The sequence below is a fragment of the Clytia hemisphaerica genome, unplaced genomic scaffold (assembly GCF_902728285.1).
Source record: "Clytia hemisphaerica strain Z4C2 unplaced genomic scaffold, Clytia hemisphaerica genome assembly, whole genome shotgun sequence".
NCBI classification, from domain to species: Eukaryota; Metazoa; Cnidaria; class Hydrozoa; order Leptothecata; family Clytiidae; genus Clytia; species Clytia hemisphaerica.
This window is the reverse complement of record NW_027103761.1, coordinates 782,111-854,199: the sequence shown is the minus strand read 5'-3', so window position 1 is coordinate 854,199 and position 72,089 is coordinate 782,111. Positions and strand designations below refer to the sequence as shown.

The 72,089-nt window shown below is 35.9% G+C and overlaps 1 protein-coding gene and 2 long non-coding RNA genes across 3 annotated transcripts; 1 reads left to right on the top strand and 2 right to left on the bottom strand.

The window, feature by feature from the left end:
* Positions 1-4,321: 4,321 nt before the first annotated feature.
* LOC136805655 (uncharacterized) lies at positions 4,322-9,098 on the bottom strand. The gene is made up of 6 exons (XM_067062227.1): positions 8,662-9,098; positions 6,752-6,900; positions 6,521-6,591; positions 5,385-5,476; positions 5,030-5,133; positions 4,322-4,764 (listed from the first exon to the last, which is right to left on the bottom strand). The coding sequence occupies exons 1-6, from the start codon at positions 9,038-9,040 to the stop codon at positions 4,435-4,437; spliced, it is 1,125 nt and encodes a 374-aa protein (XP_066918328.1). The 5' UTR covers positions 9,041-9,098; the 3' UTR covers positions 4,322-4,434.
* Positions 9,099-40,614: 31,516 nt separating this feature from the next.
* LOC136805654 (uncharacterized) lies at positions 40,615-41,754 on the top strand. Its single transcript, XR_010846433.1, has 3 exons — positions 40,615-40,662; positions 41,080-41,145; positions 41,720-41,754. It is a non-coding gene; the product is annotated as an uncharacterized lncRNA (long non-coding RNA).
* A 5,167-nt stretch (positions 41,755-46,921) lies between these two features.
* Positions 46,922-48,352, bottom strand: LOC136805653 (uncharacterized). Its single transcript, XR_010846432.1, has 4 exons — positions 48,138-48,352; positions 47,833-47,913; positions 47,403-47,465; positions 46,922-46,972 (listed from the first exon to the last, which is right to left on the bottom strand). It is a non-coding gene; the product is annotated as an uncharacterized lncRNA (long non-coding RNA).
* Positions 48,353-72,089: the final 23,737 nt, after the last annotated feature.

The following is a 72,089-nucleotide window of genomic DNA, read 5'->3' as shown; positions in this document are numbered from 1 at the left end:
TCCCGATCAGCCAATCACAGTGGCTTGTAGAGGGCATTGCGTTATTCTTTGTCTGGTCTGTAATTTTGATGTTTCCTCGAATCCAATGAATTAATTTTCTTTAGCATAGTAATGGGTCCCACTAAACCTGCAAATGCAGCGGTTGTATTGGCTATCAAAAAGCCATTAGATTTTCTTGAAAGTCAGATAAATTGCGGACCGAACCGTGGGACGGGGCAGTTGGGGACAGTCTGTGAGAGAGGTTACAGAGGGGTTTTAGAGCATTAATTCTTCATTATCATTTTATTGACAAAATACATTTCAATTAACAAAATAATAAGACAATCACAATAAATGGAGTGTGCCAACTTATTTCTTAGGATATAAAAAGAGACCATTCAGAAAGAAACATTCTTGCTACAGAGTGGTTTTAGAGCAAATACAAAATTATGCAGGCCTTTATTTTCCTCTCGCGGCGATCTAAAATCTGGTTTGCAATATTTTTAGAGTACTCCAATAGGTACTCCATTGGAGTACTCCATGGAGCTAATCCATGTTTTACAACGACCCTATTCATAGGTCGCTTTATCGGCAAATTTTATTTCAGTAAAAATGAGTCTGTAACGTGTAAGGTTTAAATTCACGCGCAAAAATGTCTGCTTTCATGGTCACACAAACACTTTGTTTCACGCAGTCACGCACACGCTCAATTCAACTCGGCCTAACTCACGCACAAAAAAAATCCAGTTTTTAAAACTTTCACGCTTAATCGGGCAAAATTCTTCAATTCACGATATTTATCGAACAAAAGTTCTCATCATTCACGCAATCCTCCAAATTACAGAGAGATGTGATAAAAAGATCCCTTGATTTAGATATAAATTGCCAACTTCAATCCCAGCGAGCGCTAGATATGCTACTTTTTAAGGTGGCACATGGGGAAAAGGCACTTTTTTTTAAATAATAGAGATAGCCCAATAAGCTTTGGTATAGTGAATTTTTTTAATGATGACATCATAATTTATGCGCATAATTAGTCCAGAAAAAGTTTTTTCGTATCAGCTCTTAGCATGAATATCTCTCCCAAAAATGCTTCTAATTGTTTGTAACTCTCCAGAATTGTTCATTATGACTATCCTCATGTGCCCTATGGAACAGCTTTTTAAATTTTTACTTTAATAGCTCTGGAGCGACTTTCAAACTTAGATGAATGAAAATTAAGCGAGGAAGGGGTCAGAAAAAATCAAATTTCTCAAAATTAAAAGGTTAAACTGGAAATCTGCTCCATAGGGCACATCCATTGTTTAATAAGCTTTCTCTGTTCAAAATTTTAGCTCAATAGCTCAAGTCTATCAAAAGTTATGTCGGTTAAGAGCAAGAAAAATGTTGAAAAAGTGTTTTTTTGAGAAAATCGGGTTTAAAAATTATAAAGTGATACTCTATTAAATATAGTCAATCAGAATTACACTAAAATGCTAAAAAACTACTTTAGAACATACCATAACCATAAACATGTCCTTCCTCAAGTTCCTCTTTCTCTCTGTAGCCTTTTTTAACCCCCTTAACCATTTACGACGGTTCTTAACTTTGTCTGTCGACTTGCGATTAGAATGCTTTATGCGTTGTTTATCAGATTTCACTTGAAGTTTTTGTAAAATGTCCAATTTCTATTCCACATTTTTTAAAAACTGGAAATAAGCCAACTGATCCATCATTATATGTTGGTGTCATGGAAACAGTATCGTTTAAAATGTGAAGTGTCGCATTTAATTAATGGAACAATTAAATTGAACTTTGATTCTCTAAAGGAGAACATTAACTATTGACAATGCCTCCAAGAAGGAGCGTTATAATTTGTTACGGTTTTTATGTTTTTCTATTGTCTTATTTTCCATTGCCATAGCTATGTCATTGTTTTCTTTGTATGTTTTAATCCTTAGGTGATTTGTAGCGTTTGTAATTTTTTTGCGTTTAAATTGAGAAATTGAGAGAAGCTTGTCAGAGAGTCTTGTGAGAAGTGTGAGTGAGATTTTTTGAGTTGCAATAAAAAATTCTACTTTTACTGTAGCAGGTAAATATGTTTGGAAATTGCAAATGATTGCTTGTTAATCACTTCAGTGTCGAAAAAGCAATCCTAGGACCTTAGCAACTATATCTTTTACATTATTTTGAAATTTGAAATTATAAATCATTGCTTGTTAATCACTTAAGTGTCGAAAAAGCAATTCGGAAGTTATTTTTCGAGATTTTCTTACCATCTTCCATCCTCAATATTTTCGATTTTTTTATAAGAACTTATTGCCTTTTTTGAAATGGCTACACGTAAAGGAAGTAGAACTAGAACTCTAACTGAGAAGGATGAAGCTTATCAATACGAGTCTCATGTGAAGCAATTTAGAAAAATTGACTCTGATATTTTCGAACGTTTGAGTCACATTAAAAATCTCATCAAAACTGCATGAAATATGCTTATATCGGACATCCGTTATACGGAATTTTAAACGATAAGGTTAGATTTTCGTTCAATTTTCGGTGTCCGTTAAACTAAAGTTTTCGCATCCAGATAAGGGCTTCTAACGGATTGGTCCGATTTGATACATATCTGAATGTCCGATTATACAAACTATCCGAAAACCGTTAGTTTGATATGTCAACTACCGGATCATTCGACAACGTACATTTTACACATTTACGGAATACGCCAATTGGAATAGCTACCCTATCGGATTACACATTATCTGGGTGTTCCGTCGATCGTATCACAAAAAAGGGATAGAAAATGGACACGTCATCTTGGCTTGAAACAGTAAGAATTACAGGATTTCGAGTTTATTTCCATTCTTTGCTTTTGCGTAATTTGCACGTTCAATTATAACGTAAACAAATTCTGAATTGGTTAAAAACTGCACACATCAACACAAAACCGAATCAAAGTCTGTTTAAATGTGCAAATCATACAGAATCATAATAATTAAATAGAGAAGTTCGAAATAATTGGGCTCGGTCACAAAATTAAGAAAAAACTGTTACACCATAATGTTAATAAATAAAGTTCAATATGAACTGAGATGTTATTATTCAAGTTAATTATCTAAGTATATTTACAACAGGGAATATACGCTTTTTTAAATAAGAATAGCTTCTATAAGAACATCAGGGTGAAAATTGGCCAAATCGTAAGAATACCCTAAGAATACCTCCCAGGGTGAGTTTTTCAGATTTTGCTAAGAATATAGTCATTTTCTATTTGGTGACAAAAATATAACTGGGTTTTTCAGGTTTTTGTTCGACTTAAATTGAAACTTTCAAGAACTTTAAGGTAGAAATAGAATTTTTGCTCCAGAAAATGTGCACTAAAAAATGTGTAAAAAGGCTTAAACTTAAACTCTCAAAAAGGTCATTTTTCATGTTTGTATTAAAGTCAAGTCTGAAAATGTAAGAATACGTTATTTCACCCTCAATTTTGGCAATTTCTTAAGAATACCTGACCCTCTACCAAAGTACACTATTCTTATTGAAAAAAGCGTGTAAGTTATTTCTGAATATTTACAATAGAAACTTTATAAATATATATGAATAGAAAAATTCAATACCAAAAAATCTGAAAGATCTCCTGATAACTTTCTTGAAAATAAATTTATTGTAAGTCTTTCATACAGTAAAAATAATCTTTAAAAATATTGTGCACTCTATTTTGCTTGAAATGACATTTTAAAAATTTAACAGTTACACAACATATTTTTATTATTATCCGTTGCAAACTTTCCGGAGTGGATACAAGCCTTTATCACGAAATGGTAAAATATTCCTCTCAAAATTAGGAACACAGAAATGACACACAACCTGACTCTTAGTGAGAGCCACTATGTTCCAAAAACATTCTTCGTGTGCAGACTTGCTAAAATATAGACAAAATTCGTGTTACAGCTCTTGAAATATTGATTTTCAGACCCATGTTGTAATACTTTTTGGAATCCTTAGGTGATAAGCTTTCATTTAAGCTCTATCTGAGCTTCTAATTCTCACTTTCATTTTCGAGCCCCAGCAAAAGTGATGACGTCACGTGGGGACCAGTCAAATGTGGTGAACCCATATCACCATCACTTTTTGCGACCTTTAGGACCCAATTGATCATTTAAAAAAGTTAGTTTGCTTCTAGCAAGTCTGTGCACACGAAGAACATAGTAGCTCTCACTATCTGTAACAGGGAAATTAAGTTGCAAATTTTTATCAAAGGAAATGGTTGATTACAGGAAAATTAATTTTCACAGAATTTGTTTTTGCACTGCAAAAAACACACTATTTTTTTTTGCTTTTGGCAGAACTAATTTTCTTTGTTTGCACTTACTAAAAAGCCAAGATTCCTTTATTTGGGATTTTTGGTATTTCCTAGAACAAAATTTGAATCAAACACCCAAAAACGTGAGAATTAGTTCCCTTAATTCAATGAATAATTTATTCATTGAAGTAGTCAATGGCCTTTTGAATTTTCTCTGACCATGCCGGCTCCTCACGATCAGAAACTGGACCCTCCTTACGAGCCAATGATCTATACTTGGAATGTCCTGATAAGTTGTTCTGATGTAAAGTGTCAAGTTTTTCGAAACATCTGCTGATACCAGCTGACCGCCAGGTTAACCTCCTGTGAACAAAACTTTTGCAACCACCATCTATTTCCTCATCTTCTGAAGACATCAGAGGTTCAATTAAAATGGCACGCATCGCTTCGCTGGTTGACTTATCGAAATTCACCTTGCCAAACATTCTCAAACGTCTTTCAAGTTTCTGGAACGAAAAGTATTAAGAATGTGAGAATATTATCTAAGCTTAGTTTACTGAGCTTCTTCTTTTGAACTACACGCCACAGCTTTATTGTAATTATTGGCCAACTCAATCCAGCACTGATTTACTCTTATCCTAGTTACGTGTTATACTTAACCCAAATTTAGGTAACCTGAGATCAGATCGTGATCAGTTCTGAATCAATCAACAATGTTTGTTCTTGCTAGTAAATTTTTATACATTATACATTTATACCAAATGTTCTCACCGTGGTCTTTCGTCCATTTTTTGCCATATCAGCATGGTAGTTTGGATTTTTCTCCACCTTCCGCTTAGTGTCTTTCTTTGACTGGAAATGGATCAAAACAGCATCTGAAATAACAAATAAGATTGTTTTGTTGAAATCACCCCAATATTTATGATGTCTGATAATGTTTATCTACTGGCCAAATTTATTTTCAATGCAGAGGAAATAAAATTCACTTAAAAAACACAAGTCTGTCTACTTTTGTCACAGCGCATAAATTTTGTGATTAAGACTATAATGCTTTAGAAACTTGGTTGATTACAGGATGTTACATAGATCAAAGCAGAACTGCAAAAAAATTGGAATCTAAACATACTTTCAATATCAGTTTTGTCCATTTCAGGATGAAGCCCTCTCACATCTTCCACAACACGTTTTGATAAATGTTCGTTCGGACCAACAAATGCTCTAAAAACAGAAAATACAAACATTAAACACATTCCTTTTTTCAACGGGTGATAGAGTTTGTTGATCTTTCATTGTCTGTTGAGCTATTATACATTCAGGAAGTCAATTTTTGAAAGGAAAACACTATTATGCCAACTTACAAATCCTTCTAATATAATAATCCTTCTAATATCCAGTCCATGGAATGGGCTTACACCACCTGTAGGCTTGTAAGAAGAATGTTCAAAAACATTTTTTCATCGACTTGAGTTTCCAAGGGAGAAGATAACTTAATACCAGTCCCTTTCTCAAAAAAGTTTTAACTTCTGCCATGTTTTTCCATCTTTACTTTGAGAATTTTGATTAAAACAAGCAATATGCTGAATGGACCTACCTGATGATTAAAGTCAGATGAAATAGGAAAAAATAACAACATAGAAAGAGAAAATTAAAATTTAGAAAAAATGGAAAAATGCCCACAGGCATTCAGGAGCAAGTGTGCAAAATTACAGTCAAATCGGATCATTTTTGAAGTGTTCCAAGCCTGCCCCAAAGTTTTCAGCCTTGTTTTGGCGCTAAAACTCGTCCACAATCCAAGGTATTCCCTCAATGAGCAAGTGTGCAAAATTTCAGTCTCCAGGCTGCCAGTCTCGTTTTGGTGAAAAACTCGTCCCCATGCCCCAAAAATCAACATTTTCAAAAAATTAAAAAAACACCCCCAGATATTAACCCAAGGAACAAGTGTGCCAAATTTCAGCCAAATCCGACCATTTTTAAAGTCTCCAGGCTTCCAGCCTCGTTTTTGCGAAAAACTCGTCCCCAGGCCCCAAAAATCAACATTTTCAAAAAATGAAAAAATGACCCCCAGATATTCACCCAAGGAACAAGTGTGCCAAATTTCAAAACAAAATAGGCCAGATTACTCAAATGTGATTGAATTTCAGTGAATTTTGAGATGGAAATGCCTCTTTTTAAACTTCGCTGAGAAGGAAATCCGTCTGAGACGGAAGAACTTTGAACACTGTTAAAGGACTACCTTAAGGTAGGTCCAAAAAATATACATACCTTTTACCATCACTAAGGTCCCAGTTCATTCCATCCTCCAGGGCAATTTTGACTGATTTGCGTACAAAGGTCTACAATAAGAAAAAGAAAATGTTATATTTTACAAAATAAAAACTGTTAGAGAGCTGACTATTGGAATTTTTCTTGGCTGCCATGCCTTAATCTCTTTAATCTTATCACCGTTGACAAAAAAATAACTCTAAATTACTAATAATAACATCAACAACAAACCTTTGCTTTATTTGAAGCTTTGAGTCTTTTCTTTTTGATTCTAGTAGACTGCAAATTCTCTATCTTGCTCTCTAAGGTTTCACATCTCTTTTCAAAGGTCTCACATTTTTTCTCGGTGCTCTTGCATTTTTGACTCAACTCTTCGATTTCTGAAATTAAGAAAATATATAAACTTACTAAATTTCGGATCTTTACCAAATAACTTAAATAGACAAAACATTGTGCTTCACAAGTTTGAGTTTTGTTATGGTTGAGTCCAAAAAACAACCTTTTTGCAAGCAAGAATGACTTTGTTGACAGGTTTTCACCCAGCCCTTTTCAGTCAACTGACATTATGATTAGAAAGGCTAAATAACTTTGCAAAATTTCCAAAAAAGTATCACATCTTTATGTACCATGACTAGGCCTTGTACCGGAAATGCACGAAAAAGTTGAAGGGGCATGTAAAAGTTGAATGAATGTAAACAAACTTTTCTGGTCTTTGAAATAGATTTACCTCAGGCGGCAACCACAAATATCTTCGTTTCGCGTCACCCGACCGACTCATGAAAATTGTAAAAATCTGAGTCGGAGAGTCGGCAAATTTGTCGGATTTTCGGGATTTTTGCGTCTGTGATGTAAAAATTCTTTGTCAGTTTCAGCTTTTTCCCGAGTGTTCGCAGTGTTTGTTTACATTTTATCCCGAGATTTTTGATGCGCTATTTTCATGTCAAAAGTCACAGTTCAAAAGTCATAATTTAAAACTACCCTAAACATATGTGCACTTGAATTTTATATGATGTCGTCGCCTCAGTTTTCCGCCCTTTTACGCCTCATTTGACAAATTTTCAAAAAACCCGAATAAATATTTGCCAACCGACCGACCGACTCACTTTTCAGGCATGAAATGACGTGAAATGAAGATATTTGTGATTGCCGCCTCACTGACAAACAGTGAAAACACTCTTAAGTGACGACAGGTTTTACCTCCGGACAAGGGAAATTTTAATGATTTTCGCTACCCCCAGACAACCATATCCCTCCACCCTTACTCTAGTCAGTCAGTCTTATAGTGACAGGGTGTACAAACATTTTCTGGAAAAGCCCAGTATTTGTAAGCTGAAAATGGCAAAATCCAATTTGATATTTAACTTTTTAACAGACCCTGCACAAGCTCAAATTATATAATAACATACAAAGACATTTTTTATGCCTGCCCTTCAAAAATTGTGAAAAATATTGTAAAATCAGGCTTTTTCATGAAAGTATAGGAGAAAAAGTGCCCTTTTTGACCTTCAGCGGACGCAGTTAGACATACTCGCCGTATACGCCGATATCGATCTCGACGTATCTGAAAGGGCCTTTTCAGAAAATTTCCATTAACCCTCGTCAGATGACATACATTTTAGAATTTGTTCTAGCCTTGGAAATAAATTTTTTATTCCAGTGGTCATTGAAAATTTCAAGGAAAACACATAAATTTATGCAAAAGGTCTTAAAATTCCCTCTTTTTTGCCATTTTTGATCCAATTGCCTTGAATTTTCCACCCCTCTTATACAGGCAAATTATGGGATGGGCCAAAGAGAATACAAGGATTCCAAAAAGAAATAGACTTAGGTTCCCAGCAGTTCCTCCAGAAGTATTTTCCCTGACAAAAGTGCTGAAAAAAGCTAGATTTTCCCTGACTCAAGATGAAAATAGACCTTTTTTCCCTGACTAAAAACAGTACTTTTTTATGATGTAGTAAAAAAATAATCGCGCATTTCAAAAACACCCTTATCAGTTTTACAATAGATGGATCTGACTTTTGAGAGATTTTTCAAAACTTCCCTGACTTTTCCAGGTTTTCCCTGACCGCTGGGAACCCTTAAGACTACAATGAATAGATACTCAATTTAAGTCCAGCTATAAAAATAAGTGCAAAACATACTTTTATTTGCTTTCTTTAATTCTGCGTCGTGATTGCAGGGTGATGGGAGAGGAGTAGACGTCTTTTTGGGTCTGGGTGGGGTTTCTTCGGGTATTGTTTCTTCTGCAGTTCCAGTTGATTCTTCATGTTCCTCATCTGATCCAAGAAAAGTCGTTGTATCAACTTTCCTCTTCTTTTTATGTTTCCTTGACAGTTTGGTTGGTGTATTATTTTCAGCAGATGTTGTGACTTGGATTTGTGATTGGTAGGTACTGAGAGGTACATTAAGTGTCTTCATAGTGATGGGATCGTAGGGACTCTTTGGGTGAGTTTTCGTCTTTGCAAAACTGTTGATAGAGAAGTCTTGGAAGTCTTCTAAGGAAATTGGTTTCTTTGCCATTCTTTCTTCTGATTGATTATCAACAACAAAAATGAGAAAGCTTCACTCCAATTTGTAACAAACCAGAGGAATGTAAAGAGATGGAAAAACAGCTTCTTGAAAACAATGGGAAAACGGCTCGTCATATACCAGGTCTTTGCCCTAAGGGAGTTTATGTCGAGTAAATAGGTTTCTTTTGTTGTCGCTATAAAAAATCTGCATAATTAGCGTGTTCTGACAAAATTCTTTTGTTTCAAGCCTGATTATGCGCAAACTTTTAGGGCTTATATTTTGGGTACACCTCTCCTATACGAAAAGGTACCTAAATCTTCTTGCTCAGAATTTCATAGCGATTCTACTGAGATAACCGCATCATGGACCGCACCATAATATGGAAGCTAGAGCTCGAGAAAATTATAACTTCATCTTGATTTTACTCGACTTCTGACAGTTTTACAAGAACCAATTTAATATCATTGCGTTAAGAATTTCTTTTGCTATAATTTTCCACCCTCTTATACAGGCAAATTATGGGATGGGCCAAAGAGAATACAAGGATTCCAAAAAGAAATAGACTTAGGTTCCCAGCAGTTCCTCCAGAAGTATTTTCCCTGACAAAAGTGCTGAAAAAAGCTAGATTTTCCCTGACTCAAGATGAAAATAGACCTTTTTTCCCTGACTAAAAACAGTACTTTTTTATGATGTAGTAAAAAAATAATCGCGCATTTCAAAAACACCCTTATCAGTTTTACAATAGATGGATCTGACTTTTGAGAGATTTTTCAAAACTTCCCTGACTTTTCCAGGTTTTCCCTGACCGCTGGGAACCCTTGAGACTACAATGAATAGATACTCAATTTAAGTCCAGCTATAAAAATAAGTGCAAAACATACTTTTATTTGCTTTCTTTAATTCTGCGTCGTGATTGCAGGGTGATGGGAGAGGAGTAGACGTCTTTTTGGGTCGGGTGGGGTTTTTCTTCGGGTATTGTTTCTTCTGCAGTTCCAGTTGATTCTTCATGTTCCTCATCTGATCCAAGAAAAGTCGTTGTATCAACTTTCCTCTTCTTTTTATGTTTCCTTGACAGTTTGGTTGGTGTATTATTTTCAGCAGATGTTGTGATTTGGATTTGTGATTGGTAGGTACTGAGAGGTACATTAAGTGTCTTCATAGTGATGGGATCGTAGGGACTCTTTGGGTGAGTTTTCGTCTTTGCAAAACTGTTGATAGAGAAGTCTTGGAAGTCTTCTAAGGAAATTGGTTTCTTTGCCATTCTTTCTTCTGATTGATTATCAACAACAAAAATGAGAAAGCTTCACTCCAATTTGTAACAAACCAGAGGAATGTAAAGAGATGGAAAAACAGCTTCTTGAAAACAATGGGAAAACGGCTCGTCATATACCAGGTCTTTTGCCCTTAAGGGAGTTTATGTCGAGTAAATAGGTTTCTTTTGTTGTCGCTATAAAAAATCTGCATAATTAGCGTGTTCTGACAAAATTCTTTTGTTTCAAGCCTGATTATGCGCAAACTTTTAGGGCTTATATTTTGGGTACACCTCTCCTATACGAAAAGGTACCTAAATCTTCTTGCTCAGAATTTCATAGCGATTCTACTGATATAACCGCATCATGACCGCACCATAATATGGAAAGCTAGAGCTCGAGAAAATTATAACTTCATCTTGATTTTACTCGACTTCTGACAGTTTTACAAGAACCAATTTAATATCATTGCGTTAAGAATTTCTTTTGCTATACATTGGTAAAAATATTGCTCCTTCTTCTTAAAAATTGAACCAGTAATTGGTAAAAAAGGAAAAACAAATTTTCATTTTTATCGTCAAATCGTGTAGAAACCGTCCGATTTGTATGACGAGCCGTCTTTTCTGGACTTTCATTTAATGACCTAATCAACGTTTTTACAATAGAATTTTCAATAGAAGTGATCGTTGAACTTTGAGTAATCAGAAAAGCTGTTTTTCCATCTCTTTACATTTCTCTGAACAAACCTAAATTCAACTGGTTAAAATTTTTTTTTCACAAACTCGCGCCTCAAAAACTAAATTTTCATTCTGTCCAATCAAAATCGGAGCAATTTCATATTGTCCAATCAAGCCAAAGAAGACATGAAATATACTGCGAAAAAGTGATCAGGGGGCTGATGTAAAAAAATTCAACGTACAAAAACAGCTTTTAATTTAATTATACGAAAACTGTATGGGCAAAAAACCATTTTTACTATCATTATTTAATTAGTTAAAGGAATGTTTTAATTTTTTTGCAACAAAAGAATTTTTATGTGTACTTGGTAAAAATACAAACCCCCGTCTTTGCTCAATTATTCAAAAATATAAGGGGCATCAAGACAAATAGATTGGTTGGCGGGAAAAGAAAACTCCATGGAAAATATGTAAATAAATGGTGGTAGCAATAAAAGATGGAAAGCAGCAGTCCAGAAAAATGTAGGAAATGTATTTTAGCCTAACAGTGCCGGACATTTTGGATCTACAATATATCTAACAAGTTTTCACTCCAACATCCAAGTAAGTCCCTTATTCATTATTTGTTCTTCCGCTCCGGGTCACAAATTTTATAAGAGCTAGAACTGACCTGGGGTAGCCTGTACCAAACTCTTCTTCGCTTCTTCTGTCGTATATCTGAAAAATTTTGGCGACAGCCTGGAGACTTCAAAAATTGTCAGATTTTGGCTGAGATTTAGCATACTTCTTTCATTAGGCGCCGGGGGGAGGGGTTATCCTTATCGGCCAACGGGGATGTTCCGGCGCTGACCCCTGAGGTTCAAAAAATTGACCCTACGTGGGACTTTTTTAAGTGACCCTGAATGGGACTGAAATTCCAAAATTTTCTCAATTTTTCCTACCTATTTTTTTATATAGACACTCCCTTCTCACAGCCCCGGTGGAACCCTCTCTCACTGGAAAACTTGGCCAAAAAATCGTCCCCGGTGGGAAAAATTAGCTCAAACTTCACCCCCACTGAGAATTTCTTTGCAATCTTAACCCCATTGGAAATTGAAGTCCAAAAAATTGAACTCTAAAACCATCCCCACTGGCTTTTCTGATCTAAAAACAATAGATTTTTTATCCCCATTAGAATTTAGGTTGAGATTTCTATCCCCACTGAGTGAAAAAATCCCACCGGGTCTGTGAGAAGGGGGTGTATATAGGGTCGTTTTTTGCTTTTTAAAAAGTTTTGATTTTTGAAGCTTTGGGAAATACCTTACGGGAAGAAGTTTTCGCGGGAAGAAATGTTCGCGGAAGAAGTTTTCGCGGCATTTAATTTCGCGGTTTTGGGTGTCAAACGCGAAATTAAATTCCGCAAAACACAAGAAATCTTCCGTTTTGAAATTTTAACCCTAAAATTCGTACTTTGAGGACATAATAGCCTATGTTTTGGACCAATGCCCTCAACCGCGAAATTAAATGCCGCGAAAATTTCTTCCCTTAAGGTAATTTTTGCCGCGGAACCCGGCGCGGAACTAAATTTTGCGGCTCAACTTCAGTGTGCGTGTTAAAGTGGAAGGCCCAATTGTAAACGATTTTTGAAAGGGTGATGGGCTCTCATAATAAAGAAAAGGCCGATTGAAAACCCAGAGTGATAGTGGCTCCGGATTAAGGAATGCCAAATTTTTAAACCCAAGGTTACTCAAAATAAGGCAAAGCTCATTATAAACCCAGGGTGGTAGGCGTTCGGAATAAAAGAAGGGCCAATTGTAAACACAGGGCTAAGGTTACTCGGAATTAGGAAAAAATAAGTCGTTTTGAATGTTTTGTTCAGGTTATGAATTTCGACGATCAGCCAAGTGACAGTGAGTTCAAAGAACTAGAACAGCTTTCTATTGATTTGATCAATCGAAACACTAACCGTGGGACTCTCAGTGACCAGTTATCACAAGATTACATTTCACACATGATGCAAAGATCCCGTAACTTTGATTTTACGGACAAAAAATGCTGGATGGATCTTGATTATTTTCGAGGAAACTGCAACCCTTCACTCTAGAGAAAGGGGAATTTCAAATGTTAAAGTCTACGTATTCGACCCTTTACCCTACAGATTACAACAATCTTGTAATTCCACAAACGGCATGGAAAACAACAGAATTGGTTTATGGCGAAAATTTGCTTGGATCAATTAAATCAAGAAGCCATAAATCCAGTTACATCTCTGCTTTCTGGCCGTCTGACGATGGATCAATTCAATCAACCGGTGAAATGTATTTCAAACCAGTGCCTGGTCAGATTTTATATTTTATCAAGCACAATATTTTCTTTCAAGAAGTAGATTATGCACACGTAGTTGCAAAAATTTGTTGGTTTCTTGATAGTGATCAACAAGATTTATTTGGTAAGCCAGTTGAAGTATGGGACAATGTTCTCACGAAACCTAACGGGGCTTCCTCATTTATGCCCGTTCAGCGCACATTTGCCAAATTCGTACATTTCAAATTTGAAAGAAATTGCCAAAAATTGATTGCAGTTGTTCCCCGAGCTTGTTGCTTGCGTTTATGAACAACTTTGGTTTTAAAAGAACTTATATAATATTTGTTTATCCGCATCTTTCTTTCAAAATTTTCCTTCAGAGTTCCGATTTCCCTATTTAACAAGCTGTAAAAGCGATTTGTAAACAAAATAATATGTCTCAAGGTCGGTCGGTTTCCACTGTGAGATGGTGTGTGAGATAAACTTGAGCTGTTATTTTCTGTTATTTTGTACAGGTCGTTTTCACCCAAAGGGTACTATCCTTGTCGACCCACCAGGTTGCCCCGCTCCGAAAAATTGAGCCTACCCGGAACATTTTGAAAAAGTAACTCTAAATGGTACTGCCAAAGTTTTCTCAAAACTCCCTACTTTTTTACAAAATTTTCCAAAAAGGTACCCTACGTTAGACTAATTTTTCTATTTTGGTGATTTTGCGACCCTACCCGGGTGACCAGCGGAGCATCCCCGCACCCCTTTTTTCCCAACTACCCTGACCCTTTGAGCTCCTTCCACCCGGAAGAATATACTTAACTTTATGTCCCCGCTGAAAATGAATAAACCAATCCTATGGGAGGTCGTCAGTAGTCCGACACTTTCTAGTCCGACAGTAAAAATATCCGACGTTGAATTTGACGAATGCGTCAGTATTCCGACAACAATTTTGTCCGACAACAAGTCAAAAAAAAACATATAAAAAACGAAATATGAATCGCGGAAGAGGAGGCACATCTTTTATTTAAAAATCCAAAGTCCCGATTTTGAGGTTAGGACCCTAAACCCGACTTTTCTTAAATTTTGGGAAGCTTGTTAGGATTAGGCTTTTAAGAGTCAAGAAATTGGATTTGGCTGTTTTAACGACCCTTCTTTAGTGATTTACAACCCTGATTGGCCCTTTATTTCTAATTATGTCAAAATGACGCCAAAATGAAATTTTATTAAAATATTTTCTCAGTGAAAAACCCTTATTCAACATTCGACACTCTAAAATCTTTCGTTTTCGGACAAAAGTGACGTCGGAAAAAAAGACTTCCAAATTGTAAATTTATTTTATAGATTCGAACTATTTTACTGTCGGACTAGAAAGTGTCGGAGATGCACCCCAATCCAATATCAAATCCTGCACATACTATTTTTCCATCCCTACAGCACTTTATGGAATGAAAACAATAAAATTCAAATGCCTAGCGTGAAAACAAATGGAGATATCAATCCCCATCAAGTTTCAGTGCTTTATTTCTAAAACTTTAAGAAAATTCTCTCTAATGGCTTGGTTGCAGGGATGGTGAGGGAAACTGTCCCCATTAGGTTTTTTAGGGGGCGCCGAAGTGGAAGGGGCATCAAAAGGTGCCTCGGAAAAGTAAATTTTGTGCCCCTTTCCCCTTTTTCACCCCATAAAAAGGCAGTTATTAGCCTAATTTTACTAAAACATTTTCTATTTAAGGGGGAGGCAAAATTAGAGATTTTTTCAATTTTGCCTCTCTAGTATTGGCCAAGAATCACGCTACTGAATAGCTCCAAAATATCCTCAGAGTCAGTTTTAAAATCGATTTTTGTCCCGGGCATCATCATAACTCGTACCTCTCAAACCTCTAGCAACCCTCTGATGAGCCGTCTTCTGTTTCCAGGAAACAAGACTTTTTCGGATTAGAGATACTTCATATATCATTTCACCGTATACCTTTTTTTTAACTTTTCGCATATTTTCGTTTTCAGAAAAGTATTTCTTTTCGCATATTCTCGATAGTACATATTTACGGAAATCGGAAATAAGTTTTCTTTAACTTTTCGCATATTTTCGTTTTCAGAAAAGTATTTCTTTTCGCATATTCTCGATAGTACATATTTACGGAAATCGGAAATACGTTTTTTTTACTTTTCGCATATTTACGCTTTCAGAAAAGTATTTCTTTTCGCAAATTCTCGATAGTACATATTTTCCGAAATCGGAAACACGTTTTTATGACATTTTCGCACATTTTCCTTTTTGCGAAAATTTCAAAGTTTCGTGTTTCACGAAAACATCATAAAAACGGATGGGTCGTTTTGCGTAAATTTAAAATAACCAAAATCAGAAAACGATGTCTTATATTTTCTATATTCGGTCCCCGAAAAAATTAAATTTTCGGAATTCAGATTTCCGCCAGAAACACATTTCATGCAGTGTGATTGTGTGTTGTGATTGTAGCAGTAGTCTGACTGTATGTTGTGACTCTATCAGCAGTCTGATTGTGTGTTGTGATTGTAGCAGTAGTCTGATCGTGCGTTGTGACTGTAGCAGCCTGATTGTGTGTTGTGACTGTAACATCAGTCTGATTGTGTGTTGTGGCTGTAGCAGCAGTTTGATTGTGTGTTGTAGCTGTAGCATCAGTCTGAGTGTTGTGTGTGATAGTTTCGTCTATTTCAATTTCATCAAGTCTAAATTCGATAAGCCATGGTTTGTTGGTAGACGTGCCTGAATAAGTATCTTGAACATTCATGATGTCAAAGAATTTATCAATCATTCTGATGAATTTTTCAAGCTCCTTAGTGGTGCTAAATCCTTCCTTGTTTCTTTAAAGCATTTGCCATGCTGGTGCTGAGTACCTGAAAAGAGAACATAAAAAGAAGCTTCAATAATAAATTACAAAGCTCACAATTATAATTATTGAAAGAACATTAACTAAAAACTAAAATAAGACCAGAATAAAGGGTCCAACAAGGAGGGGAGGTCAGTGCAAAACTTCTCAGCAAATTTATTTTTGCAATTTTTTGGACATCATAATTTTCAAAATATAAAATTCAAAATCTTTCTCTGAAAATGGCGAAATGTGCAAACTTAAAAATAAATGTAGTAAAGGGCACCTGAGCAGCAAAATTAACTCTCATGCGTGTTCGAGGACCAAGTCGAATGTGATCATTAGTTAATCGTGGTAGGTTCCGCAAACCAAGTGACAGGGAATTCTTATTAAGATCAAGCTCATAGACAAAACGAATCTGATTCCATGATAAATGCTGGCCATTGAACTGAAATGCAAAATACAATAACTCTTGAGATCTTCTTGATCTTCTATAAAGAAACATATTATATCAAAACTGAAGTATGTCTCAAAATAATTGATATTGGAAGAAAAGGAGTAACTTTTAATATAATTTGAATTGATTCAATACTTGCTGGAAAGATAATCGTGAGTGGATTATTATATGCAAAAGAAATTACTAAAAATTTTCAAAAATGAAGAGGGTTTATATTTCTGAATTTCTGATTGTGATTTAATATTTATTGGAAAGATAATCATGAGTAGATCTAATGAAAAAATTATCAAAAAATTTCAATGAAGAGGTTTTCTGTGAATAAAAAGTTTCATGTTGATACATAATGGAAATGTCTCTGGGATAGGTGTTATGGCTTGATCTTGTCTCTGTGAATGAAGGTTTATGTGATTATTAAACCAAAGTGAAGATTTTAAACCTAACAAATTTGTCAAATAGTTTCCAGAAAATTATTTGCCAAACCACAAGGTATTCAGAATGGATTTTCTAATGAATATACAGCATTGACCACTCAATCATTTGCTGAGTCTGACCACCATTCACAAAAATGATACTTTAACATAACATAGTGGGCACAGGGGTTCTGAGCCTCCCCTCAAAATCATCACCCCCTATTTTTGCTCAAAACCCCTCTTAAAAAGGGAAATCTCCCAACCCCGATCTTTTATCAACCCCCTTATTTTGGTAAAACATTGACATAACCTCCTATTATTATGGCTCTGTGTATGCACCTCTTTATCGGTTTACCCTGAATTTTGTGCTGGCCTAAGACTGTACCAATCAAACAAACATTTAGAATGACAAGGAGAAGATCTTTGTTGATGAAGATTTCTTTCTTTTGAGAACTGATTACTCAAATTTGTTGATAAAAACGTGTTTGAGAAGCAATATTAGATAGAATTTTCCCAAGCCCCCTTAAAATTTAACCCCCTATTTTCTTTCTACCAACCTTTTTCAAAAATTTTGATCCAAAAGTCAACCTCCCTTTTTAAAGGGTGCCTACTATGTGCATAATACTGGCCGCTGTGGCAAATTTATTAACCTGAATTTTCTTTGGTTTTGTAGTTTTCTTGGGGGTAAGTGATTTCTTCGGACCAAGGGCTCTCTTTGGTGTCAGTGGCTTTAGCTTGTGATAATTCTAAAAATTTGAATAAAAAATCGATTTAACTTAGGCTTAGGGAAGGGTATGCAGTTTAATTAATATCATTCAAAACAATTAACAAATTTTTACCAAAGTATAAATATTTATTCTAGAGGCATTTAATGCCAAAAAGACTGGCAAAATAATTTATTACTTTAATCGGATTATCTTTTGCGAGAATAAATTTCACAATTTTGCAAATTTTTGCCATTTTTCGCAACATTAATACTCTTTTCAGCTGCTTTAGTCTCAAAATTAAATCTATGAAAAAAATTTCAAATCTGTGACTCGCGAAATTAAAAACAGAAAATTTTGCATAAAATTTGTATAAATTTTTTTGTTATATTTTTATTTTAGACATTAAAGTTTTAAAACCTTGAATCAATAGTGTAGGAGTTATCCCACGGTTAGTGTAAAACGCAGGTCACAGGTCACAGATTACAGGTCACAGGTCAACAAAGTGCAGACCGGAAATAAGATCATAACAAATACATAACATAACATCAATCCATAACGCATTAAATTACAAAAAAGTAATACATGTTATTTAGATATTATAAAATGACAATTGAATAGAATAACGACCTAGTGACACTTATACTTACAAAAATAATGACAAAATCATAAAATATGATGCCTAACAAGACAAAAGCACGAAAAATATTTATTATACAAAATGTGATGTGGATGGTGCGAATGGATAAAAAAATTTTCCCTAATAGAGTGGTTTTAGAAGAATGGAACTAATTAATTAATCAGTTATTATTTTAACGTCTTAATGACAATCTTTGACAAAAAATATTGACAGAATCACAAAACATCATGTCTTACAAGAGAAAAACACCAAAAATATTTAGCATACCGAATGTGATGATAACAAAATGGCTGGATATAAAATTACACCAATCAGAAGCTCGCGAGTTCTCTGAGAAGGTAGTTTTAGAGCGATGTGTTTTATTATATGTATGTAACCATCATATAACATTACAAACATTACGATATGTAATATACCTGTTATACGTATAATATGGTTTCAAATATTTTCTGGTCTGCATTATACACGACGCAAACTGCGAAAGATCGATAAAAGCACATGGTTAAATTTTGATGTTTGAAATGGTTTTATATGGATGAAATTGCTTGATAATTATGTTTTTGATAATTCTTTGTGTTTTCCAACCATTTTCCTCTGTAATGACATTGATTAGAGTCAACCTGTCATCACTGACCTGTGACCTGCGACCTGCGACCTGCGTTTTACACTAACCGGTTATCCCACAACATCACTTATCTCTTTTATTCATTACGAAAAAGAAAAGTAATTTTCGTATTCAATATACCTTCCTCGTCTGATACTATTAAACCGTTATTTTTGGTTTCAAAGGTATGCGTTTTTTTGTGGAAACCACCTCCAAATGCTTTGGAGAGATTACTGTTGCCACGAACGATTAAGATAAAACTTTCGGATAGTTTGTATAAACAACAAAAACAATCGACATGGGACAAGACATCACCGCTGACAGATTTTTTTACTAGAGAGACATACCCCGCGTAAAAATATCGTGCTAGAAAACACATTTCTGTTCAATTTCTCGTTCTAGAGCAAATCCGATATTTTAGTGCGGGATATGTTTGCCTAGCTTTCGAAAAGTGCCGTAGTGCGAATGAAGGTTTCAAAAATTCGTACGTCGTCGTATAATTGGCCTGGAAGTATTGGGTTCCCATTCTAATTTATATTCTGCCCAGTCGGTTAAGTATTTCGGAATATCCCCATAGGAAAATGAAAGTTACTTCTTCCGGATCAAGTGACGTTAGCGTGGTCGGTGTCGTTTAAGTGAACTAGTATATTTTACCAGTTCACTTAAGCGACACCACCCAAAATGATAGTACCAAACTGACGATGGCACATTTCTGAAAGTGGGCCACCGTCTAAGATATAATTTACTGACCAGCCAGAATTCACTATTTCTCTTAAGCGACACCAACTAGATCACTTAAGTGGTACCCACTAGTTCACTTAAGCGACACCCACTAGTTCACTTAAGCGACACCCACTAGTTCACTTAAGCGACACCTACTAGTTCACTTAAGCGACACCTACTAGTTCACTTAAGCGACACTCACTAGTTCACTTAAGCGACAGTCACTAGTTCACTTAAGCGACACTCACTAGTTCACTTAAGCGACACCAAACCTTACAAGTACACTTAAGCGACACCCACTAGTTCACTTAAACGACACCCACTAGTTCACTTAAGCGACACCTACTAGTTCACTTAAGCGACACCTACTAGTTCACTTAAGCGACACTCACAAATTCACTTAAGCGACACTCACTAGTTCACTTAAGCGACACTCACTAGTTCACTTAAGCGACACCAAACCTTACAAGTACACTTAAGCGTCACCCGCTAGTTCACTTAAGCCACACCCACTATTTCACCTAAGCGACACCAAACCTTACAAATTCACTTTGCTGGCTTGGATGATCTGCTGGCTTACCCAAGCCTCGCAGCAAGTTTAGCTAGTACAATGTACAAATATTGTTTTAATCATTTGAGAAAAAAATCGTATAGTGAAAAGGTATGAAACAATTTAGTAGCCAAAAATTTGAAGAAAAATCGTTTTTCCAGATAAATCAATCAATACGATTCCCATAGTACATTTTGTATTTTTGAAAGAGCTCCGTTTTACTACATTGGTGCATTTTAGGGTGTTTTGTTTAATATTTCAGATATCTGTTTAATAGGTTAGATATTCGTTTACTAGTTTAGATATTCGTTTAATAGTTTAGATATTCGTTTTAGAGGTAAGAAATTCGTTTTGATAGTTTCAAATTCGTTTAATTGATTAGGTGATCGTTTGAACTTGAAGACTTTCTTTTCAAATCGTTTTACCACTTTTTGTTCAAAGAAAAACGTTTAAAATCGTTTCATAACGTTTCAGCCTGACATCGCTTTAAATTGGTACGATTCTTGAACGGTTAAAATCATTTGGGAAACGAAAGAAATCGTGTAAATTCGTTGAAAAGTGGAACAATATTTGTACACGGTCGCTAAGAAGAGCCATTTTCTACACTAATCCTATACTAACTATTTATGAGGGCAATACCGTAAAATATTGACCGAGCTTGCGTGGGCAGGGCGTGGAGGTAAATATTAGTAATAACATGATTTGGAAGGTTATTTGGTATTAATAGCCCCGAGGCTCATTGAAAACATTGCAAAATATTACTGTATATAAATACTAATTTGAAATGTTCAGGAAATGAAGATTACCAGAGAATACCATGTTATTCCAGAAGCAGCCAACGAGCCCATTTCACCGAAATATCTGTTTCCCTCTTCCAGGAGAGAGCTTTTTTTCGAAAAATGGGGAAACAGATCCGGTTTTGGATAAAAGTTGTCATTATTTTCATTTTTTTCTTCCTTTTCGCCAATCTAGTCTTGTTTCAGAAATTTTAAACTCTGTTAAACACAAAAGGCTAATAGGCAAGGATAGGTAGAAAGCATACAGATATGTCTCCATAGTATTTTCAGTTCTTGACAGAATAAACACTATGAAAACGGCACAGACAAAATATGTACAGGAATATAAACTAAGAAAATAAAACAAATGATTACAGGAGCACAGTATAGTAAATAATGACACAATACAAACATATAGGTATATAAAATCAACGAGCCAGAAAATGGCAAATACATAGTATAGAGTGTAAAAGAAACGGTTCACATAAAGAAAATCTAAGAAAAATATCAAAATATTCGGTGTCCTAAGCATTAGGAATAAAATAAAATTGGACCTAGGAAAGCTTCCACCAAGATGCTTGAGAGGGAGGCGGAGCAAGAAACAGCAGTCTGCACTGAAAAAACTGAAAAAGACCCATGTGGAAAATCTGAGGCCTTAAAAGGGGATGAAAGTGAGGCTAAATCAAGAGTCCGGATTAGGACCAAAACAAACCAATTGCATCCAAACCCTGATATACTAAAACATATATCAGACACTTAAACACAAAAGGCTAATAGGCAAGGATAGATAGAAAGCACACAGATATGTCTACATGGTATTTTTAGTTATTGACGGAATAAACACTGTGAAAACGGTACAGACAATTATTTTTCACTCGCTTTGGCTGTTGTTCTCTGATTAATTACTTTAGGGAGATATTTTTCTGCCCGCAATCCATCGGCCTTAGCCTGACCCGGGGGGGGGGTACTAGGACTGATGGGTGTCGGGTATGTGCGTGCCAGACCTCTGGATACTTACCCTTAGAGAGACTCTACGCAAAAAGTTTAGGACCCTATCTTCTTTTTGAATTACATACAAAAAAGAAACAGGGAGACCTGCCTTACATTAAAAGTAAAATTTCTCTTATTTTGGTAGAAATGCACCCACGCCTCCATTCAGCACGCCCGTGTCCCGCCTTGACAAGGCAAGCAAAATCATACTGATTTGCAGGAAAGAGGTAACCCTTAGAGAGACTAGGGTGTTTGTTTAAGACCCTACCTTATTGGTACTATGTCCTTTCCCGATTCATCTTTCCCTCCAAGACTTTGAAGAAAAGTCGAACCCACAACTGGCCTTATGTAAATGTGATTTATGCTGTCAGCTTTTAAGAAAACCTGTGCTGATTTCAAAGTGTCAACATTGTTTTTGTTTTGCAATGAAAAAATTACAAAAGATCATCTTATCCCATCCAAAATTTTATCAAAATTATTAATGACATTGCATTCGACCTATTTGAAGGGTTGTGGTGAGAAATTTTCAATAAACAATTTATATGCTGAGAAGAAACATGAACTCTCTTGTGAAGGTTATTCACTAAAGGATTTGTTGAGCATTGCACCGGTTGATAAGCTTCCAAAAGTTGCCGAAAAACTTACTGGGGTATTAATCAAGAACAAAATTGAAAATTCAGGAAACAATTGTATAAATATCTATTCAGGTGGAGCAAAGGTAAGATTGTTATTTAAAATACTAGAAATAAATACTAGAATAAAAAATTATAAAAATTAAAAATATAGATTAACTATGAACTGATACTGATACGAAAACATCAGGAAGGCACTTTAAGACAGTTGACATTGGAAATATTTTACAAACAGATTCTGCAGAATCAACATAAAAGGGGTTGCGGAACGAGCGTTCTGTTTTCGCAAAGCGAAGAATCATAAAAAAATTATCAGTGATGACCCCACAAGAAAATCACCTATCATCGACTTTTGAGGGGACTGGAAATAGTGTCAAAATTCTTGGTTTTGGATCGGGGCACTCATATCAAAACAAAGCGAAAGGTCTATTGTGTGACCCAAAATTAGGCCATTAAAATCAGACCCTTACAATGAAAAGAATAATTGGGCTAAAAATCAGTGCATTACGGTTAAATTTTTGACCACTTTAAGGCAAAATACCGACTTTAAAGTGCACTTTTTCCCCCTTTTCCTCGTTTCCACTCTACGCTTTGGGAAGTTTGGAAAAAGGACCCTCAAAAGGGCCGCACGTCAGTAGGTCATTAGCCTTGAGTGCCCCTGGGGGTTTCAGAGGATGCCAATGCAAAGAATTCAGGCATCTTGATGACCTTTTAGGGGGCTAACTCCTCAATGGAAAATAGTAACCAACAATGATCCCATTACATCAATATTGTGTACATCTCTACACTGTCTATGTCTTCTATAGATCGGGTCAAAAAGCTCAGTCACTTAAAGGACTCGGAAATAACAACTCGTAGGTGGGACGAAGCGAAATCTTAGCCTCTCATCATACATTCAGCCTAAATTTAACCGTCGTACGAAAATTATCAAAGTGTTTTAAATGTCAACAGAAAACGATTCCCTAGTCATCTAGACCAGGCTTGTATTTATTTAGTTGTAAATTTTAAAAATGTAACGATTTTGTCCCTTCAAAAATATAGAAATTTTCATGAGCACAATTTAAAGTGATTATTTTAATGATTGTTATGTTTCTTTAATTTGTATACAATAATACATTTATATTACAAACAAAAAGTAGGTAACAAAACTACATTTCATTATTGATGCATGGAAATTCCGTATCGTTTTCGAACAATTGCACGACCTACACTCTACATGAGAAGAGAGAGAACAAAATATTAATTTTAAGAGTCTAATTAAAATATCACAGAATTGGGAAAAAATTGTTTCTCCTAGACAGTCTGAAGAGCACATTTTGGCAGTCTTTTGTTGTATTATTTAGAATCAGTCTGTAATAACCTATTGTTATTTGACAAATAACATCTATTTGAAAAATGTTAACTTACCACCATTAAATTAGTTTGTGTTGCACGAAAAGGAAGAAAGATACTTGTCGGAGCATTCAATAAGGCTCAAACTGCCGTTCTCTGTAATGGAAAACAAATACCTTTTAAGTGGATTAATTTTCGCATGTATTAATCTAAAATCTAAAATCCAAATTTTGGCTAACACCTCTTTCATTTAAGTCAGCAATGATGACGTTTAAAATAATCATTTTTTATATGCAAGTTTGTCGGTGATAGAGAATTGTATTACAAAGCTAAATATGAATTGAAATGGACTTACTTTTAAATAGGTTCTAAAGTGACTTTGTTGGAACACGTTGACTTGATGCATGTTATAATGGTCAATTGTGTTTGTCATTCTATTATACCTGAAGTGTTCTAAAAGACAAAAGACAAATTGGACGACCGAATCTAATTCAAAATGGGTTGCGTAAGAGCGAAGTTCACCAAAATGAGGAAGGAAAAGATGCTAACATTTTGGAAATAATTAATACAATTTTTGTACAAAAGTTTACAAATCCTCAATTCAACAATAGGCAAATTACATTCGCATATAATAACAATAAACTTTAATAACGATAAACTATACATTTTCAGGTTTAAATTAATAAATTCTATGCTGATTCAAATTAACTAAAGTGTCTTAGTTAGAAACTTTATTAAAGATATCTTCAAAGTTATGCTAAGCTAACAAGAAAACTTGAGATGATTAAACCATCACAGGACCTGAACTATAATTATATTAAAATCTCATAAACCTCCTCTTATGAACACGACAATTTCAAAAAAACTTTTGCTTACTCAAACAATTCGAACTTTAATTACATTACCGCAGCTCAAATGGAGAATTCTGTCAAAAAATGTTTTCATAACATCAAAATACTAAGTTCAAAATACTGAGTTCAAATTAAATTAATTAATTAAATTTATTGATTGAATAATTTAAATTTAAGGTGAATTTATGGGAAAAACTGTGACAGAGTGCCAATCTAAAACAACGATGTATGTTAATTTAATGTTTGTCATCACAAATGAACACCTACAGAGTTTTCACCATAAAGATGAACATTAAAAACTTTCTGCAAAGTCACTTGTTTGGTTCTTTCTATCCTTTTAGTCTTTCTTTCCAGTTCTCTTCTCTCTGACTTCCTCTTATCCTTATTCTTATCCTTCCATGAATCCAGGAACCCCTCCATATCTTCACCGCCGTTATTACTCCAAAACTTGAATGAAGAGTACGATCTTGGGCCGCCATTAATTCTTCTCATTTTCTTGTACTGTTTAAAATTAATAATTTTATCACTATTTTTCTGTTGATTTTTCTCTCTTTCAGACTTTTTACCACTCTCTCTTTCTTCTTCGGCTGCCAGTTCAGCCGAAAACGAATCATTTAAATCATTTTCCACCATGTCCACAATGTCGTTATTCATTGTTTTTTTTTTAACTTTGTACACTAAAAAGAAAAAAGATTTATTGACAATACCGTACAAACCCGATTCATCATATCCAAAAGGAGATAAAATAATCATCGGCACGAAAGATAGTTTAAATTTGAAAGCTAAAGGTTTTCTAAGAAAGTCTTTATCTCCCTTTGGATAACCTTGGCTTTTAGTTGACATTTACAATGCATAAATTTGAATGCTTTGAAAATGTGGAACAGGATGCACCACGTGAAGGTGAAGCCATAGGATTTGCATCCCACCCTAAAATTAAAATATAACTACAACGAAACGATTTTTAGGGTACAAGACTGTTTAGCTGTTTTTGACTTGGATACCCTGTCTCTATGATCCAGTAAGAAACCTCCTGCTGTGACGATCTTTGTGATGAAATTCACCCCACAAAACATATTAATGTACCCGGGTAGACAATTCGCATTAAAGAGGGACAAAATTGGTTCGCTTTTAGATGCTACCAAAGAAAATGCCAGGATATTTTATTGAAGCTACGTGTGTTTCAAATTTATCTCTCAAACCTTGGTGGGATCAACTTAGATGAAAATATTCTATTGAACACTTGTTCACTTCTAGAAAGATTATTGCGTCTAAATCAAACTTAGATATTTCGAGCCCCACCCCACTGAGTTTTCCACACTTACTGGATCAAAGGGACAAGAGTGGATAAGCTGATGTACCCCTGAAACAAACAACTATCAACATGTTTCAGGGTGGTATAGACTAGCGATACCACTATGAAAACAACTATCAACATTCATAGGTATTATCTCTGTGTGTGACAAACAACTTTCAACATGTCACCAGAGGGTGGAAACAACTATCAACATCCACCTTTGATGGAAACAACTATCAACATCCATCAATCATCAACTTAAAGTCATTTGCAGCTTGACAGACAGAACAGCCTTGATTTAAACTAATGATAGTGAGACAAATTCAATTCCATGTTTTAACAGTTCCTTTCCAAAAGAAGAAAAATTGAGCTTAGATGATTCTTATCCTTCAAAATACTGCCGAATTACCGTTTGTTTGAGTTGATTTAGAGCCTTCATTTTCCCATGTTTAATTGTTTTAATAGTTCCTTGATTGAGATACTCAGAATTCTATCTTTGAGCTGCTGTTCCATTCATGACAGTAACATTTGAAAATGTCATGCATTGTCAAAAGGTCTGTTTCAATGCAGAGTAAATTAAGTTATAATATTGTTGTCTTAATTTTTTAAGGTTTTATCAGTCTTATTTATAAAACATGTAATTGAAAACGCCTTTCTATGCTAAGCAGAAAATTTAACAATCGCATAAAAAAAGCATTACGATGCCCTGAAACGATGTTGAGGCAATGTGATCAAGGGTCTTGAAAACATGTTAGACCATCATTGACAAAGCGATCAAATTCACATAATAGTTCTCTGTAGGTATTCAAATCGCTGTAATGGCCAAATGTTTGAAGAGTCTCGCCACTCAAAATTTTCAATCTTTCTTCTTCTTCCCTTCTTCGTGGCATCCATGGATGATTATTGATATAATTTAGCCTATCATATGGCACTTTTTCGACCAAAGCAACATTTTCTAGTTTGGATGCCCTACTGAGGGCTGTATAAGTTATGCCAAGGTTAAGCTTCTCCATAAAAATCTCTTTATTTAACTTTATCCGAATATGAGTACATGGCTCATTAGGACCTATTGTCATACCTTGGCTTTTTGATATAGGTATACAATAACCAGGCATCAAGGGCAACCCCCTTCTAGAGCAACAGTTAGTATCACAACGTGCTTCATTGACAGGTATAGGAACCCATGTTGGGTGTTCTGGAAGCCAGCTTGGGCCTTTGTATCTTGGGAAATCTACAACAACTGCTTCTGGAAATGATGGAGGTGCTTCTCCCTCAGCATATAATATTGCAATCACTTTCCCAATTGCTCCATTATTCAATCCAAGAGGTGTTAAGCTGAGCTGATTTTTAGTCAAAAGCACACGACTTCCAACAGCAATGTGAGAGGTTGCAGGAATTTGACCCATCTGATTAACAGATTGAGTGTGATGACGTCCTTTTCCTTTGCTTGGTATAGTAGCAACAGGGATCCCCAAATCAGCTAGTTTGTTGTGGTTCTCAACATTTACCTCTTGCCACGTTTCCATAACGGTCAAACATGTGTCTGATCTAAATCCCTCTTTGGCACTTTCAGGAAGCTCACCTTCATATCTTGAATTTATTGTCTTCCAGTCATTCAAATTGAGTTTACCCTCTCTGATTCTCAGCAACATTTCCAAAAAAGACAACTGATCTGGGCCTTGTCGCATAGTTTCATTTAACAGAATACAATGTGAAAATGTACGATAGATTCCATAACCGGCAAGCTTATCTGGGGCGTCTGAGGATAATGGCTCAACATGCAAATCATGAGAATCAACTGGACCTAGCTGCCCTAAATCTCCAAAAAAATTGACAGTTGGTATTGCACCAAAGTTGTTGAAAAAATCACATGTTGCCTCCTTAAAACGTTGACTACACCATGCTAACATACGATGACTATACATACCTCTTTCATCTAAATTCAAGGTCATCAATTTCATAGAATTACCTTCCAGAGTGCTACCAGTTAGTTCACGTAAGGCAGTGAGAGATATGCTATTCAATGGCTTATCAGTTAACTGCAATGTTTTGGATTCTTTTTTCTTCACTCTTGGGATGCTTGTTGTTGAGTGAACAGTTCGTCCTAAGGGTAGGAGAATAGATGCTGCTCCAGTAGGTGCTAAATTCATTACAGCATTGTTTCGATTGCAAATTCTTCGCGACAAATAGGTCAAGGCAACAATTGTAAATGTTTTACCACTTCCAGCCGTCCCCTGCACTAAGAGACGCACTTTATTTTGGTGTTCATTATTCACAACAGACATAATATTAAGAATGTTAATAGCTATTATTACTCTTTGAAGAGCATTAGCCTTCAATAAATCAATATTTGGTGGCAAATCACAATTCTGATTTTGAGCCTGTTGCTGTGCAGCTGCCACCTTTGAGATGTTTTCTAGCCAATCTGAAGCATTATCAGGCCAACCACCTCCAAAAGATTCAATTGCATACTGATGCCAATCAAAACCTTCTCCACCATCAGGCAGATCTCTAAAAGCATTCAAATCTTCAAAATCTTGGGGTCTATTTTCAGCCAAGTATCTTAAAAATTCATGTTCATTTCTGATTTCATTCTCAAACTCATCTTCAGATCCAGATTCGTGGTCAATAGAGCTATCATCAACATCAAGGTTTTTCCTCTTTTTTGCTCTTTGACGATCCCTTTCTAGCTTTTTGTCATGCTCTGATTTTGCTTTTTTGACAAGTTCTTTCACAATCATAGGACATAGGTCACTTTCTAAAAACTCCATGAATGATTCTAAAAATGAGTCTTTCCCGTTCTTAAGGTCATTTACATTTTCCCATGTTCCCAACGAGTGAATCATTAATTGACCCTTACAATAATCCTCTTCTAGTGGCCATATGGGAAGAGTCGGAATCCCAGTAAAAACAGGAACATGGTTTTTGGCACACTTAGGGGTGCAAACGCAAATTTGAGCCCAATTATACAAAGTCATATTAGGATAACGTGTTCGACGTTTTTCACTCAAAAACTTTTCTAGAGGTGTTTCTTTTGTTGCATCCCCATCGGAAAACTTAGAATTTATTGCACGAAAACCACTAAGACCAATTCTCCTGAACTGTCGAGTGCAATGAAACAAACGACCCCCACAATTCAGAAAATCAACAGCAGCTGCTGGCATATCAATCAATCCAATAATTTTTAAAATTAACTGTTGGGCAATACTTCTTACAGATGCAACATCACTATTAACATCTAATAAATGTTTATATAGACGAATGAAATCGTCTGTAGATTTGGCACCCTTGCAAGCATACTGAGTGATGTATCTCAACAGAGCCATTAAGTCTTGATCAATGATGGCTTGCGTGTCTGAGTTGGCTAACCATGTTAACAGTCGTGTTTTGACATGAGATATCAGAAAAGAATGATCTCTGTTGCCTTCAAAACGTGGATGTTCTCCTGGTGTTATTAGTGAATGGAAAGGATGAGTTTCTTTTCCTTCTGAAGTTCTATTTTCGATATCAAACTTACCAAAATGGAAACGACAATATTTTGTTTTAGCACCATCAGACTTCACATTTAAGCAAGTATTATTACACTTATGCAAGCCCACCTTATTTGTCAAAGCAATATGAAAATCTCTCATGGATTCTTGGCTTGAGTGGTCAGAGAGTTTTTCTGACAAAGGATTATAATCTGGAGGTTCATAATCTCCATCAGGTTTGGGCCATTCAGATTTGTTGGGGATCCATACCCTTTTGCCATTCTCGTCAATTTCTTCATGGCCACCTGCAGGGTGCATAGATACAAAATTAGGAGAGTGAAAATCTTCTGTATTTTGTAAATCAGTCTGAAGTAAACTATGAAGTTCAAATGCTGCATCAGATGTATTTACATTACCTTTTCCATCATCGGTAATCAGAGCCATTGCATTTTCTATTTTCTTTGCGTGCGATTCACTAAAAACAATAGCGTGACTATGAATCTCACCACGACCTTTTGCAAACTCATATCTAATCCACATGTCAGATGTTTGAAATAGTTCTTTCCCGACAGTTTTGTAATAATTAAGGGTCCTCCTCTCAAAGTATTTGGTGACAATATGGAGATTCGACAAAATTAATTTACGATGGTATGAAAAATCATTATTAATGCACTCAAGGACAGTTTCGACGGGTACCCCTTTAACAACAGATTCATACTTGGCAAGCAATTGCTTAAGGGGATCCCAGTGGTATTCAGCCATAGAGTTTGTGTCAAAGTAGGCTGGAAGGTCCCCATATCCAATCTTTCTAAACAAAGCAAGGTTGTCAAGTTCAATTTTCCTGTCTCGCCAATATGGATCACTATTAGCAAACTTAGCACCAACACTTATCAATTTTCTTGGTACAGAAGTATCATTATTCTCTAAATTTTCACGTAATTCTTCAACAGAAAGATGTGCGTCATGAAGTTGTTGTGCAACAATAAATGAACCTTGGTTTAAAGCCCTTTCCCTTAGGCCAAGATTTAAAAGAAAAAATCGAAGTGTTGGATGGGAGCTCACACGGTTGTCACCGCAGTGGTAAATATGATCCACCCACTCTTGATAATCAGGGGTTGTTAGTTGAGGAATGGTGATGTCTGCTGAACCATTGATAAATATTGTTGGAAAAGCCATTGCAAAAAAACCACATGTTTTCCTTTCAGGCACAAGTTCACGTTTTTCACTTGTTATTTCTGCCACCCCAACTCTTTGAAGGCGTACAAGATCTTGTACAGTCTCTTCATCATCAACAATTTTCTGTAAAAGTTTCTCAAGATTCTTATCAACATCATTAGGTTCAAGTGGTGAGACAACACCTGAATGTGTATTTTCCAAATCTGAGGATCCTGGTTGACCTTCAGATAAATTCTTATTCAAGTTGGGAACCTTTGTTTTGTATTCAAGATTTGGAACACCTGGACAAATTTGTCGGCCATCATTAGGCAAATTCTCTAATCTTACATGGTCAATTATAACATCAAAATAAAAAGGGTTGGGAAGCCATAGAAAAAACCTGCCTTTTAAAGGTGTGTTAATATGATCTGGTCCATCATAAACTTTAGAACTAGGAAAGGCAGTACCCATTCCACCATGTGGAAAACCAAAGACGAGCCCTTTCAAAGCCTGTTCAACATTATCTCGTTTGACAATAAAGTCTTTCAAAACTTCCCCATTCTCGCCTTTCTTTCGAACCAATATAATTCCTACTTCTTGGGGGAGGCTTGGCAAAGTCTTTGCAATTTTCATGTCATGTGGAACTGCAATAGAATGGCCGCGTCCTTTCAGCATGCCGTATTTAAGGATGGTAATATTAGTTATTATGTTGATTTTTGAAATCATGGCCGTTTCCAGAATACTCAGATTTTTCAGGTATGGGGGAATTTCTTCAAAATGCATATTATTATGTAATGTCCCATCTCCATGACTACTACTATCATCATTCCCGTGCATGGAAAAAATACCAGAAAATTTGGGGGCGGCAGGTGGATTTTTTCTTTTACGATTATTTTTTTCTTCTTGGCGACATCTAATGCACTTACCATCCTCCCCTACTGACCATGAAGCTGGGGAAAACAAATCATTGTTGTTCAATTCAGGCTCAACATGAACAGTTTCATGAAAAACAGGTCTAACTTCATTACAAATTTTACATCGATCGATGTTGTGTTTTAACTCCCCTTCCTCAAAAATGCTCGCTGCTTCAACTACCCTAGGATTAGAATGTAAACAACTGTTATTACTGAGAGGTCTTTCTTCAGCATTATGAACAGATTCTGCTGCTTCAACAACCCTAGGATTTGAATGTAGACAACTGTTGTTACTGTCAGGCCTTTCTTCAGCATTATGAATAGATTTTTCTCTCATAACACGATTCATTCTATTTCTACGATTTCTTCGCTCGCGAACAGTTTCATTATCAGAAGGTGCAATGTATGCGATACCATCACGAGCACATAATAATTTAAGTTCTTCTTCTACATTGCTTTTTTTCTTTGCACTTGTTATCTTACATCTAAGAGATTTTCTTCTTTTACGCTTGTCTGAAACAGACTCTTCAGCAGAAGGCTCAATATATTTTAAACCATAAAGGGTACACTTTGCCTGTATTTCTATTTCAGGGTCAACAGACACCTTTTTTAGAGGAGGTTTTTGAATTTTGTTTTTCTTCCTGGGAGGAGCTGTTTGATCTTTCATACCTTCAGACTCTCGTTTTTTTATTATTACATTTTCAATCGAGAAGTCAACAGTTTCTTGCTGGTTAAAATTGGCTAAAATCCCCCCATCACCAGGTAATAATGATTGGAAATGATTATTGTTAATTCCGGCCAAAAGAAAGTAAGAGCTGACCGGCATATCTACATGAAATTCTAGATGAGGAGAATCACGGAAACAACTCATAACTTTTAGGGGATTATTTACGCTGCAGCTTTCAGAATTGATGCATATATTTCTACCAAGCAAGATAGCTGCAGCATTGATAAAGACCTCTGTGGTGTACACAGTATCACACAACTGCTGGGTTAAAAGCTGCTCCCAAGAAAACCCTTCAGCCCTGCGAATATCAATTGCCCCCTGTTCAAAGAAAGTTCTATATCCAACAATGTATGGAGACTCCTCTACAGTTAGACGACTTTGATCCCGCACAAAATTGACGACTGCCTGGCGTAAGATAAGATGGTTTGGATACTGTAACCTTAAGGCTGAAACATCACCAAAATCTGTACGATCGTTAAGTTGTTCTACAATGGCGTGATAAAAGCAATTACCATCCCCGGGGGTTTCACTCACACAAAAAACATTTAAGCCATGGTTACGAGCAGTTCTTAAAATCTGGGGAACACAACTATACCTGGGCCAGACTGTTCTTGGAAGTTTTCTAAAATTCCCAACAACAGTTCTTCTGGCACTCTCAATTAAGTTTCTAATATTATCAACATTAAGGCTGGGGATAAACATTTCAAAATTATATGTATATATCTTTGAGCCAAAAATAATAATACTTATCTAAATCTTGTGATGTTCAAATGGTTACACTTCTGCATACACTTTTCTTCTTGAAATACTTTTCAACATTCATACACTTTTCTTCTTGAAATACTTTTCAACATTCAAAAAATTGTGATTTGTCTGTGACGGTATACAAATAACAAACCGGAGGGTTGGATCTAACAATTTGGACCGGCGGGAAAAAATGAAACAATTTACAGCACAAAAACTCGCACTTGATTGGATAGTCAAACTCGATATAATTTTAAAAACACTTTTATTTTATAAAAAAAAAGAAAAGTCTACTTTGCTCGGGGTTTTTTCGTGAGCCAAATCGGTAGCATTTCTCGAACATATACAAATTTACGTCCCGCGTACGCAGATCTTGCCAAAGGATGCGGAACGCGCGTTTGAGCGCGCTGCGCGCGCTCAAACGCACGTTCCGCAAAAATATGTTAATAATTCCAAACTGAAGAAGATCAAAATGCGAAAACTTATATGAGGGTGGAAAGTGTGGGAAGTGGTTAAGAGATACCAAATAAAATATTTTCAAAAATTCAATTCAATACTTTTCAAGCCATTGATGTTGACGATCAGACCTGCGGCAGAGAAGGACAGTACCGAGTCGTCAAAAGGCGCAATCCAAAAAAGAACAAAATTATTAAGGGAGACGATTGCTTTGGCTTCTGGACGGTTATTTCTTCATCAAACAAGAGACATTTTAAAATCGGTTGGGGCAGATGATAGGATGAAAATCTTGGATAATGGTGGTATTTGGGCAGTTCATATTGATGCTGAACTATTAGTTGCAATGAAAGCTGACCTTGACCTTGTCCTGGCAACGCATGAAAGCACTTTCAAGGTAAAATCAATTCGTACAGTATGCCATATGCTTTTCTTAACAACACAACACGGAAACTTTATCAAATTAAAGGTGAAGTGGATACAATATTTTCCAGACCAGTTAAGTCAATCTAACATGAAATTATAATTTCTATTAGATGGATGTTAACATTCAACATTTCGATGGCTTCCAACCATAAGCAAAGAATGATCTCTAAAGAATGGTGTGGTGAAAACTTCTGCGTTAAAAAAGCTCCTTTCTTATTTGATGTAAAGGACAAGAAGGGCGTCCACGTAGTTGGTTCTGCTGCATGGGGCTTCATTCTTGATCTTCGAAGTGCTGTAGTCACCTTTGAGAACAATCTTGATACATAAGTCTTCCTACAAAAAAAGACATTTTTATGAAAGAAAAGTATATAAATTGTAAATATCTTGAAATTCTCTCATGTCTAAAATTCAAGAAGAGCTTTTGAAAATCAGGTGCAAAAAATTCTGTTTAGGGAAGGCAGATTGGTACGTCATCCACAAATGGATGATGAGATTCATATCAAGCTCAAAGCCTGTTATCAGGTCTGCAACACTGTGAATCCTAACAGCAAGGACAATACAGCTGTATTTTCCTTGTTTGAATCAAAGGATAAACGCCCAAACCTTCAAACAGGTCTTAGTATGTCTACCAGTCAGGTTAACCAATTGCAAGAAATGAAATGGAAGTGAGTCTTTAACAATATTTTTTATTGTTTAAGCAAATTTGATATTTCAGGATGTCAAAAATCACAGCTTTAAAATTGGATTCCCCAGGAGACCTTATGAATCAAATTCTTATCTTAATCATTACAGAAAGCCGGTCCAAAACAATAATCAAAATTTTGAGACTATAAATTTCTTTTACAGTGATCACCCCTTCAGAGTTTTTCCTTACTAGTGACTATGAGTTTTTGTGTGCAGATTATGGGTTCACAGGAGCAAGTGGGAAGTATTAACTGTAAAAGCCCAGTTTCAATTGTCCACCATGAAAATCTTTTTTGTTTCATCAGCAAAGTATAAGTATACATCTAACGTTTTTCTTTTTTCAGGAAAGTACCCATGCTTGTTGTGTGACATCAAACAATCGGATTTAAAAATTCCCAAAGATGAACGCTTTAACAAGAGAAGAATACTTGCCTCTTTGGATAAAAATTTGAAGAAATTTGTAGAGACCTTTAAGGGAGATCTTAAAAATGCAAAACTATATAAAAACGTGATAGGAAAGCGATGATATAACATCCCACTTGATCAGGTAACTAGCTAACCTTTTTGCTAGCCCATTGTATACTAGACCTTCCCTTGTCGATGTTTTCGAAGAAGTCAAACAGTCAAACCAGGCTCTCCCACTCGATACAATACAATTGATACATTTTTTAATCGAAAACAATGACCAATCGATGGATTAGATAATCAAGCCTATTCCAAAATCTTGAGTATCCATTGATCATCGATTGAATTAACAATCGATTGAACATGAAATCGTTTCACATCGATCATCTTTATAATTAGCCAATTATTTAATCGATTATCGAAACCAATCGCTATCCAATCCATCGATTTGTTACAATTGGTCTTCTATTGAATAGAGGTATATCGATTGTATATATCGTATCGATTGGGAGAGTCTGGGTCAAATTCATTGAAATTGAAATTCAATCAAAGTCAATTGAAGTCAGGTAGTCTATCAAATTGATTGTCAAAGGAATCAAAGTCGTCAATTAATAAGCTTCAAAAATGTATATAAATCTTTCGAATAGACCTTTTGCAGAACGCAATGTTATGCTGAATAATTAAAAACTCCAGCATCAAAACAAAAATTTATTACACTGTTTTACTAATTATGCATTAATTTGTTATTGTTTTAATGCTGGAGTTTTTAACTATTCAACATGACATCGTGAGCTGCAAAATGTATGTATGTATAGTATGTATAAATTTACAAATTACTAATTCCTAGTAATATTTGTACATGCGATTATTCCCTAGTACAGTACAACAAGTACACTGAGTACGAGTTGTTCCAAAGAGCGTGTAAATTTCATCTAAATAAAAAGGTCTATTGACTATGGTCGTCTTCAATTAATTTGATTGGCTTCGATTGATTATAATGATTAGGTAACGTAGGTTGGTCCATGACAACCCCCTTCTAATCACAATGTCATGTTCAAATAATTAAAAACTCCAGCATCACAACAAAACAAGAAAAAATTTAGTTCAATACCCAATTTTTGTCAGTGTGTTATTGATTTATTAACACTGGAGTTTTTATTTATTTAAAATGACATCATTAGGACGAGCTTTTAAGAAGGTAGGAATTACTGATTGAGACTTTATTTTTAAATGTGGGTAGGAGACTTAACATTTAACAAAAGAAATATTTAGCAAGAGTCTTCAAAAAATAAATATATCATTGGAAAAATTAGGGCAAAAAGAGCAGCTAAAAACTTAGCCTGGGAATCCAAGCTCAAAATCTTAGAAAAAACAAAAAATACCTCACCTCACCTAAGATTATAGAGCTTGCTTGGTGCAGGTAGATTTGTCTGACACAGAATGTTATAAACAGTCTGTGTGTGAACCCTTGTTGACAGACTTGAACTTTGGAAACCCAGGCAAACATACATAATCAACTTACTTATCTTTCACAAGCTCTAAAGACTTTCAAAACTACTAAAAACCACATCAAAACATCATGACATGTATTTAGACTTCCAGTGAACAGCCATTTTCTTTTTAAATGAATCCATCTTTTCCTTTTTTCTGCATAGTCAGCTTTTTCCATAAATTATGCCAACGCATTGAAATTATTAAAATGTGCGCGAAAGTACTGCTAAGTAATACGCCGAAATCTGGCCAATCAAGCCGAACCTGCATTGCAGGGAAAAATCTCCCTGCTGGCGAGTTACCTGCGCCAAGCGTTAAACAAGCAGCAAAAATATCATAAAACTAGACTGTGAACAGAGTTTAAGGCTTGGATTCCCAGGCTACTAAAAACTGTAATATTTTACTTTCAAAAATACTTCAGGACCTATTTCTAGACAAGAATTATTCATGTTTTTTATGGAAATTATCTCAACTAGTATCATCACTAAAATATTTGATAAGCCCGACAAAATGTTTGAATGATTTTTTATAGTTAAGCACTTCTTTAAATCACTGTTTTTGTCTAAAGATGTACATTCGTTCTTCATTTGTGTGATGGAAAGAACATGCCAAATAGCAGAAATGCTTCTGGCTGGAAGGCTTGCTTTTTCATCGTCCATCGTAATGATTTGATATAGATTCCATCGTCATCAGTGTACAGAAAACTTTTCACTTTGAAAGTAAAAAATACAGAAAGTTACAGGAAAGAATGGAATCCCCCTACTGTAAAGGAAGTGAGTGAAGTGAGTTAGTGAAAACAAACAATCTAAGGAATTCATTTTTTTCTCATTGTCATGAAAACTTCCAGGTTCATGGTCATTTTTGACAAAAAATGTCAATTTGACATTTATTAAAAACAACTCCAAATTCCTTGTATATCTGTTTTGCCTTGTACCATATTGGTAAAATTTGTAAGTGATTGTTTACCAATAACTTTTTACCAAAAATACCTCAATACTACTATACCAAAAATTACCTTTAATACTACTATCAATATTAGCAGATTTTATTCATGGAATATTTTTTAAAGAATAACGATTTCCTTTGGTATAGCCAAAATTAAGTAATACTTACTGTATTACACTAAGTACAGAAGTATATAAACAATCCTGCGTGAAGTAACAAAGAAAACTATTGTATTAAATCTCCGGATGGCCATTAATTTCTCGAACTTTTTGGAATGCAGACCCTCCATAGGCCAGACAAGTAGACGTGGGAAAAGACATTTACTGAGCCAAATTTTTTATTGTTGTTGTTTTAATGAGATCGATCGATTTAAAATCTTTTTCTGGTAAAGAATTCAAACAGTGGCATGAGATGAAAAGTTTTTTGGGTTCTTTTTAAAGGAAGCTACATAGGTATGAGTTTGTTAGGTGAGACCAATTTGATTTGTTGTTCTACGGGTAGATCGTTAGCAAAATATGAGTCGGTCGGTCGATAAAATAAAAATAAGATTTTCATTAATCAGGGAAGGTAATTAAGGCTTTAAGTAAATATTTTCAAATAATGGTCGAAAATTCAAATTTGTGGCATAGGAAATTCAATATTACATTTTTTCGTTTGCAGCAAATGCTGGGTCAGTCGCGCCCGTAGAACAACAAATTAAATTGGTCTCGCCTTAAGGATGTTAATAGAATTAGAGGGCTAACTTCCGGTTTTATTACTATATTTTCTATCGTTTTTAAATTCACTGAGTTTCTTTCATTTTTTTTTCCTTTCAGCCATGTGGAAACAAATAAAAGGCACTCTTCGCACTGAACTTGATGGAAATAGTAGCCGTAAGAGAAGAGTACTAGAAAAATTGAAGAAAGATCAGAAGGTGCTAATTACAAATTAGTTATTTTGTTCCTTTGCTATCATCTTTACTGTATACTCTGTAGCATACCAATTTCTGGTGACTATAAATTATTAATTTTAAATTTATAATTACACCAAATAACATTGCTTATAATGAAAATTATTTACTTGATAAATACTGCAGAATAGGCAAAGTATATCTTATTAAGTTTTTTCCTGAACGCTTAAAGCGGGCCACAATAACCCCAGTCTTCAAAGAAGGCGATCCAACGAGTGTTAAAAACTACAGACCTATTAGCATACTTCCTACAGTATCCAAAGTATTTGAAAAAATCATTGCCCAACAGTTAAATCCTTTTCTAGAAAACTGCTTCTCAGAGTTACTGTGTGGCTTCAGAAAAGGGCACAGTACACAGCATGCTATATTGCGATTATTACATCTCACTTGACGATTCAAATATTGTGGGTACTGTACTCATGGATTTATCTAAAGCTTATGATTGTCTACCCCTGATTTACTTATCGCAAAGCTAGCAGCATATGATGTAAACCATAATAGTCTATTATTTTTATATGATTATTTGACAAATCGCCAACATAGAGTTAAAATTGGAAATAGTTTAAGTAGTTTTTTATCTATTAGTATGGGTGTTCCTCAGGGATCCATTTTAGGCCCAATTCTTTTTAACATATTTTTAAACGATCTTTTACTCTCTACCCGCGAGGTTGAGCTTTGTAACTTTGCCGATGACAACACCCTCTTTGCAATCGCACAAACCCTTGCTGAAGTTATTTTGAAACTTAATATCGAGATTAAAGATATTTTACACTGGTTTAAGATCAATGGGCTTGTTGCTAACCCTGGCAAGTTTCAAGTTATGTTTCTCGGTAGATTCGAACCTATACATATTTTTACTATAGGTAACATCAAAGTCAAAGTCAAAAATCAGGTTAAACTATTAGGTATATTTATCGATGACAAACTACGATTTAGCTCTCATGTTGAATTGAAATGCCAAAATGCGGGAAACAAAATCAGCGCACTTAGACGCATCCGCCCCTTTCTTTCTCTGAAAACGGCGAAGGCTTTATGCCACGCCTATATTTTCTCAAACTTTAACTATTGTCCACTAATCTGGATGAATTTTGTAAAACACAACAATAAGCAAATTCAGAAAATTCAACGTAGAGCATTGGCTGTAGTTCATCAAGATCATGACTCTAGTTTATCTCAATTATTAACTATATCTAAAACAGCATCTTTTCACATCAAATTCATTCTTAAAATCCTTGAAGAAATCTATAAGACTTTGAAAATACAAAATCCCTTATTTCTAGCAAAACTTTTTACCATTAAAACTTCTGGCTTCAATCTAAGAAGAGGAGAACAGCTTATGCTACCTCTAGCAAAAACTGTCAAGTTCGGTTTGCAATCTTTGAGTTTTGTCGGCTCTTTAATCTGGGATCGTCTCCCGAAGGATGTGAAAAGCTCTGCAACATTTAATATTTTTAGGGGAAAGCTAAAAATGCTTCCAGATAATTTTTGTACTTGTCCATTATGTAAATTGTGGTAAATAGCTATTTTTATGAAAGTTGGAATTTATTAGTAAACGGTCACGGCTGTAACTATTTAGGACACTAGGTCCTATCGTTGTTACCAACTGAAAATAAATTGATAATAATGATAATTTAAGTTGTTTTTTTTGCCTAATAATTCAGAAGAAAATAGAATCTATGGTGGACGAATTGAGCGTTGAGGAAATTTTCAAACAAATTGGTGAACAGTTATCTTCTCGGTTTAAGGTAATTGAATTACTCTTATGAAAATCGACTCTTCAGCAATTTTGATACAAAAGACTTCTTTCAGACTTGAGAAACTTCATGATATGAAAAAAACACATCAAAATTCGATATAAAGTCTCCTCACTTTGTTTAAAACTCTCAAAAAAATTTGCTGAAAGAATAAGGAAGGTCTAGATGAAAAAGTAATCTTTTATTTTTAAGCCTTAATTGTCAATTGATTTTTGGGGAAGGTTCGGTTTACATTGAATCTGCAATTATATGATGGTCATTGGATTGTTTCTTTTCATTATTAAATCCATTTTTAATTCTTAGTCTAATTCTTAGTCTTAAAAATTGAAACATACACTCTCGATGGAGAGAATCTAGCCTTTCATTTCAAGCATACAAAGATAATAAACCTATATACATTATAATAATTGAGTAAAGTTTGCGTTTGGTATGAGTTTAATGGTGCACAAACCTTTTTAGGTAACTTTGCAACTCAAAATACCTGACATTCAAAATGGTACACAAGAGGTGACATTTTTTATTTATATTTTCAAGCCTTATTATTGGACTTAAAATAATCCAAGTAGGCGGGGAAAATTCCAAGCACCTTGCTTTACCACCCTTTCTTTTAGGTTGGGTTTCTAACGTGTAAGAGAAGAGATTTAGGCGTCTTAAAGTTTACACTGTATTTTCATTAGTTTGTGCAGTTTTTTCTGCTTTGAGACATGGTCACTTAATTTAGTTTAACAAATCGAATTTGAAATTGAGTTTCTACCACCGTATAACTCTGGTAAAAAATTTCGTGGCAATTTCTCTGTAATTTATTCAAACGGTCTTTAAAGACGATTAAAATGAAACGACTAAAGTGACCTAAGTTAAAATTCTGTTGATGTATTGAAATAAGATGTAAATTGCTCATTTATTCTGAATGAATTTTTTTTTCAGCCTTTGTCTGATGTAGAAGAAAATGGAAATGATTTATCAGACAATGTCGAAAATGAACAACGAGAGGTAAATCAGAGATATTGATATTTGTTGGAAGGCTGACGTGCGATTCTCTTTTTTTGTTGATTCTGCATTCCTTTTTTTCTCATTGTAACAGTTTTAATATAGCTTTCGTGTCGTTTAGGCTTTCTTTTCTTTATCAATTTAAACCGTATTCACAAGCTACTGTTCCGTCCTGTTCTAAAACTTAATAAAGCTTATTGGCAAATTACAGCTAGCATTAGAAAGACTTCATCTCGGTTCGGAACAGAACGGAAACGTTGTGGGTTAACATAGTCTTAAGAGAAGACATAACAATGTCTATTTTCCATTTCGAATAGACTTCACAAAAGCGATTACATCTTTGCTACACAGGCTAATGAATGATGGGGAATTAGGACTGATTGTCCTCTAATGAGAAAATTTCATTATGAAATGGCCTTTTGTCAGAAATAGGCTGATACACACCTTTTGAGAATAATAATTTGATCTTTAGTGCTGTGTGGTATGTAAGGAGATCATAGGATGATGTAGCTGGTTTTCGGGTTAAGAGCACAAAGTTTTGTTTGATTTTCCAATTTGAAAATGTTTTTTCTTTTAGAATGACCATCCTAAGAGTAAGCGCTTCAAGTGGAGCACTAAAGAAGTAACTGTTGAAGAACAGCAGAGAAAGAAAATTGATAGGTTGAAACAGGTGAAAAGTGAACAGGCACACACTATCTCAGTTCTACGCGCGAAAAATGCTTCCCTTTCAATGACAAGCGCGAGTTACACCCACCAAAACATGGTAGAGCAACTTGGGCAAACTCGTTCGGCATCGTTAGTGGATGCATCCCTTTTTTGTAGCGCCTTCCATTCCGGGGATTGCGTTTTGCAAAAAGAAGAGCCCATATTCCTCGATGAGAGTGAATTTAAGGGATTAAAAGTCACGTATTTACCTGCCGGCTTTTTTTACGATGTTAATGATTCTGTTGCTGTTAAATGCACTAAAACTGATATTTTAGATTTAGAAGGTCAGTGTAAATTTTTTCTTTATGATCATCCACGGTGAAATATATAATTATCTTTATTATCTTATCTGCTGAGCAAGGAGGTCAAGTTTTTTTAGATCTCCATAGTGAAGCAATAGGCAGATTTCCGGTCTAGAAAAGATGAAGACTAAAGTCTGAGATTAGGTCCGGTACCTAGAGTAAGCATCCCCTGCCACCCGTGAGTCACCCGTCATCTTCCTGAAAGAAAAGGGGTAGTGTTGGCCTGACACTACCCAGAAGTGATTAGAGAAATAAATGAAAGCAAGCAAAAAGAGAAAACGAAGTAAGTACAAAAAGTCGGCCTAGAACCCGGTGCGGAATCCCGCTCCCGCGGGAAAAAGAAGAATGATTTTAAAATAAAAGACACCAACCAAAGTATGCACATAACTAAAACAGATGACAGACGATCCCCAAAATCACGAAAATAAAGAAATAATTCTAAAACCAAATATACTTTGCGAGTTGCTAATTCACACTACCTACATTCAAGTGGAGCGCCACCAACCACTTAACTTTCTAAGTTCATTCAATTCATTGATTGCCAAGCACTTCACCAAAGAAAATAACCTTTACAAAGTTTTTAACAAAAACAACGTAAAAGTTAGCTATTCTTGCAGTTAAAATGTTTGCTCGATTATTACAGCACATAACAAATAATTGTCGCGGCAAGAAATCATGTTCGTTAGACAACAAGTGCAAAACAACCTCCGTGATCTACAAATGTGAAATCACAGTCCCAAACCACGAGAAAAAAAGTCTACATTGGTCTCACAAGACAAGAATTTAAGCAACGATATTACGGCCATAACCTATCAATTAATAACGCAAAATACAAAAATAAAACAACTTTTTCTACCTATGTCTGGGATTTAAAAGAGAATAATGTCACTCCAACTTTTAAATGTTAATTTATAAAGCGGGTAAAATCCTACTCAAAATGTCAAAACCTTGCTGCTTGTGTTTACAAGAAAATTGGAAATTCTAAGGTACGAAAACAAGTCTGAATTACTGAATAAACGCTCAGAAAATGCCGACACATGAATAAGTTCATGTTAAAAATTACAAGTCAAAAAGACTAACAGACCCTCTTGTTTCTTTCGTTTAAATTTTTTATTATAATTTTACGACATTTTACGACCCTACGTAAAAGTTTTTCCAACAAGTTAGATCATTTTGTATGTAGCTGACCCAGCCGGCACTAAGATGTTTTAGCAACGTATTAAATACGCGTTATCGAATGCGCGGATACGTTTAAAAGATGTCTCCGTTGGGTCTTAAATGTCCGCTTTCAAGACATCTTTGCGAAGATCTGCAGCAAATCCTCTTTAAGATGTCTTCAAGACGTATTCAATACTTTCTCACGATCCTTACGAAGATCTGTAGCAAATCCTCTTTAAGATGTCTTCAAGACGTATTCAATACTTTCTCACGATCCTTACGAAGATCTGTAGCAAATCCTCTTTAAGATGTTTTCAAGACGTATTCAATGCTTTTTAATGTCCATTTCAAATGCATCTCAGATAAGATACGTACAAGATTTTAGTTTTGGCTTTTCACGGAGATTTCGGAAAGAGATCATTAAATTCAATGTTCGGACTATCAGCGTAATCTCGCTCACTTTCTTTGACGTTTTGTACATACTAACATACTGATTGTCAATGGGAGAAGGAAAAAAAAACACATTAGAAACACAAGTTTATGTTATAGTATTAAACCATCCTTTGGTCAGAGATCTATTACGGAAATTTTTGAATAAATACCGTTTCAATAAAAAAATAATGAAAATTAAGAAAATTTATAGAATAGAATTTATATTAAAATTAATAAATAAATAGTAATTTACAGTGGAACATTAACACAATAATTGATAACTCAAACAGATATTTACAATTAAAAATACACTTATCTGTAAATCTGAAATCAACTTTTCATAATTCAAAGTAGCGAGTTTAAAAATTCCTAGGAAAATGAAAGTAATAACGTAAAGAAGCCAGAATCCCAAAAACCTATATGTGCGAAAATTTTTGCTAGTGCTACTTTGGCTAAGAATCCTTGAATTCAATGTTATATTGTGACTTAACAAAAATAAAAATTAATCCAGCCAGGACCATGTTTTATTATGGGAAGTAGTAAGCAAAACCCTATTCAAATCTACACATAAAATAAAATAAATAAATAAACTTTCTACTTCTTTCTGCCAAGTCCACCTTTCTGTCCAGGGGCGTTTCGTAATTTGTTGGCAACTTTCTTCCCAACATTATCTTCCGTTGTGCCATACTTTTTCACTAGAACATCTATTGAAAGAAATAAAATAATAGTAAAATCTTTAGAGAGAGAGATTTGTTGGCAAAACCGACAAAAACATTAACACAGGGAAAAATAAAACAAGAATAGATATCGGTCACCTTACTTTCTTAATCTGAGAAACCTATTGAGATCATTAAAATCTTCTTCGTAGGATAGATATTTGGTACACTAGATTGGGCTTGATTGATTGTAAGAAACAGCCTTCTTTTTTATTTGATTATTCATTAGAATCAACCAGTCACTAAATTTTAAAAAGTAGAAACAAATTACCACTAATTGCAGAATAAGCCTTGGATTTCTTGAAGGCAAACTTCCCGTTGTTTCCTTCCATGTTGCAGGTGCTTAAGAAAGCTCTTGTAAAAAATCTAAAGAAAAAAAGTTTTGAAAATGATCTATGTATTTTGAATTGTGATTTTTTAAAGAGAACGATATAACACAACACCCCTGCCTCAGTGACCCACTAGGATCTACCCCATTTGGGAAAAAACTTGGTCTTTGTTTAGTTAACTTTAATTTAAAGTTCGAAATGCACGATGGAAAAAAACAAAAAGGAAAAGTCTTTTTATTTAAAAAATGTTGCAATTAAATAGAGCATTGTTTTCCTTTGCCTCGTTGAAGAACCATGCATAATAAACATCGGACGTACAAAACCAGTAGTCAGAAAACTTTCAGAACTATGAACTGAAAATCACCATCTCAAGATTTGAAGCACTATCGTTTTCAGTATTGAAAGATCTTTGTTATTAGACATTTAAATATCTAGAAGACCGAAGGATCTCTTTTATCACTACTTACTTTTCCATCACTAGAATTGCAGCATCACCATATTCAACCCCGCCAATTCGTGCGATACGAGATTTCTATAAAAAGAGATCGAATTTAATTTCACCTTCAATTTGATAGAGATGCAGGTGCCGGTCGAAAAGTTAACCCGGAAGTGGATATTATCAAAAAGAAAGTTGAAAAAATCTTTCAAAATGAAGATATAGATAAGAAAAAAGAAAAATTTACTGAGATATTATCACCATTTTCAAAGAGGTAATTCTTCAATTTCAGAGCATAATCACTGTGAAAAAACGTTCAAAAGCATCTACTCAGTGCAAAGATATGACACAAAGTCTTCACATAATTTACTATGATGAAACAGGATGTTTGTTTGTTCGCTGTTTTTTGGTGTTAATCAGATACCCCCTTCTCACAGACCCGGTGGGATTTTATTAGCTAGTGGAGGTAAAAGTAACGGACCAAAACTCAATGGGGATCGATATTCCCATATCTTTTATGGCTGGGGATTTGAATTTCGTATTTTCTGACAGCTAAATTGAAATTAACTGAATTAATCATACTTACAAACTTTGCTAAGAAATCAGGATCATTTAGATTTTCTTCCAAGGTATCCATTTCTTGTTGGCTGTTTACTTCTGGAAGCTGGAATTGATCGTCTTCGATGGGAAGAGATGCCATCTTGTTGTCGATGTGTGCTCTTAATTTCACAATTTCTGTCATGATCTTGTTTTGCCGATCGTACAACATTTTGAATTGTTCTGAAGATAGAAAAGACAGAAGTTAGCTTTTTAAGCAATGCATTGACAAAATTCAAAGGCCTTAACTGATGAACTACAATCACTTTTTAAAAGAACCAGTAAATTTTGACTAAGGCTCAATTGTTCTTAAGTTTTGGGAATTTTAAGGCTTCATGTTATTCAGCTGTTCTTAATGTTCTTTTTGACAGTACTTTGCAACCTTCATTATTTCCAAAGCAAAACTTCTATCTTCAAAAAAACCTTGAAAATCTTCTAAACAAGCTTTTTGCTGAAAAAGAGTAAAATATTCTGGAAAACATCCCTTTCTGTATTAACAGTGCCAAAAAAAGGTTGCTTTTAAAAGTTCTCAGAAAATTCCGAGGCTGAGCTTGTTCTTAGTTTCTTTGCCAAATTTAAGGCTCGTGAATGTTCTTATAAAAGTCAACACATTTCATAAAAACTGTTTACAGAAAGAGCATTTTCAAGACTAAACCATCGGTCCCTGACAAACGTTTTTAATGCTTAATTTCCTGACAGAGATGTCTTAAAATTTAGTTTATAACTAAAATCAAAATTTCTGACTCCTATAATATCACATTAGCTTTACAAAGAAAACTGTATATCAGGACTTCGCTAGGAGTACACAAAACTAACATAAACTGACCCATAATCTTCGCCGCATCAATAAGTTCCAAGCTCTCCTCTTCTTCTTGTCTTCTAATAAATAAAACGAATACTATTGAAGGAATACCCTGAAGAACCAAATAATAAATTGATCTATTGGAATATATTTTGAGGGGTAATTTATCAAATTTGGTTAACTACATCAAAAGTTATGACCTTTAAGTGCTAAAACATTGCTTCTGTTAAAAAAGACAAAATGTGAATCATAAATTCCCTATGCTTTTGGAGTACCTCAATGACTATTTATTCAGAAATTACCTTGATGCGGATCTTTTGACGGCTTTAGGAGTTCCACCAAGATAGTTCGGTCTGAAAAGATTTAGTATAAGTATAAAGATTTGTATCCAAAAATACACACGGTATAATTTGTTTTTTCATCTTAAAAAGGGTGTACTCTGTCTTAAATATTAAACCATCACTTTTTTATTCCTGATATCTTATCGATATATGGAGGTTCGAAATCATCATAAACGTCAAAATGGGTATCAAATGGTATCAAAGGGTATCACTTTTTTATCATCACTAAATCACAACTGCAGTCCAAATTAAATGAGTTCAAAATTCAAAAGTATTAAGGGCTCCGACTATAGTGGGTAAAAAATGTAGGAAAAGTACTACTGTTTAGAACAATAGAAAAAGAAGATTAATGCACAACATCAGCCAAAGTACACTATTCTTATTAAAAAAGTGTGTATGGACAGAGCCCTGACATTACGACGAAATAGTTTAGTCAACTTACAAAACCGGTGAAGATTCGTTCAATGAGTTCGGAGATGAAAGTTGAATCGACTTTTGTTGATGCCTAAAACAAACGTAAATTTAACAAAATTATTTTATAAATCTACTAAAGCCTACGATATAGGCCAAAAAATTATATCTAAAATCTTTTTAGGGGATGTGTACAGCCTTGATACCAATATTTAATTACCAAGAACACCAATAATACAATTGTTAGAATTGTACTGAAATCTATATGCTTTTAAAATATTTTCATAATTTTATTTCTACTATTACTACCTTATTACACGAATATTACTAGGCAACTATTCAACGGCCTTGAAATTAACACGCAAAAAATTAACAGTTCGCGTTAATAAAATGACTAGTAATATTTGTGTAATAAGGTATTATGAATTAAATTTGGACTCGATTATTATAATATTATTCACCTCGCATCAGGATTCGATGAATTCAGCTTAGAAATTAAATTTGAAGCACCAGGTGTCTGTTTGGAATTTGAAGTACCATCCCTGTATGAAAAATAATGCAATATTGAAATATCCCTGGTCAAATTTATACTTAGAAGAATGAATTTTATATTAAAATAATATTTGAAGATTCGAAGTTTGGATTTTAATGTAAAAAAAGAAACAGACCAAATTCAAATTTCATTCAAGAAGGATTAAAATGAAGTGCTCTTCGATGATTATAACTCTCCAATTGTAACACTTAAACATATGATATTAATACATACGGTTTGATCGAGAGTCCATCTTTTGGCGATGCGTACTTTTGAGGAAACAAAGGAACGTTTCCACCAGTGCCATTGAGATAATCTCCACCCAAATCGGACTCTGCATCGGACTCCTCACTGGAAAAGCTCACGTCGTTCACTTTGCCAGCTTGCAACTCGTCTCCAACTTCACCTTCAGTTTCAGTTGAGCTGTCGATGGCGATACAGCTTTCATAACTCCCTTAAAACAAAAAAACTGGAAATTTAGGACGAGAAGTTAAAATGAATGAAAGATTCCATTATTGGGGGGGGTTTCAGGGGGTACCCAATTCCGTAATTCCGCCAATTTTTTCTCCAATTTCCGTCACACCGTCTTAAATTGAACCAAAATTCCGTCACCGAAAATTCCTTTGAAATTCAATATTTTTGTCGAAAATTCCGCAAATTTTGAAAATCTTTTACCAATTCCGAAATTCCGCTAATTTTTTTGCTAAATTCCGTTTTTCCGCACTAAAATTGTCTAATTTTCCGTCTCCGTCAGAGAATCCAATTTCCGTAATTCCGTCTAAATTTTCGCCAAATTCCGCCACTCCGTCCGAAAAAAGGGCCGATTCCGCTCCTCCGCCAACCATGAAACCCCCCCCATTATTGTAATTGATACCACGTTTCTTTTGGTGGAGCACGTTGTTTCATTAGCAGATGGAAATTTGTTTTTGGCCAATACAAAATTCCATTTAAAATCCACTTCGATAGGACTGTTCCCATCTTTTTTGAGCCATTTTCCACAAAAGCAACACAGCAGAATTCTTCAAGATGCGAATCCATAGCTGAAGAAAAAAAACGGAAATTAAGATACATTTTTAAAGTGAAAAAATGCTAAAATTTAAACTTGAGTTGTATGAAAAATGGGTCTAACTTGATGACAGGAACACAAATATTAATATTTCCGTTATTATTTAATAAAGTGAAAAAGAAGTATATAAGAGCAATTTTCAACAAATTAAATAAATTAATTTTTTGCAGTTAACGTTGAAAGAAAAATTATGCAAAAATGGATATAAGTACTTAAACTAATCAAAATATATTAATTTTCATTATCATAATCCTTACAAGATTCCCTCCCCCCATTCACAGGATAAAATCTAAAAAGTTCACTGAATTCATTGATTAATTCATGGTGAAAAACTGCAGTTTGCAATTTCATTGTAGCTTTTGACCGTGAATTCACCAAAACGTCCATGGTGAACTTTGTATTATTTTTTCCTGTGATTATTGAAAGTTTTCTTTAAAATTACAACAGTTGTAATTCGAGAAGGCGAACTTGAAGAGACAATCACAGGAAAAAGTATGGAAATCAAATGCTTGGTAAAACTGATTTCTGTGCATGTGATTCTGAAAAAAATCACAAGCGTGTGAAAATACAATTCACAAGCCATCTTTTCTCGACTTATTAAATGGGGTGTGACTAGATTTAAAATCACAAATAGGATTGTTTGTCTTTCTTAGAGAGAGAGATTTAATACCCTAAAAGTAACTCACTTCTATTCTATTTAACAAGTGAGAAAAGATGGATTGTGAATTACATTTTCACACGCATGTGATTTTTTGCAGGGTCACATGCTCGGAAATTGATTTTCACACGCATGTGATTCACAGATTTTTTCCTGTGAATATTGGTTGCAAATGTCACAGTTTAGGAATCCTATAAGCCTTCTTCCTACTTCTAGTTGCTGACTTCCAATTCAGCGGCTCGGAATATGCTTGGATATATAAAAATAACAAGGAAAATTATTATTAGAGATTATTTAAAAAGACTCCCTTCAAAACGAACGTACTAACAGCAACAAGGCCCCTACTCCTAGCGATGAACATATTTTAATGACCTAAAGTAAGTATCAAGTCAGCAGAGTAAAAAACAAAAATAATTTAATACATATTATTTTCTACATCATGTAATAGAGGGAAAAAAATAAAGTTGTTTTTGTAAAAGAGTCTGATCATTTTCTTTTTAATTGAAGATATGGTAAATGATTCAGTTTTTCTATTAATTTTTGTAGAACTTCGCAAGTACAGGATATCAAGCTTCATAGATTCTATTGGAAAAGTGTAGAAGGATTCAAAATATTTCCGTTTTATAACTTGACACTCGTAGCCATTGTCGGTTTCCTTCTTGATTTCGCACACATCTCCGCCAATCGTCAAAAAGAAACAATCCCTTGAGTTTACCTTAAAGCACTTTTTCGGTTTATCTGACAGTAGAGAGCTGTTAATTTGTATCTCCCCAAGCCTTTTAACGATTTGAGTGATTGGATTACTTCCATTGCGAACCATCTTTTCAAAGTTTGCATGTAGTTCTCAAATCGAAAAGCTGAAATTTCATTGAGTGAGCATTCATGTTTCAATACATCGTCAGCAATATGGACAATGGAATGAACATTGTAAACATTGAAAAGAGGGCCATATACAGACTTTGAAGTTTTAGAAAACCATTTCAAAAGATCTCTTGCATATACCACAAGTTCAGGATGTAGTTCAATATGTTCTTGTAACAGAATTGTTTACGCAACATGTAACGCTAAAAAGTGTTGGTAAAGTTTGCTTGAAACCATCTTTTTCAATACCACAGGTCCAAGATAAATCAAAAATAGACGGAACTCTGTAGCTTTCCAGTAGCAAAGTTCATCTAGAGGGCGTGGCTTTCGGTTAAAGTTGGAAGGGATATTTCTACGTAAAGAGATCAACCGATTCGAAATCTCAATAGCTTGTCGACGGGATACTTTGCAAATTTTGTCTCCTTTTAAGATAAAAACCAATGCTCTTTTTACAACACCAAGTAGTACCATATGCATGTAATCCAAAGGAAAATCATCAATACAGTTAACTATTGGAATGAGTGGTGACAAATCATGTTGATGATGCTCATATCCTAATTCATTGAATTTTTCAACAGTCCTAAGTGGATCATCATTAAAAGAGTCATACACAGTTCTGTTTTCCTTTCTTTCACCTCTCACCTCGCAGCGCTCACACGCATTATAGCCAGCATGACCAATAGTGCATTTCACAAATGATCTAGCTGGTCACCACCCATATCACCGACATGAACGCTAATTATACTAATTTTTCAAATATACCTAGCATGGTCAGATTTATCCAAAAATATTGCGTCCTTGTTAGAATTTGTGTAATTATACGGCCAAAATTGAGATAAGTTTGTTGTGAAAGTTGATAAAATGTTCCTGTTTTTCAAGAATACAAGAGATTGCATCTCTCATGCCAAACCAAACGAAGCATCAAATCCAGGAAAGAATAATAATAAAACTTAATCATCAACCATTTCTTGTAACAATCACACAAAAATCAAATCAATTCAACTCATTAAAGCATAAAAACCAAAGAAAAATGGCAAAAGAGCAGTAGCAACCAGTTGTTTATTTTTGCCGCCATCTTTATTTGACTGTTAGAAAGCAGTATGGTCTGATCATAAATACGCTTCCGAACCGGGCGACGTTTCCCAATCGGCAAGGAAAATTGAGTACCGTACGCATGTTTTCGGGCGACGTGTCTCAAAAGAAACGTACTCCGCCTCGAAATAGAACACTCCTGTTTCCCGCTCGGAGCTCGATTTAAAAAGAGACTTGGAAAAACATCCATAATGGCCCCCCACGGCTCACTCACATTAGACTTTTAGATAGATAGCTAATAATCTATCTATCTATATATATTTTTAAACAACATCAGGCCCAAAGGCCCATTCTCGCTACAAAGGTATAAAAAATAATAATAAAAATAATAAGAGTCATATAAAAACCTTTATTATATACATGATTATATTTTTTTACTATTATTTATTTTTTTTATTTTTATAATTAATTGAGGTTAACAAAATTGTGAATATCGATTACTTAGTTATCGATTATAGATTTAAATTGATTGATTAATATCGATTATCTATTGATTTAAATCAATGATTGATTTTATCGATTACGACCGCCTAGTTAGTTATATGGTTGGCAAACGATATTATCCACCAGGATGCGTCCTTGCTTATTTACCCCCTATTTTCTAATTTCTAATCTTCTATCCTGATTTTCAGACTTTCTCAAGTGTTTCTAACTGTTTCAAGTATTTTCTGAAATTTGCCCGTACCGGTGAAATACGTCTCCAACCTCGGCTGGAACCACCAAATGCAAGTAACCTTGGTTCACAAACCCAATACCCAGCCAACCGCTTCTGCGCCAACGAGACACAACAGAAGGATGTCATTCACAAATAGTTGTATATAGCTTGCAATTTACAGACGTTAATCAAGAAAGCTCCCAACCCTACCAGTTCGGTGCCCCTACAAGGGATCTTAAGTTAACTCTCAGCCTCAGGAGTACGAATGCCCCTAAGAAGGCCTTTGGCCTTATGTGACTTTCAAGCTCCAACCCACCTCTAATCCTAACTATTAATAATTGAACCCCTGTCTAGGTCTGCAGATTGAAAAATTTCACTTGCATCATGGTGGATGATATCGTCTGCCTACCTAGTTATATGCTTTCAATTACCTAATTGTGTGATAATCGATTTGTTATTGGTAATGTCAGACTCAATAACAATACTCCTATTCTTATTATCAATTTGGTATTTTTTGTCCCAAATCAAAAACAAAAAACAATTATACAAGAAGGGAGGACTAAAAAGAGAAGACACATAAAAAACAGTGGCAGAAAGGCTTTCAGCAGGTTTGACTATTATTTATCACAAAGTAGTTTAAGGCAGACAAAAATAATGCAATAGCTATAGAATAAATGTCTTTTTGTGTTAGATAGAATGGAACAGTCACTAATTATTTTTGTTTTGGTGGGAGCAAGAGAAATAAAAGGTAAAAATACAACCGAAAATCTCTTCATTCTTTCCAGAAAAACTCCTGCCTTCTTTTTCTTCTTTTTGAAACTGTGAACAGTGAACGACTATAAACAAATATGAAGCCTATACCTTCAGGACTGCCGAACACGGGCTAAAAAACATTAGTGAATAAATTACTTACTTCTTGATATATTGTTTTTGATTCTTTGTAAGAAGGAGAGTGTCTTGATGAAGGAGATGTCTTTCTTCTTGTTTGCAAAACGAAGACTGCCAATTTTCCCGCACAAATTGATCGAAGACAAAAAAAAAATACTGTGTTCCGGGGGGTCGAAATAAAATAGTTTACCTCCGAATTATGACGATTCGCCATGAAAAGAGCCCCCGTACCGATAAAAAAATGGCGAGGTCTTGGGTATGTCTCGAACCCGTCTCGCAGAAGACGAGAAGCTTGGAATCTAGTGACGTAATCAACATCTTCAACGGAGATGTCTTTAAAACATTTCGTTGTGAGATGAGATGAGTGACGTAATCAACATCTTCAATGGAGACGTCTTTAAAACATATCGTCATAAGATAAGAAACAAAAAAGAAAACTCGGCGATTTCAAGATTTCAGGAGACGTTGTTAAGAGATCTTTGAAATGCATTATCGAATGCATCTTTGGAAGATGTAATTAAGATTCAGCTGAGACGTCGCTAAAACATCTTGTGCCGGCTGGGGATGATTGAACGCAAGAAACTTAAAGTACTACAAAAGGTTTTGAATGTTTGTTTTGTAAGTTCATTCAAGACATACACAATGTGAAATTAAAAGTAAACGAAAAAGGACAAATCCATAGAATATTGATGATAGTTAAATCAGACTAAATAAACACCTATGTACAAAGAGTGTTGCATTATGATTGGAAAACTTGCTGGCGCCCATAGATCTTTTTCAATGTCTTCTTCAATCGAGGCATTCTAGCCCTCCTGCTTCAGTGCTCTTTCTAACTAAGCTTTACCAGCATAATAAAAGTTTTCTAAAGTTGAACTAACCCGTGCAATCCTTATAAGTTCAGCACCAAAACAAGAATAAAACATTGTCAATGGCATATTACTAGAACAAAATTGGAGAAAAACTTGTCTCTCTTGTCAAAGAGCTTAACATCCAACCTAACTCCAACGTTTTTCAAGTCAATGTCGAAAAATGGCGATTCCCAGCGCTCTCAAGATTTAATTCCAACTCTGGTGGATAAAGATCTTTGAAGTTTTCCTTGAACAAATCATTATCATTGATCGTATGGAGATCATCAATAAATCGAGATGTTTTTTGCAAAACGTCGAGCTTTCTGAAGGTTTTCCTTCCTCAAACTTTTGACCCATTTCGATTCAAAGTAATACAAAAATAGATTTGCCATGAAAGGTGAAGGATCTTTATCCAAATAAGGTAGATTTTCATGGGTTGGCACAGCATCTACAATAGATCGTGGACGTTTGACTTCTAATACCCCTTCTCCTTCTTTCTCAATACAACAAGAACACAAAACAAATCCGTCTGGTGAACCACCTACGTAAGGGTACTCTTCAAGTAAAAGCAAGCCTGATTCTCTCAATTTGGTTTTCATGATGTTTTAGAGGAGTCATTTGTTTATGATTTATATTGTCATTTAAGCCATTTTAAAGTGTCTGACGACGTGAAAATCTTTTGAACCCTAACACCCCGTTGAGGGCTTACAGGGCCCCAAGACCCCCAGCTTACAATTGGGGTACCCCACCTTTTAGCGACACCCTATTTTTCCTCTTTGAACCTTAGTGGAACATCATGGCTGGATCAATGGGGTACCATTCTTTGGCTCGCGCAATTCGCCTGCTCTTGAAAATACAGAAATATCCTTTCATTATTATTTCTTCTATTTCGTAGTATGCAGAATTGATCATTACTGCTGGTGAAGTTCCTGAAATCCTTAGATCGCCTGAGATAAGATTGTTCAGACAGAGAATAGCAGAAGCACTTCTATGGATTGGAGGTTAAATGTTTTACAATTTTTGATTAATTAATTCTGTCCGATTAAGTTTACCTCATATTAGAGTTCGTTGAAATTTATATCCTTTGACCGGAAAAAAAACAAACATATCCACATCTATAGAGAATAAAAAATAACAAAAGTTTTTTTTGGTGCCAAAAGTTTTGCCGTGTTTGCGGTGAATCCACCCCTCCAAAGAAAATTAGACCTAGAACAAAAACCGAAATGGGTAAATATGATTTTATCTTAATTCAGGAAAAAATTGAAATAGTTTTAAAAATCACTTCTTTTTATTAGTTTCCAGGGGATACCGCAATCCCGGACGAAAGGTTGTAGACTTTTCAAAAATACATGAAAAGTTTCAAAATAAGCTCTGAAAACCCATTTTTACCAGCGCCAATGTTGTTTTTATTGGATTTGGAGAGTTGGGTGACAAGTCTAGAAGCCAAATCCACTCGACATTGAAGGAAATGCATTTTTGCAAAGTCCTCAGGCCTTTTTTTAGTAGGAGATTGAAGATTGAAGGTTCAATGAGTCTTGCACTTCAACTTTTTCGAGAAGACATCTAATTAGACCATATTCAAGATGGTTTAATCAAATGTAAACAACCCTTTTAGAGCTCTCTGGTGCACCCACCACCCACCACCTGGGTGTGGCTGAAGTTCACCCATTTTCAGTCATTTTTAGTCTTTGAAAGTCTAAAATTCACAATTACTAAAGCCACAAGGATTGCTAGCAAGCCTATAGGTGTCCTCTGCCAAATAATCACTTGTGGTTCATTTGGGGAATTTCCCAAGTGTCAAAAGGGCTTTTTTTGGCACTATTAACTAATTTTTGAAAAGTCTACAGACCTTTTGTCCATGATTGCAGGTTTGTGAGGTGACGGGTTTGTCCAGGCCAAATTTCGAAAATCGACGCGGTTAAAATTTAACTTTGAAAAGCTGACCCTGTGATACCCTATCTTAAGCCTAGCACACACATATTATTTGCCCAAGTACCTCACTCCTTGCTAGCCTGGTTAACCAAGCTCATTGTTATCGTTATTAACATTCAAAAATTCAAAAGAGGAGAGCACTAGCAAAAATGTCCCTAGATCACTCTCTAATTTTTGAGATGACATATCGTTGACTCTTTTTAACGTTTGACGAGTTTGGTCAAATGTCAAATTAACCTAAACTTTATTAAAATAGAACAGATTTAGCCTATCTGCATAAATCTATCCTATCTATCGTTTAGGAAAACGGAGTACTGAACCTTCTGAGAAAACTAGACCCATCGCAAGCCACTGGCCCTGACAAGATACCATCTCGATTTCTAAAAGAATTTGCTCTTGAACTCACACCAGCATTGACATTGTTCTTTGTAAACTCATTAAGCCAAGGAGATCTGCCATCTGATTGGCGTCATGCATTTATTGTACCAGTCTATAAAGAGAGTAACAAAGTAAGAAGTTCACCTTAGAGCTATCGTCCAATATCGCTTACATCAATCTGTTGCAAAGTAATGATGCATATTATCTACAGTAGTATCATGAAACACCTAAACAAGAACAACATCCTATCTGACGAGCAACACGGTTTCCGAAACAACAGATCTTGTGAATCGTAACTCCTTATCACAGTCAACGACTTTGCAGTAGGCTTGAATGATAAACAACAAATTGACTCAATTTTGTTAGACTTTTCAAAAGCCTTTGATAAGGTCAACCACTACAAACTTGGTCTCAAGCTCAAGCATTATGGAATCAAAGGGAATTTCTTGAAATGGATCGTTTCATTTCTCAAAGATAGAACACAACAAGTTGTCCTAAACGGATCATTTTCTCAACCAGCTGATGTTCTGTCTGGCGTACCCCAGGGAACTGTTCTGGGGCCCCTTCTTTTTCTAATTTATGTAAACGACATGCCAGCTCTCCTACAGTCGTTACTGAGATTATTTGCAGATGACGCATACTTGTATAGATGTATTAAATCAATTTCAAATATGTACCATCTCCAAGAAGATCTTGATAAACTGCAAACTTGGGAACGAAACTGGGACATGGAATCCCACCCTCAAAAGTGCAAATTGTTATCAATCACAAACAAACTGAAGCCCATTTCAACCTCGTACACAATTCACGGGAGGAGCTTGAATCCGTCGAATCGGCAAAGTATCTTGGTCTTACACTCCACAAAAAGTTGAGGTGGAACAAGCACGTTTCATCAATATGTACCAAAGCTCACCAGAAGAGATGTCTCTTACAGCGAACACTTCGTCGTTGTTCAAAGAAAGCAAAAATTCAAGCTTACAAGACGTATGTTCTGCCAATGATAATGTACGCACCAGTGGCGGATCTAGAGTTTTATTCATGTGAAGAAAAAAGCGAGCGAAGCGAGCAGAATTTAGAGCTGGGGGTCTGGGGCTCTAAGCCCCCCAGCGGGGGTTTTAGGCGGAGCCCCCTTGAAAATTTTTTGGCCTTTAGGACGTTCAGGATTGGCTTAAAATAAAACCAAATTTGTCTAAAATTAGTTAGTTTTGTATAGTCAGTAGCTATTTCTTGATGTGTTATATTTTTACATTATTCCCTTAAATATAATAGCTTTAAAACAAAAAAAAATGACAATGTCTCTATTATTTACATTTCCTTTTATGTACATTTAAAAAAAATCTTTACAATGAAATATCACGGGATTTCTCATAAAGGCTTGGAAAGACTTGAGAAAAGAAGTTTGTTTTCTTGCAAATCAACTATAGGCCGAAATTTATAACCTCTTTTAGAATTTTGATAAACGAATGCAATTTTCCAATTCTTTGTGATGTATAAAAAGCCTTGCGGGCCTCCTTTTCAAATAGAATAATCAATCAACAATTATCTACATTGACGTAAATGCTTTCGCAAAAAGGCATTTATCAATTTTAAAACAAAAGCGCAAACGTTCACAAACGATAAAGTACATGTAAAATAGTGATGAGTTACCCTAGTAACAATTTTGAAAANCATAAAAGTTATATTCAGGTTCTTAACACTTTTAAGAAAGAATTGCCTTTATAAATCGCTTTTTAATCGAATCCCTTAGAGTAAATTAAAATTTAATTGCAAAAATGACGTTATGAACTTTAAAAGATGTTAATAATATGTTGCATCACCCTATTTTTACAAAAAGTGCTTAGTTTAATGGGTAATTAACTTTTTTGTTTCAAAATTTCTTTACACTGTCTGCAAAGAGTTGAACTATTTTAATTTTGCGGAAAATTTTTCTAAAACGATGTGTCAAAAAGTTATGACTGTTTTTTAAAGCAAAATCCAGATGAAAAATTGATGAAAAACCACTATTTTGAAGATTTTAGACAAAGAAGCATTTACAAAAATTTTCCGCAAAAAATTTATTGTTCGGTAAAAGATACACCATCTACTGCGAAAATTTTTTCAAAATGATTTTTCTTCGCCGAAACTAAGCTTTTCAAAGTTGAAATACTCTTCCTCGCAAAAGTCTTCCTTTTCTTCTTCTTCAAATTTTTCAATGCAATTTTTGAATTTTCAGATTCAGGAATAGTTTGTCTAACTGAAAATGTATAACATGCCATAGTTTTGTTGATTACATCAGTCAGAATACACATTTTAAACACGGCAATTATGAAAAATTCACTATGGTCAGAGCCCTTAAGCCACAGGAATAGCAGCTTCCTCGGCCAGAGGAGCCCCTAACGTGTAAATTAAATATAAGATCATTGCACGAGTCCCATCTTGCACCAGGATTATTAGCGAGGTGTTGACGAAATGCCTGGTCATAGCTGTACCATGAATTAAAGTTGTGAGTATAGGCCAGGTTACCAATAAACATCGGATACTTCAACAATTGGGCCATCATGTGAGGTTTATAAAAAATGGTAAATTTGGTAAAACAAGGTCCATGCCATAAGCCAAGTATAAATGTCCGTGACCTTATGTTTGTATGTATTGGAGTCTTCGCCCCCTCCCCATTCTCACGAGAAAGGCTTAACCGATCTCCGTCGATGGTGACCTGAAGTGAGGCCCTATCTCTGTCGTTAATGTTCTGAGGAAGGAGCGAATTAAAATTTATGAACTCACCCCGTTGTATCCTTTGGATGATGCGGGCTGGGGCTGGTAGTAAGGCCGTGTTGTTGTTCGTCTGTTGCTGAAAGGACTGCTCTTGGGTTGCCATTGTGGCTGGATTAACGTTTGGTGCAAAGGTTGGATGAGGTACTGTCTCATGGCGTGGTGACACAAGGGTGTTAATGGGGGTGATGGTTGGTTGTTCAGGAGGCATTGACGATGTAACATTATCCTGCTGTGATCCATGAACAGGAGAGAGATCTCCTTGCATAAAAGGGTCATAAGAATTGCCAAGCAGAAAGTTGTCGTAGTTTTCATAATGGTCAGCGGGTGTATCAGCCAATGGGGATAAAGCAATCACAACGTTCTCTGTAATTTGGGCGGCGGGATCAGTAGAAGGTTGGGGAGAAGATGTCAAACCATTACCTTGGTTGATGGTGTTGGCAGGGGATGTAGCTGATACATCTGTGATTGCTCTACTAGAGGTGTACGGTCGAGTTCCTTGTCGGGTCTTCTTTGTTTTGCTGTTTTTCTTCTTGCCTGGGCCGTTTGGCTGGCCCAAGATTTGATGGAAGCAATGTAGTAAGCCAAGTAGCAGTAAGATTACTCTAGGTTGTATGAGCAGCATGATGTAAAAGTTTTTGAAAATTCTTGTAGAAAAAAAATCTAAGTTGAATTGTATGTTGGCTGCTTGATGGTTAGAGAGAGAGTGGCCATCTTGGGATTTTAGGCATGTTTCACATGTGCAGGAGGTCTGGGCCTGAGCACTAGCCTGGATGAGTGAGTGAGTGATGAGTAGGCATAGAGGCTAGATAGATAGCCTAGTAGCAAGACTCTGATAATAAGTGAGAGTATAGCTGCCCTGAAACTATGCTAGATGCTAGACAAAACAAACATGTCTTATCTTGGAATTAACATTACTTATAAATAAATCCATAAAAAACAAAATTCATGCTTTTCACAGCCACTGCTAAAAGATCGACTCAAAGCAAAATTTTTGCAATGCTTCAAGAGCTGTGTTTTATTGCTTTAAGAAAATGAATTTTGGCAAAAAATTTGTCATGGACCTGTTCAAAAGTTGAAGTTTTGTAATTTATAAATATATAGTTGATATGATTTCTTTTTTGATAGATACAGAGTTGAACATGTTACAATCACACAAGATACGTCATTGCTATTCAGCCTTATAATAGAGGACATTAGAATTAATCAAGAAAAGGCGGAAAGAACAGTTATTGTTTGCCAAAGAAAGAAAGTGATAGATATTTTGAATGAGCGAATCATGTCCAAACTTGGAAGTTCAGGTTTTTTACGAGGGAAACAAAATCAACCAAGGTTTCGCCTTGTCGAAAAATTCTATTCCACAACACCAGACTCTGCTAAACATCATATTATAGAACAAGTAGGCCGTGTTGATGGGCATTTAAGAGTTGTCATATGTACATCAGCTTTTGGCATGGGCGTTAACATGAAAGGATTCACAAACTGTGTCCACCTTAGTCCTCCAGAAACTGTTGAGGCGTTCATCCAGCAAACTAGTAGAATTGGACGAGATGGCCAAAGTAGCGAGAGTATTTTGTTGTTTCATTCCAGTCTCTCAACCCATGCTAATTCTGACATGTCGAGCTATTGCGAAAATAAAGACAGCTGTCGGAGAGAACTGATTATGTCTAAGTTTCCAGGAAAATATTCTACACTGAAAAATTGTCGATGCTGTGACGTTTGTGCATATGAGTGTCAATGTATAAATGTGAATTGTGAAAGAAAATGTAAAGTTACCAAAGAAGTAAAATCAAATGAATCTGAAACAAAGCAAAGACATGTGACTGTAGACCAACGCCAAAGGTTAAGAGGATTGTTGAATGAATTTAGGATTGAAATGTTTGAACAAAGAAAGGTAGTGTCGTTGTCTAATTTGTTTTTTGAATTTACAGAAATGCATATCAAACAAATAATGAAGAACATAACAAAGATTTTTACTATATAAGATTTAAAAGATAACGTTGAGATTTGGAGAAGCAGGCATGCCCATAAAATTCTCAAAACTTTTCAGTCAGTTTTTGCAGACATCAAAGATTGCGAATTGAAAAATTGCGAGGATGAACAACTGGTATTAAATGTTGATTATATTAACAATATAGACTTACAATCTATGCTTACAGAATCACAGGCTGATTACTCTTTAAACACGCTCTACGAAAGTGGATTCTCCTCTAAAGGGACTTTTGAGGAAGAAGATCAGTAGCTTCCATTGAGAGAGTTAAATTTTGTTTATTTTGGTATATTTATGGGTCAAAAGTCTTAGAAGGTATATTACAAATGCTGCAAATTTTCTAAATAAGTAATATAACTATATTTTGCGGGATGCAGATTTATTTGCAGAATTTTTCATGGATTCACTGCAAAATCTCAAGTCTTTTCAGAAGTAAAAAAAAAAATTACCGGAAGTAAAAATTTACTTCCTGGAAGAATTACTAGTTTGTCCGTATGTTGAGCCATGACTCCGGGTAAGTAATAATATTTTACTCGAGAGGAGTAATGTTGCATAAGTTACTTTTAGATTCGGATGTAGACGAATGGAGAGAAAAAATAAAAATAATGATTTGTAAACTGCTTATATGTTTCTGAAATAAAAATGGTTACATCTTTTCTGCTTGTCTATCGATATAAAACGAAATGTCGATAATGTCTCCTGTAAAAAAACTTAAAAAGGAACTAAAAGAAATGAATATAAACGTTTATCATAAAAATCTGCATTCCTGTCATTGATACCAAAACTATTCAAATTTAAACCACATGCGTCTTAAACCATGTAGAAAGCATATAGGCCAAATATATTTATATTTTTTAAACTTTCTTCAAATTTAAGGACAAACGCAGTCCAAATCTCACCTTTTTAGGTCAAACGGGGCTATTATATATACACAATACATTGCGAGGAGAAAATACAATAAACTCGACTTAAAAAGTACTCACAAGTAAATCAACTTTACAGATCTCATTAAACGATTCGGTGTTAAAAAATATAGCGTAAAAATCCCTATCAGCTAGCTGGAACAATTTTACAGTTGAAAACCCTTTTGCTGACTTACATGTCTCAAACATAAAATGTTTTTCTCTTTTCTCAATATGCAAGAACAAAAGAAAAAGTTTAATAAAAGTCTGATCTTTCACTCTTTTGTGCTTAATTATATAGGGGACTTTCCGGAAGCAAATCATGAAATGGGCCCCCCCATTCATCGGTTATTATGAAGTGATTTCGGAGTTCAAAAAATCATACAATTAAGCACAGAAGAGTACCTAAAGAGGTACATTATTTATGTGGAAGCCCGAAACAGTATGGTGTGTTACAACGCTCTTTATTGATTCAGAGGCTAGAAAAATACAAAGAAAGCCTAATTAGAATTTAAAATAAAATAAAAATAGCTAAGTTCCGAATTGCGGAATCAGTCAGTTCCGGATGGAAAGGGCCAATACCGGAATACGGAAAACTATACGGAACTCCAAAAGTAAAATGGTCCTAGAGCAAACAGAGGGCAAATAGAGGCCAGAAATAGAGTATGAAGCCAATACGACCAAAGGACGAAATGTAATGCCCAAAAGACTAACGGTCTGTGACCAGAAAAATAGCTAGGAAATGACTCCAAAATCGACTAAACGAAAGTCACAGACCAGGTCAAAAGGTGACCAAAATACAAGGAAAAATCTAAAGAATCCTAGAGAATCTAGTACCAAAAAAATGTACAAAAATAGGAAAAATTACAAGTCAAAAATATAGGAAAAACTTACTGAAACAAGCTCCAAAGCACTGTGTATGGATGGCTCCACAGGAAATACCAAAATAAATTCTCAAGTAAATCCAAATGAAAATTCAATTCAATAACTCTAAATGTTAACTTTAAAGTTTCTCCAACGAGAAGTGAAAATGGAGTTTCTACAAACTCCTCAAAACGTCTACACGTTCTCATAACAATTTCTAGATTGAATTCAAAAGCAAAAAAGGGCGATAAAAATAGAGAAAATTGTGCATTGGAGCATTAAAAACTAATTAAATTAAACATTAAAACGCGATATCATACGCTAATTCCCAAATGGGAATATAGCTACCAAAACAACATACGTCATAATATCACAAGTCTCTTGAGGCCAATGTTATCATGGCCGCAACACATGGCTCCTCTCATATGATTCGCGATCATATGATTACTCCAAATCTGATGGCTCCTCGTCGGGGGTCGAACACTCAATCAATAACACTAATTTTGTTATTGGTCGTCTGTAAACATTTTTCCCAATTCGACAGTCTACCGAACGTACTGTGCCAGTGTCGTCTGGATACACCTTTTCAATCGTTCCCATCGGCCAATCGTTTCGTGTGTTTGTTAGTGTGTTGTCCTTTAGTAGGACTATGTCTCCAGATCGAAAATTCCTTTCTTTGGTTCTCCATTTGGTGCGGTGCTGCAATTGAAAAAGATACTCTTTCCTCCACCGCTCCCAAAACTCGTTTGCTAAGAATTGAATTCTTCTCCATCGTTTGCGAGAATATAAATCGGATTCGTCGAACTCTCCTGGTGGTGGTAAGACGACTTTGCTTTTCATGGTCAGCAAATTCATAGGTGATAGTGCCATTGGTTCTGTTGGGTCGCTTACGGTGTCGACAGTTAATGGTCTTGAGTTGATAATTGATTCTACTTCGACAAGCAGTGTTGTGAGGGTTTCAGTGTTGAGACTTGGTCCTTGAGATTTCAAGAGTGCAGCAAGGATCCTTCTGATACTTCTGATGTGACGCTCCCACACACCACCCATATGACTTGAGGCTGGGGGATTGAATTTCCAAATCCAATCACCGTCTTGCTCGTTCATGTATTTTGCAATTCTTTCGTGGTCCATTTCTGAGATAGCCTTCTTCAACTCTCTTTCGGTGCCAACGAAGTTAGTTCCATTGTCTGAGTGCATTGAACGAACTTTTCCTCGTCTTGAGATGAATCTTCTTAGAGTCATGATGAATGTGTCGGTTTCTAAGCTGGATGATACTTCAAGATGAACAGCTCGTGTTGAAAAGCACGTGAAGATAACTCCATAGCGTTTTAATTCCCTCCTCAGCTCTTTGACGATGAATGGTCCGAAGAAATCCACCCCAACGTAAGTGAATGGTGGAGATTCGACAACTCTTGCTTTTGGTAGATCAGCCATGATCTGATTGGATGTTGATCCTCTGAGGTAACGACAAATGACACAATGGTAGATAATTTTTCGAACAAAGGTGTTTCCATTGACAACCCAGAAACCATGATTTCTCAATTCGTGAAGTGTGTGTAGACGACCTCTGTGAGCACACTTCTCGTGACACCATCGAACGATTGACTCAGATAACTCATGATTCTTTGGTAATAGAATAGGGTGTCTCAGTTGGAAGTCTAGGCTGGATCTCCGCAATCTTCCACCAACACGAAGTACTCCTGACTCATCAATGAAGGGATTGAGACTGGAAATTGGGCTGTGTTCTGAGACATGGTTTTGCTTCTGCAAGGCTGCAATTTCGTCTGTAAATTTTACTTGCTGGGTGGTGGTGATGACGAGCCTTTCTGCTCCATTTACTTCTTCAATGGTGGGATGAAGCGATCTTTCGATGTTTGGAGCTTTACAAATGATGCGTACGAAACGTACGATTAATGCTACGATACGACATAGCCTTTTCCAATTTGAGATCTGCTTGATTAACCTCAAAAACACATTATTTGTTGCATCTTTTATCATGATTGCGTTCACTTTCTTTAGTTCTGTATCGTTTGCGTCTAGCTTGGTCGAGGGCTTTGATTTCTTCCACGTACTTTCGTTTTGCCAGAGGAATTCTGGCCCATGTATCCACATTTGGATCTTGTTTGCATCTTTGGTAGAAATTCCTCTTGAGGAGATGTCAGCTGGATTGTCAGTCGTTTTGATGTACCTCCAGGCTTCAAGGTCAGTAGATGAATGAATAGTTTGGACACGATTTGCCACAAAAGTTTTGAATCTCTTGGTAGTGTTGTGGAGATAGCTCAAAACCACCTCACTGTCGGTCCAGAATACATGTTTGGCATCTTTGATTTGTACTTCTTTCTCGACAAGATTGCAGATCTTTGTGGACAATACTCCTGCTGTCAGCTCAAGCCTTGGTATTGATACAAATTTAATTGGTGCAACACGTGATTTGCCAATTACCAAGGAACAATGGATTTCTCCTTCTTGGTTGATTTGTCTCAAGTATGTCACTTGTCCATATCCTCTCTCAGAAGCATCTGAGAAGTGGTGGAATGATTTCTCAACTGGTGTACCGAAGTCATCTGGCTGATAACATCGTGGTATGCTGATCAATTTGATATCTTGAAGGTCGGAATACCATTTTGTCCAATCGGTTGCAATATCCTCTGGAATTTGATCATCCCAGCCATGTTGCATCTTGCACAAAGTTTGGAGAATAAGTCTTCCTTTCAGGATGAATGGTGATATCAATCCAAGAGGGTCATAGATGCTGCTTATCATAGACAACATTCCTCGTCTTGTCAAAGGTTTCTGCTTCAATTCTGTCAGATCGAATTTGAACACGTCATCAGTGAGATTCCAGGACACACCGAGTGCTTTGTCAGTGAGTCCACCCAGTAGGGATGCATCCTTGAGTGACGATCCAAGATCCTCTTTTGGTAGAGAATTGAGCACGGTTTGACTGTTGGTTACGAACTTTACGAGGTTGAATCCTCCTCGTTTACATAGCGATTTGACACCCTGTATCATTTCAATGGTTTCTTGTTCGTCATCTTCTGATTTCAACATATCATCGACGTAGAAATTGTTGAAAAGGATGTTTCGTATCTTGTCAGGGAAATCTTCTTGATTGTCGATGGCTGTTCTTCTGAGTGCATAACTTGAACAGCTTGGTGATGATCCTGCACCAAAGACGTGGACGTTCATTTCGTAGTCGATAGGTGTTGTAGTTAGATCGTTGTCTTTCCACCAAAGGAAGCGAAGAAGGGATCGTTGGTGTTCAGGAACAAAGACTTGGTAAAACATAGCTTGGATGTCTGCCATTACTCCAATCCGACCTTGACGAAAACGTGACAGAACTCCAACAATTTGATTGGTCAAGTCTGGTCCGGTTAACAATTGTTTATTCAGTGATTGATTCTGGAACTCAGCTCCACAATCCAGGACGACTCGGACCTTCTCTGGTTTTCGTGGATGATACACTCCATGGTGAGGAAGATACCAAACTTGCTTGTCATCTGGTAATGGTTTGGCGATTCTTGCATGACCATTCTTCAATATGGTATCCATAAACGTCATGTAGTGGTCGAAAAAGGTAGGGTTGCGTTCAAGTTTGCGTTTGAGACTTGCTAATCGTCTTTCTGCAACGCGTCTGTTGTTTGGTAAGTTGCTTTCTCCATCTCTGAGTGGTAATGGAAGTACATAGTGACCATCCTCCATCGTTGTCTTTTCTTCCATGATGGACATAAACCTTTTGTCTTCGACTGACATGTGTGAATCTTCAAAGTCGATACGTTCGTTAGACTGGTTTTCGACAAAATCAGTGTTGTACAACGACTCGTACATTTCTCCAATGTCCATTTCTTTCACATTGGTCTTGAAAACGAAGTGATTACTCTTTGATTTTTCTGATATGTCAGTGACGATGGTTCTGTGACATCCAATTGATTGGCTCTTTGTGGAGGATTCTAATGGTCCAACGATGCACCATCCAAGAACGGTGCGATAAGCAAATGGACCTCCATCTTGACTTGGGATGACTTCGATTGGTTCGATAGCTTTGAGGCAGTCTGCACCGATAAGAAGCTCGACAGGTTGATGGTCATTGTCAGGTAAGCTATCTTTGATTTTGCTCAGGTAATCCCATGCTTTGATCTTGGATTTGGTGGCGATCTCATTTTGGTCGACTGGTAGATCTTCTCTTGAGAATGCTTTCTTGACAGTGATCGTTTGGTTGCTGTTTAACGCTCTGACACTCAGCTCCTTGACGACGGTAGAATTGACTTCACCAGTTCCATTCACTGTGGTGATTGATAAGGAGGTGGTACGTCCTTTGATGTTCATCCGGTCAACCAAGGTATCAGCAATAAATGATGCTTGGCTGCAGGGGTCGAGCATCGCAAGGGTGTGTCTTTCTGATAAGGGATCGTCTGCATGTTTGATGCAGATTGGAACTACACACATTGATATAACTTCATGACAATTGGTTGCACGACAAGTTGTTGTTTTGGTTTGAGGTTGATCTGTGTCTTCCTTCACATCTTTGGTATCTTTGTTCATCTGATGATCTGATCTCCCTTGGTCTTTGGTATCAGTTCTATGGTCTGAATTGTCTCCATCAGCATGTGATGATGGTCGATCGTCTCTCTTGGTCTCTCTTGGTCGAAATTTGAAGCCGTGGAGGATAGTTGCATGCTTGGATCGACATACTTTACAGGTTCGTCGCTTTGTGCACGTTCGGGCGTTGTGATCATGAGTCATCTTTTGGAGACATCCAAAACAAAGTTTCTTTGATCTTATCATGATGCTACGTTGGTTGATATCCTTTGCTAAGATGACTGGGCAATCTTCTGCGTCATGTTGTTGCTCACAGAACGGACAGATTTTGATCCTTGGTGTTTGTTCGTTCTTGGTTGCAGCAGTCTTGAAGGAACGTCTTGGGTTTCTTGAATGACCTTTCTCCAATTGTTTGGGTGAAGAATCTTTACCAATAGCATGACGAGAGTACAATGGATCATTCACAAGGGTTGTTTCTTGCTCCATAAACGCGACAAAATGTTTCAAAGTTGGCTCCGTTGCATTTGATTGACGGAGTATCATAGCTTTTCGATTCCATCTGTCGATGAGAGGTGGTGGTAACTTCTCCAATAGCAGCCTGATGGTTTCTGGTGAATCCAGGACGTTAGAGTGATCACAGTAGAAGGTCTGCCATTTGGTCAGATGGTTCAGGAATTCGCGAAAACCTTTAGGGTTGCTGAATCGTAATGATTGCATATTTTTGATTTGGTTGCGATATGCCGATAAAATCAGATGTGGATTTCCAAATCTCTTCTTGAGTATATCCAATGCGGAGGAGTAGCCATATGCAGACGGTAGTTGGATGCAATGTTTGATTGCTTCATGAGCTTCAGCTGTGGTGTACTTCATCAGTCTTGTCAGCCTTCCTCTAGGATTTGGGATTTTCGATTCAACTGCTTCCTTGAAAACAGAGATGAAATGTGCATAGTTGAGTGGATCTCCATCGTACGATTCCACGTCCACACGTGGTGCCTCTTGTTGTTTCAACATGGCAAATAGTAGATCGTTCGTCGACAGCGGTTCAGGAGACGTCCTTTTCGGTGACGTAATTGGTGAATAAGTCTCCATAATATCATCCATCGATGCAGCCTGAACTGGTAAGCTTGAATGTTGAAATGGTTCTGTGTTAATTGATGTCATGGAATGGCGTGGATGTGATATCGCAGTCGGATTTTGCTTGGCTTGATGCATGTAAATCGATGGGTGAAATTTTGTCTGTTTGGAACATTGAGATGCCGCAGGTGGCTCCTGCATGGCTTGGGTATTGACGGGTGATTGGTACATCCTTGACTGATCAATGTTGAATGTCGCCTCAGGTGGCTCCGGCAAGGCTTGTTTGATTGACGATAGGTGTCTCCTTGATGGATCAAAATTGATTGATGCCGCAGGTGGCTTCTGCATGGCTTGTCTACTGGTTGAAGATTGATGCGTCTTTGGTTGATCAAAGCGTGACGCCGCAGGTGGCTCCTGCATGACTTGTCTGCCGATTGACGGTAGGAGTGTCGACGATTGATCAAGGTGTGACGCCGCAGGTGGCTCCTGCATGGCTTGTTTGCTGGTTGAAGATTGATGCGTCTTTGGTTGATCAAAGCGTGACGCCGCAGGTGGCTCCTGCATGACTTGTCTGTAGATTGACGGTAGGTGTGTCGACGATTGATCAAGGTGTGACGCCGCAGGTGGCTCCTGCATGGCTTGTTTTCTGATTGGCGATAGAGTCTTTGATGGATCAATGATTGTTGGTGCCGCAGGTGGCTCCTGCTTGGCTTGACTTGTGTCAGTTTGATCTTCATTCGAGGTTCTTGTACGAAGCACATCAATCCTTGCTGAAGATAATGCTATCTGACGTTGTAGTTTCAGTTCCTTTGTCCTTTGAGCATGGTCATATTCTTCTTCGATGAATTTTGACTCTGCTAGTAGTTCGGCTCGTTTGATCTCTTCTTCAAGCAGTTGATCAGAAAGTTGACTATGTCTCGATCTTGGTGAACTCCATGTTGGTGATGTGGATCCTGACTTCTTCGACGATTTGGAAGAGTGAGTGGATTTTGACAACTTTGAAACCATTGAAGAACTTGAAGAATGTGATGACCGTAAGGATTTAGGTGACCTTGATGATCGTGATGATTTAGAAGATTTTGATGATCGTGATGATTGTAAAGATTTACGTGATGGTGCAGTGCTTCTTTCTTCTTCTTGAAGATTTAATGTCTGTATTCTGTCGTAAACTGACTGTTTTACGACATTGATTTGATCATCAACTGTGGTAAACCAATACTGGTCTTCAGCCTTTTCGTGTGGGTCGAGTAACTCGTTCAGCTCATTGTGAGTGCCCTCGAAAGTTAATGCTGTCTCGTTGTACTGTTGAAGTCGACTCTTGATAAGACTTTGATCCAGCAGGGCTAATGTTTCCATCATAGACTTGCCTCGTTTCTCTAATCTGTTGAGAAGTCTTTTTCGTTCAGCAAATAAGTGTTGAATGCGTGATTTCTTACCCTTCTCAGTTAGTTGTCTTTCTCTTTTTGGGTAGCGACGTGTTGGGGATAGAGCTGTTGCACCAAGTAAAAGCGATCCTGTTTCATCATCTTGAGATGGTATGCTCTGTTTGTCTTCAGGTTTCTCGACGACTTGGGTACCTGCACGACTAGCATCTCCCTCATCTCTGGGTTGATTGACTTCTATGGCGGTCTGGTCAACTTCTATGGTGGTCCGGTCAACATCTGTGGCGGTACGGTCAACATCTGTGGTGGTACGGTCAACATCTGTGGCGGTACGGTCAACATCTGTGGCGGTACGGTCAACATCTGTGGCGGTACGGTCAACGTCTCCATCTCCATTGTGAACTCCAACGAGTTCTAGGGGACGATCGACATCGTCTCCATTCATTCTTATGTTTCACTTTGTGGAAGCCCGAAACAGTATGGTGTGTTACAACGCTCTTTATTGATTCAGAGGCTAGAAAAATACAAAGAAAGCCTAATTAGAATTTAAAATAAAATAAAAATAGCTAAGTTCCGAATTGCGGAATCAGTCAGTTCCGGATGGAAAGGGCCAATACCGGAATACGGAAAACTATACGGAACTCCAAAAGTAAAATGGTCCTAGAGCAAACAGAGGGCAAATAGAGGCCAGAAATAGAGTATGAAGCCAATACGACCAAAGGACGAAATGTAATGCCCAAAAGACTAACGGTCTGTGACCAGAAAAATAGCTAGGAAATGACTCCAAAATCGACTAAACGAAAGTCACAGACCAGGTCAAAAGGTGACCAAAATACAAGGAAAAATCTAAAGAATCCTAGAGAATCTAGTACCAAAAAAATGTACAAAAATAGGAAAAATTACAAGTCAAAAATATAGGAAAAACTTACTGAAACATAAGCTCCAAAGCACTGTGTATGGATGGCTCCACAGGAAATACCAAAATAAATTCTCAAGTAAATCCAAATGAAAATTCAATTCAATAACTCTAAATGTTAACTTTAAAGTTTCTCCAACGAGAAGTGAAAATGGAGTTTCTACAAACTCCTCAAAACGTCTACACGTTCTCATAACAATTTCTAGATTGCATTCAAAAGCAAAAAAGGGCGATAAAAATAGAGAAAATTGTGCATTGGAGCGTTAAAAACTAATTAAATTAAACATTAAAACGCGATATCATACGCTAATTCCCAAATGGGAATATAGCTACCAAAACAACATACGTCATAATATCACAAGTCTCTTGAGGCCAATGTTGTCATGGCCGCAACAATTTACATTTAAAAAGTACCCAGACGGGGAATAAAGAATATACACAACTGTATAAAGTGTTTCAAAAGAAAGTTACTTTAGAAAATCAGCATACAATCCGTTACAGTGGTCTAGTATTTCTATCGGCGCTTTAAAAGACCCGAAGACAATCCACTGCAAGATAGTGAGCCCAATCTCAAACCCCTTGGGATAATCAGTATCCAATACATAAAACACAGCAAGGTAGCAACATAATGGTTCAATCAACGATGTTGTTTTGAAGACGACCGACTTCTTCACAAGCAACGATGTCATCTGGTTGTCTTTCAGCAACACAGGGATGCTTGTGGTAATTTTGTTCATTTTCAGTTCCGGCTCCTCGTGGTCCTGAAAGCGAGTAAAAAAATTGAGATGAAAACAAAACTTAAATTTTGAACAAACTTCAGAATCCGTGTACTTCAGAAGCTCCATTTTGCCACAGACTATTGCCCAAGCACCCCGTTACTTTTTTGCAAAAAAACCCATATGTAATATTATAACCCCAAATTGAAAAGAATTCCCTGGCGCAAAACCTAAGTTATTTACACAGGAATTTTTTTTGCATTATGATCATGAGGTGAAAGAGAAAAATGATTTTCTGCAAAGAAAATTTTCTTTTCAGCGAGCGGAAAGAAAACAGGTAACACTAACAAATCTACCATTTTGGACTTTTCTCCGTAATATCCAAGTAATGTACTCGAGTGTGTCAATGAGATGAATTTTCTGGTCTGTAAAATTTATCAAAATTTGCGATTTTCATAATAAAGAGTATTGAGCTCAAATTTAAACGCATAAACAAATTCGGAATATTGTGTAATTGATTTAATGTGAAAATATAACCTTTCAACTGAAGTTTAGGGCAAACTCTTTTGTTAAAACTGTCAAAAACCGCGAGAAAACGACCACTGAAGTAAGGTCCCAAAATTGCTGTTTATCAAAAAAGCAACGACTCGGCTGAGAATTAAGGGTTAGAAACAACT

Excerpts from the sequence above, each read along its gene's own strand:
- LOC136805655 (XM_067062227.1), bottom strand. The coding sequence starts at position 9,040 with ATGGCAAAGAAACCAATTTCCTTAGAAGACTTCCAAGACTTCTCTATC. Across the intron at positions 6,901-8,661 it reads ATTAAAGAAAGCAAATAAAA|AAATCGAAGAGTTGAGTCAA; the intron begins GTATGTTTTGCA and ends TCTTAATTTCAG. Across the intron at positions 4,765-5,029 it reads AAAATGGACGAAAGACCACG|AAACTTGAAAGACGTTTGAG; the intron begins GTGAGAACATTT and ends TTTTCGTTCCAG.